Source organism: Hypomesus transpacificus, chromosome 1 (assembly GCF_021917145.1).
Source record: "Hypomesus transpacificus isolate Combined female chromosome 1, fHypTra1, whole genome shotgun sequence".
NCBI classification, from domain to species: Eukaryota; Metazoa; Chordata; class Actinopteri; order Osmeriformes; family Osmeridae; genus Hypomesus; species Hypomesus transpacificus.
The window spans coordinates 3,239,885-3,310,052 of NC_061060.1; the positions used below are offsets into that span (position 1 = coordinate 3,239,885).

Sequence of the window (70,168 nt, forward strand, 5' to 3'; positions counted from 1 at the left end):
CTGTTGCCTTCACGATGACCTGAGCCCGGTAAAGTGGTTCCCCCTCACATGGTCTGTGATTTACAGGTCCGTGCTTTCATCCACCACATCTCATCTATCTAGCGGCAAGCATTCACGGGAAAGCTGTGGATTATTCACGAGGCCTCCTGGTCTTTGTGAGGAGCGCTGGGCTGCAAGCTGATATATTACAGGGGGGCTTTGAAGCACTGGAGGGGGCTGATCATGCACCGTAGTGGGGTTGGGGTGGAGACAGAAGGGGGAGGAAAGGGGGGGGGGAGAAGGGGGAAGGGGAGGAGAGAGACAGAGAGAGAGAGAGAGAGAGAGAGAGAGAGAGAGAGAGAACATTCCTATTGTCCAAGCTACCTAATTTAATCATCCACCTACTTTTTTTTTTCTTCACCTATTGACTCTCCTTCCAATTTAAAAACATCCAATTGACCAAGACTCTATGTTCTACTCTCTATAGTGTCTCCATTGATTTCACTTTCATCCATCTTGGCTTCATTGTGTTAACATACCCACCTACCCAAGATTGGAAGTAATCTCCATATGTCATCTTGCTCAAAGTGTACAGTATGTTGTGCCTGTGGCACTCTATAAATTGCCATGTTTTTTTTACAACTTCAATCAGGTTTTAGCATCTTCAGTCATTGTAAATGATTACAAAGAGAATAGTGTGTGGGAGGTCATTTTTACCCTGACCAAAACCACAGCCCACAAAGCCTTCTTTCAGCTGCACAGGAAGGTCCATTCTGTCCTTTATCAGGAAGAACACTTCACCTTTCAGATCTTTCCTGGGGATGAAAGAGACACCCATCTGTGTTTTTCTTACTGTAACTTTGAAACGTTCTGGCTTAGTTGGAGTTGTGTCATCTTTTATGAATCATTCGATGATTCATAAAAGAAATGTGTCCTTAGATGTGTATTTTTTTGATGGAGATAAAGATGGACTAATATATAGAGAGAGAGGGAAAGGAAAAGGGGAGTCAGATGGCTGAGCGGTGAGGGAGTCGGGCTAGTAATCAGAAGGTTGCCAGATCGATTCCCCGCCGTGCCAAATTATGTTGTGCCCTTGGGCAAGGCACTTCACCCTACATGCCTCGGGGGGAATGTCCCCGTACTTACTGTAAGTCGCTCTGGATGAGAGCGTCTGCTAAATGACTAAATGTAAATGTAAAGAAAGACACAAAGTGATAGAGAGAGAGAGATGGAGTGATAGAGAGAGATGGGGTGAGGGAAAGAGAGAGAGATGGAGTGATAGAGAGACAGGGGCAGAAGGAAAAAGAGATGTAATTATAGAGAGGGAGAGAGATAGATTAAAAGAGAAGGAGAGAGAGATAGAGTGATATAAAGAGAGGGAGATGAAGAGATGGAACATAATGGGAAGAATGTCTGTATTTGCGTGTGTTAACATAAACATACCAAATAAACTCAAACTTTTCCACAAATGGTCTTTCAGTCTTCTGACACTGACCTTGGTGGAAAGGCCAGGGCAGCTAGATTCAAGATACCACACACGCACAAAGAAACACACACATACACGCACACATATGCACATACAGACAGCACTGGCCACTCACGTTGTTACAAAATCATTTTTATCAACCCTTTTTTTTCTTCCTCTCCCGCAGTGGAAAAAAAAGATTATCTTGCTTGAGAACGACGAGACCCTTAATGGCCTCTCCAGAGATCACAGTTCTATTTTTATTGTGCTCTCCAGCCCTCCTCCCGCACTCCTCCTCCAGCCCTCCTCCTCAAGCCCTTCTCCAACCCTCTTCCAGCCCTCCTCCTCCAGCCCTCCTCCTCCAGCCCTTCTCCAACCCTCCTCCAGCCCTCCTCCTCCAACCCTCCTCCAGCCCTCCTCCTCCAGCCCTTCTCCTCCAGCCCTCCTCCTTCAGCCCTCCTCCAACTCTCTTCCAGCCCTCCTCCTCCAGCCCTCCAACCCTCCTCCAAACCACCAGCCCTCCTCCAACCCTCCTCCTTCAGCCCTCCTCCTTCAGCCCTCCTCCAACCCTCTTCCAGCCCTCCTCCTCCAGCCCTCCAACCCTCCTCCTGGCCTCTGCCTACCCCTCACTCTCCCTGTCTTCTGGCTGCTGTGGGGCTGTGATATGTGTGATATGAGTAGAACAGAACAGCACTGTTCCAACCATTAGCCACTTCTTCTGGAATGCCGACGCTTTGTCAGAGTCCAACATGTGCAGTCAGTGGGGCTCATCTGAAAGGAAGCGTGCTTGTTGCATTCCATTCCGTTGTCGTTATAACAGGAACAAAGGATAAAATGACAGCGACACCGCAAGGCAATAAGACCCTTGTTGGCTCGTGGCTTGGTTTTGTCAAGATTTCAAGTTGTTGGCCCCATACAAGTCGAGGTTGATTGGAATCCTTAGTTATGCCCCTCTGAACTATTTCTCACAAGTTTAACCACGTCTTGGTGAAGAACCCTGAGCAGCTGTTGTGTGGAGAGGTGCAGGGCGACCGTGATGGAGCGCTCACGAGTCCAGGCACCTCTTCTGTCTCGGAGGGAAGAAACTATTAACCCAGACGTCACTCACACTTTGCGGACGCTAAGTCCCACCGAAACCTCGTTATTCGCCGCTTATCAAATCTACGATTCAAGCTTCTTTGTTCACATCAGATGTCGTTGTGGGTCTCTCTCGCTGATGTAATCTCGTGAGGCTGCGTGACATATCCGGTTGTGACCGACTCGCCGCCGCGATAAACACGTTTGCTGTTGGAGTCCTTTTTTCTAAATGTACATTTTTGTTACGAGTGAAGTGAGACAGGAAAGGCAGGAGGAGAGAGGGGAATACATGCAGCCGGTCAAGGCCGGATTTGAACCCAGGCCTCAGCCTACATGGTGCGTGCACTTATCCGGCAAGCTACCGGGGCGCCCTGAAATTTAAAAAAAATTAAGCCTGAGGCGTGGTATTGTACTTTCTCTGGGAAATGCTTGAAAGTAAATGCCCGGCCACAGAAAGTTCGGTGGTGCTTGGTGTCAGCAGTAACCCAGTGCTTCTGTAAGCGTATTTCTACCACACTGTGATGTTGGTTGAGCGTAGAAGGAGTTTGAGAGTCTTAGTGTCAGAGCCTGGGGGGGTTAGGATACGATTTGATTTATAAATGAAAGCTGTGTTTACATCTGCACCTCAACTTCCACAGTACAGAGTGTACTTGGTCTTCAGATGGAGGAACCCCAGAAAGCTTTGGAGCTGGTGGGGTGAAGGCTGAGGGTGGAGGCTGGTTGGTAGAAGCTGGGGGTGGGGAGAGGAAGGGGCTGGGGGTCTGGGGGGTGCAGGGCTAGGGAGGCTGAGGGGAGGAGGCTGGGGGGGCAGGGGAGCCGGGGGGCCTGTGGAGTGGGCCTGAAGGTTGGGGTAGCGGGGAACTCTGTGTTTACAACATGGTGTACACAAAAAGCCACTCTTACATGGGAACTAGGAAATGTTAAATCACTTCTGACATTTAAGAACATTGATTACATCCTTGTTTTTCCATTCAAAGCACTATAAAATGGACATGTTATATTTTGTTATGAGTACCATTTGTATTTGATACCTTTTAACAGCAGAAAGCTGGTTTTCAGGAAGTAATGTATATTTGAATGCTCTACGAATAGAAGTGTGATCTTGATAATGGTTTCAGAATAACTTGGTTCTATGTTTCTCTGAAAAGGGATTCTTTTGAGTTTGGCCTAATCCAGTAATTCTCTTTTTGTCTGAGGTGTTCTCCTAACCCATTCATCTCAGGCTGTTCTTTGAGGGAGACTTGATTCTCAGGATCAAGTTTCTAAATAGCCTTATGCTTCAAATTACAAACTCAACATCAGCATACTTTAGTATTTGTGTACGGTTTTGTGAATGTCCTTTAGGTCAGATCTTACTGTGTGGGAGATTTCCTGTGAATCTTGGATCAACACTGCCCCCTAGCTAAGCCTGTCTCTGAAAGCCAGGATCTGATCAAATGTAGTATACATTTTGGTCTGAGTCTTTCAGGGCATTTCTCCACAGTCCTCATCAGAATCTTCTTTCTCCACAGTTGAAAGTTTAAATATTGTTGTGTGACATGAATGTGACAGATGAAAGTCATGAGTCAGATCCGTGCTGTGGACTTATGGAGTGTTGAAGAATGAATGAATGAGTGAATGAATGAATGAGTGAGAATGAATAAATGTGTTGAGATATACGACTGTGTGGTTGTTTTGGGCCTTTATTTTGCCCGTGTTCTTTGCCAGTTTTCTTCCTCCGGAAGTGCAGTGCAATCTTCATGTTGCATCATCCTTTGCACAGTGAACTTTACACAGACCTCTGTACCCACCGAACCAATGAGGAGGTAGAATAAATAATCATCACATGCTCTGTAGGTTTTGTGGGAGAAATCAAGGATTTGCTTATCGATGAACTACGTAATACCCAGATGTTTTGTGGGGTATGACTATTCAACACAACCACTCTGTAATACATTTTGATCAACATAGCATAAGCAATTGATCATGTTGGAAACAGCAGACAATTGTACAAAATAATTTGCAAGAATGTAACAAATTATTGACAATTTGTTCGAAATAGTGAGAAATCACTAGATAATGTGGAGGTTGAACAAAACGTTTTGAGAATTTCAATTGGGATGTGATTCATGTACCAAAGTCACTGAGAAAACTGTATTAATCAGTAAAATTCCGTTTATATTCCATATTTGTCCTATTTTACCAATGTTGTGTATTAATGAATTACAGGTATTTGTATCCACAGAGCCAAAGGACAGGAAAAGTAAATAATCGTCACATGATTTGCGAGATGCACAATTGGCTTAGTTCAAATATTGACGTGAATGTAACAGATAAAAGTCAGGATTCAATGCAGACTACAGTAGTGTAGACTTGTGGAGATACAGGTATGTAGGTATTTTTACGCAATAAATTAAATTGCTTAAAGGCTGTGAATGAGTGAACAATTCTGTAGCTAATGAAAATTTATGTTTCCTTGTATCACATCCATGTATTAATTTCTGCATCAAATCACACAAAATGTAATGTCATGGAATGTCCTTTTGTCCTTAGGACATCATGAGGCTCCAATGGATGCTCCTGCTAGGAGTCTGCGCGGTGGTGAGGGCAGCAAACCCACCTGCTCTTTACCACCGTTTTGTCCAGATCCACATACAAACGAGAATGGCAATCCAGGACTGTTCTCGTGTCATGCGAAGACTGCAGCTGAATGAGCCTGGAACTCAGAACTGCAAATATACAAACACGTTCATCGTTACTAACCCTATCCTCCAACAAGTCGAGGCCGTCTGTAATAATGCTGGAACACGTGACTTTACATCTGGCAATATATTCACTAGCAATCAACGATTCTCTCTTGTCACTTGTAGGCTCTCTAGTGGCACTCAACACCCCAATTGTGAATACGATGGTACTGCATCAACAAGGAGAATAAGAGTTTCTTGTGACCCTGATTGGCAGAACCGTCGTATACTCTGGCCAACACACTATGCAGGTGATGTTGTTTAGCATATTTTTGTCAGCTACAATACTTTAATCAGGTCTACTATTTTTTTTCCAATAAGGTGGGAATATGCCGCTACACAATTTGCCATCAAATGTTATAGAAACTCGCCAGTTCAATTTAAAAGGATTGTGTTACATATGATCCCTTTGTTATTAGTGGCTTCCTTTTACAGTAATACAATGCCTGATTTCTTGATTTGCTCTCAGTTGTGACAAATACATCTGAAAAGCAGCGTGATTTTAATTGCAACTAAATTGTGAAAATGTATTAAATAAATGGTACAGTGTGGGCAGACTGTTAAGAAGTATTGTGTGTATGGTGTTTGTCTATAAATTAGAGTTACAATGACATAAATGTATTGCAATTTCTGTTAAAACTGGTTAACTGGCAAACTGTATTTGAGTTATTTGTTTACTGTTTGTTTGAGTGATGCAACTATTTGTTTCCCACTAAACTAATGGGACAGTAAAGAAATCTCTAATGAAAACAGTTTGCTCAGTATTCTACCTTGGAAAACTGTTGACCTTTTGCCTTGAACTTGTACCATAAGATCAAATAAATCTCAAATTCTCACAATCTAAATGTTTAACTATGGTGAATTCAGGAGAGTCTGGCAAGGATTTAAAAACAACATGGCTAAAGAGATCATGCAGACAGAGTAGAGCAGATCAGTGGTTCCTCTCAGCAGAATGGAACTAACTCGTTCTACTGTGTTCTGGAAGGCCTGACAGCCTCTGACAGTGGGCCTCTGACAGTGGACCTCCCACAGACCAGCTGTCATACTCATACTGCACCACTAGGGGGTGCTAAGGCAGCTGAAATTAATTCTTGAACTTTAACTTTTACCATGGGTATAGTAGGTTTGTTTTCAAATGTACATTAAATACAAATTTCCTTATACAAATTTGTGGGACAGATTTGCAGTTTATGTATAATGAAACCTAGGCCCCTGATTTTGACCTTTCACCGTCCTGTGACTTTTGTGTTTGTGAGTGGACATTTGACCAAGGTAACTTCAGGGCAGTCGTACTTGTAAGTGTGCTGAAAGTGTGCTGTCTTGAAGGGTCAAGCAAAACTCCAGTACTGGGAAAATACATTGCATGGCATTCTGCATTCAATTGATGTGTTCTTACAATGTGCAGTATATCATTCAGCTAAAATGATGAGAATCTGAAAACCATGCAATTGTATGTGGAAACTCTCAGCTCACTTCAAATATGAACCTGCCAGCCAACAGACACTGCACTAGTACTGGTGATGAACCCAGAACTTAAACTGCAGCTGAGAGATTACTGTAATTAAAATACTATTATGGGATGTGAATGTGACAGATTAAAGTCAGGACTCAGATCAGTGGTTTACACTTGTGGAAATACATAGGCCTACTGCTGTGTAGGTTTTTCTTGCCTGTTTTTTTGCCAACGTGTTTTTGTCCTGAAGTTTATGAATCATAGTCATTTGCCTAGTGAACAAGCCACAGGTGTTTGTATCCATCGAACCAAAGAAAAGTAAATATTCGGCACATGGTTTGTGAGAAGCCCTGTTGGTTTTGTGGGAGAAGTCAAGGACATCCTGTGTGGTTATCTTATTTATAATCAATAGATCTAATATTGCCTCATAGTTATTGTATTGCATTTTTTTTTTCAGTCGCTTTGACACATTCCTTTAATTATTCTTAATTCTTTGTACAGTAATTTGTTGATGGACCATGTCATTGTTATACAGTAAAGAAAAAGTAATTTAAATAAAAGTAAAGAAAATACTTTTTTACAGCACTGCATAGCACAAAATAAAATATAATGTGTTGAAATGTAAACATATGAAAACGCCTCAGACAGTACTACATGCAGCGCTGTGGGAAATTACAGTCTGATCAACATGACATAATATATTGATAATGTGGTAAACAATAATAATTTGCATAAATGTACCAAAGCATTGAATATGTTAAAAAGTGACAACTTACTTTTAGGATGAGAACAAGTGACTAGATAGTGTGGGGGTCTTAGAACTTCAATTGTGATCTGAAAATGCAACAAAGTGACTGTGAAAACTGTATTAGTCAGATGGCTGAGCGGTTAGGGAATCAGGCTATTACTCAGAAGATTGACGGTTAGATTCCTGGCCGTGAAAAATGAAGTTGTGTCCTTGGGCAAGGCACTTCACCCTACTTGCCTCGGGGGGAATGTCCCTGTACTTACTGTGAGTCGCTCTGGATAAGATTGTCTGCTAAATGACTAAAAGTAAAATGTATTACTCAGTCAAATATAGTATATGTGTTCCTATTGTAATCAATATTGTGTGTTTAATTACAGGTATTTGTATACACAGAACTAAGGGAGAGGATAAGTAAATAATTGTCACATTGTCACATGATTTGTGAGAAGCACTGTTATCTTAATATTATTGTTCAAATATTGATATTATTGTTCAAATATTGATGTGAATGTAACAGATAAAAGTCAGGACTCAATGCAGACTACAGTAGTGTAGACCTGTGGAGATACAAGTATGTAGGTATTTTTGATGTAGGAAATTAAATTTCTTAAAGGCAGTGAATCAGTGAACAACTCTGTAGCTAATGAAAATATTTGGCTGTTTTTCTTCCATACAGTGTTCTGTGTATACTCACAGGTGAATACATACAGTGTTCTGTGTGTACTCACAGGTGAATACATACAGTGTTCTGTGTATACTCAGAGGTGAATACATCTATCCTGAATCAAACAGAAGACCTGTCTGATCTACTAAGGATTGAAATAAGGTCAGTTTAACTTCTATGACTTGACCTAAGCCAACAATGCAACAATATTGGTATGCAGTTTTGTTTTTTTATCAGCTATGTTTTTGATATCTGTTTAATATGCAACTGTATTCTTGTATTGTATAGCTTGTATAGCTTCAAATTACACAAATGTCAATACCATGCAATATCAGATGTGTTATTAAGATCAAATAAATCTCAAATTCTCACAATCTAAATGTTTAGATTGTTAACTATGGTGACTTCAGGAGAGTCTGGCAAGGATTTAAAAACATGGCTGCAGAGATTATGCAGACTAAGAGTAGAGCAGATCAGTGGTTCCTCTCAGCAGAATGGAACTAACTCATTCTACTGTGTTCTGAAGGGTCTGACAGCCTCTGACAGTGGACCTCCCACAGACCAGCTGTCATACTCATACTGCACCACTAGGGGGTGCTAAGGCAGCTAAAGTCAATTCTTGAACTTTAAATTTTACCATTTTGACCAGAGGCATAGGTTTGTTTTCAAATGTACATTAAATACAATTTTCCGTTTTCCGATTTTTAACAGATAAAAGGACACAATTCAGACTACAGTAGTGTAGACTTGTGGAGATACAGGTATGTAGCCATTTTTGACGCATACAAATTTGCTTAAAGGCTGTGAATCAGTAAACAACTCTGTAGAGAATTCAATGTTTGGTTTTCTTCCATGCAATGTTCTGTGTATATTCACAGGTGAATACATATATCCTGAATCACCAAAAAGACTTACTGTAACAGATCTACTTGTGATTGAAAAAAGGTCAGTTTAACTCCCATGACATGACATATGCCACAAATTGGGTTTTCATTCAAACATTTAGTTGTTGTATCTGCAACTGCAACCATTTTGGTGTCTAGTTTTGTTTTTTATCAACTTTGTTTTTGATATCTATTTCCTGTGCAACTGTATTCATGTACTAATTTCTGCATCAAACTGCAAATCACAGAGAATTCAATGCCATGAAATGTTAGACTGCAATGGTAGTTTTGTTCATATCTTTTGTCCTCAGGACATCATGAAGCTCCAGTGGATCCTCCTGCTAGGGGCCTGCACGGTGGTGAGGGCAGATTATCCACCTAAAGGTTACTACAGTTTTGTCAAGAACCACTTAACAAGGAGAATGGCAATCCAGGACTGTACTGGCGTCATGGGAACACTGGAGCTGAATAACTCTGCTGATGGCACCTGCAAATATACGAACACGTTCATCGTTGTTGACCCCAACGGCAAACTGGTGGAGAAAGTCTGTAATAATGCTGGAACACGAACAACTAGAAATATATACACTAGCAATCAACCATTCTCTCTAATCACTTGTAGGATCTTTAATGGCACTCACCACCCTAATTGTGTATACAGAGGTAAAGCATCAACAAGGAGAATCAAAGTTGGTTGTCTAGGTAAACAGAACAGCCGTTGGCCGGTACACTTTGATGGTGTTGTTTAGCCAGACAAAGGGCCATGAAACATTTGCACGATTCAGAAAAGACAAAAAACAAATCTAAAACCGATTCATAATAATTGTGATCAGCAAAACAATATAGGCTAGCTCAAATCATTTTAACACTGTTCAATGTCACGGTAGTCCATTGTATGTGAAAAAAAATACACATTTTTGTCAGCTACAATACGAATCTTTAATCAGTTCTACTATTTTTATTTCCATAAGGTGGGACCATGTCACTGCCACTACACACTTTGCCATCAAATGTGATAGAAACTGGCCAGAACAATTTAAAATAATTGTGTTTAATATGATCCTTTAGTTATCAGTGGCTTCCTTTTACAGTAATGATTCCTTGATTTCTTGAATTGCCCTCACTTGTGACAAACACATCTGACAAACAGCATTATTTCAATTGTAACTAAATAGTGAAAATGTTTTAAATTAATTCTACTGTGTGGGCAGACTGTTAAGTAGTATTGTGTGTATGGTGTTATAAATTACAGTTACAATAACATAACATTTGGCAATTTCTGTTAAAACAGGTTACTAAACTAATCGGACAGTAAACAAACCTCTATTGAAAACAGTTTGCTCAGCATTTTGCCTTGGAAAACTTGTGATGTTTTGCCTTGAACTTGTACAATAAGATCAAATAAATCTCAAATTCTCACAATCTAAACCTTTGACTATAGTAACGTTACATAAGGTAGTCTGGCAAGGATTCATGGAAGGCCTGACAGAGCTTAGACAGTGAACCTCCCACAGACCAGCTGCTATACTCATACTGAACCACCAGGGGGTGGTTCTAATGCAGAAGTCAATGAAGGACATTTTTGAACTTTTAGACCAGGGCCATTCATACAATTTCCCCTCAAAATAATGTGGAGGAAAGATTTGCCATTCTCATGTATAGTGAAACCTAGGCCCCTGATTTTGACCTTTGACCTTACTGTGACATGTTGTTTGTGAGCGGACGGACATTTGACCAAGGCAAATTCAGGGCTGTCGTACTCGTACGTGTGCTGAAAGTGTGCCGTCTTGAAGGGGCAAGCAAAACTCCAGTAGTGAATGGAATCTGAGACCAAATCCTGAACCACTGTGTAGGCCTACTCTTAGGAAAGTCCTCCATCTACTGCTATCGGTGTCAATGAAACATTTCGTAGCCCCAAGTTGGTCTACAGAGAGGGCGGCAGTAGCACTGATCATACAACAACCGGGATGATGTGTGCGTATCCGCGCGGCCATTAAAGCCTGGCTAACGGTGAGTGTCCACTACAGCGGAACAGAGCGGCGCAGAGCTTCGGCTTCCAATTCATTTTCAATGAAACCGGGCATTGACACTCGCATACGCTCCCACAATGCCCTACACGAGCGTCAACGCCCGGTTCCATTGAAAATGAATTGGAAGCCGACGCCAACGCGCCGCCCACTCCGCTGTAGTGGACACGCACCGTAACAGGTGTGGTAATGAGCGGCTGACGCGCGCTGCCCGAGTGCCATGCCTCAACTAGCTTTGCTCATGCAGAAAGGGAAATTCTGTGCACCAGACTCCGGTGTGCAGAGATATTTCACATAATGTCATGCATATAGGGAAATTCTGTGCACCAGACTCCAGAGTGCGACTAGCGGTTCTGTTTCCTATAAGAAATTCTGCGCGAATATCATATTTCAAGCACAACGAAGGAAATATAGAGGTGAGTGAAATTGTTCATATTTTGTATTTGTATTAAATGCATGACAGAAGTGTAACGTTAGATCAGCTAATCTTAACCTAGCCGTTTGTTACTTCGTGGCAGTATGAAAAAGGATAAAATATATGATCAACTAACTCATAGTGCTGAGTGTTTTTACATAACCACTCAGTAAACGTATTGTAACGTTACGGTTAGACATAAAAGAGTAGTTACCTAGCAAGTCATTTTTTTTTAGTAAATGAATTAATTAGCTTGGTCACATGTAGAGAGAGAGAGCAGGAAGACTTGTCCGTTGGAGAGACTGATAGTGAAGGCATAGTAGATAGTGAAGGCATAGAGCAGGAAAGTGAGACGGAGAGATGGGGGACGTACAGGCTGAAAATGAGACAGATGTAGAGGCTGAGAGTAAGACAGACGTAGAGGCTGAAAATGAGACAGATGTAGAGGCTGAGAGTGAGACAGACGTAGAGGCTGAGAGTAAGACAGATGTAGAGGCTGAGAGTGAGACAGATCTAGAGGCTGAGAGTGAGACAGATGTAGAGACTGAGAGTGAGACAGATGTAGAGGCTGAGAGTAAGACAGACGTAGAGGCTGAGAGTGAGACAGATGTAGATCCTGAGAGTAAGACAGACGTAGAGGCTGAGAGTGAGACAGATGTAGAGGCTCAGAGTAAGACAGATGTAGAAGCTGAGAGTGAGACATATGTAGAGGATGAGAGTGAGACAGATGTAGAGGATGAGAGTGAGACAGATGTAGAGGATGAGAGTGAGACAGATGTAGAGGCTGAGAGTGAGACAGACGTAGAGGCTGAGAGTAAGACCGCCACTGCGGTGTGCAGAGATAGTTCACATAATCTTATGCAGAAAGGGAAATTATGTGTGCCAGACTCTGGTGCGCAAAGATATTTCACATAATCTAATGCAGAAATGGAAATTCTGAGCACCATACTCCGGCGTGCAGAGGCCAAACGTGCCAGACGTTCTTCACAGCTGTTACAACAAGCTTTGACTGAGTAGACTGACAGTTTTCATTCAAATGTGATAAGCTCCTGTCACCATACATGGGAAACGGATTTGACCTCCCTCATCAGATCAGAATGGGATTTATTCGCCATGAAAGTTTGCACAGACAAGGAATTTACTTTGGCAGGAAGGTGCATACAATAAACATATAGGAACCTAAAATTAAAATATGACTATCTATACTAAGGGTACATAAACTAGCAGTACTAAGTGGAATTAGAATTAAATAAAATGTACAATAAAATAAAATATAAGTTGCCGGAAATAACAAAAAACTGTTTTTGTGGCGTGAAGTATTGGTCCTGATGGACCGCAGCCTTCTGCCGGAGGGGAGTGACTGAAACAGGGAGTGGCCAGGGTGGGAGTAGTCGGCCACAATCTTCCTCGCACAATCTTCCTCACTCGCCTCATGTAAATTGAACTTGTTCAGAACATGTATAAAAGGACTACTTTTTACTATGAAGAGTTAGACAACTCTGGACCGCCATAGACTTGTCTCCTTGTTGCAAGCTGCAAGAAATTAACTTTCTAATAGGTGATTCCATCACCTCTGTGCACTACTTGAGAAAAGATTTTCCTAACACAGGTATGTAGGTGTTTTTGAAGCAGGAAATGTAATTGCTTAAAGGCTGTGAATCAGTGAACAACTCTGTAGCTAACTGCAAAAATGTAAAACACTGTTATTAACCCTCGCAACAAAAAGGTTGAGGCAGTCTGTAATAATGCTGAAACACGTGAATCTACAGCTAGGAATATATGTAATAGCAATCAATGTTTCCCTTTTGTCACTTGTAGGCATACTTGACATATGGCACGAATTGGATTTTCATTTGACAATATTTAAATGTTGGTGTATCTGCAACAATTTTGATATGCTGTTGTGTTTTTCATGCATTAATTTCTGCATCAGGTTGCAAATCACACATAATTCAATGCCATGGAATGTCAGACTTTAATGTTAGTTTTGTTCATATCTTTTGTCCTTAGGACATTATGAAGCTCCAATGGATACTTCTCCTAGGGGCCTGCGCGGTGGTGAGGGCAGCAAATACACCCCCTCTTTACGACCGTTTTCTCCAGAACCACATAATAGAGAGACTGAACACTGACGACTGTTCTAGCGTCATGCAAAACCTGAAGCTGAATGAGACTGGTACTGAGAACTGCATTTCTGACCACACGTTCATAGTTCATGACATGTTGAGATCTGTTTATCTGATCTGTAATGAATCTGGAAATATTGTCTCTAAGAATATATACAAGAGCCAACAACTATTCTTACTTGTTCATTGTAGCCGATCCAGTGGCACTCAATACCCCAATTGTTCATACAGAGGTTCTGCATCACGACGTGCAGTCAAAGTTTCTTGTGAACCGGGTCTTCAAAAAAACAGTAGCATACTCTGGCCGACCCACCTTCTTAATTAATCAGTTGTACCATTTTTATTTCAGTAAGTGGACAATACGCCACTGCCACTACACAATTTGCCATCAAATGTGATATAAACTGGCCAGTACAATTTAAAAGAATTGGGTCCAATATGATCATTGTGTTATTGGTGGATTCCATTTAAAGTAATGAGTTCTTGTTTTCTTGATTTGCTCTCACTTGTCACAAATGCATCTGACAATTTTAATTGTAACTAAAGTGTGAAAATATATTAAATAAATGCTCCTGTGTGGCCAGCCTGTTAAGTAGTATTGTGTGTGTAGCCCGGGTGAACCTTAGAATATACAGGTTCTGTTTACTTACTAAAAACATAAGCAGTCACATTAAACTGTATTATATTACATCAATATAAAATCATATTTCATATTCATATTTGATCCAGATATCTTGGTAAGTTAGTTAAAAATTGTAGTTCATAGCGTTAAAATAGAAATAAATGGTCAACAGTAATAAATAAGATATAGTTCTAAAACGTATATGGATATGGACAGAGTCTGACTCTCAAGTCCTTGCATCACTGCAGCATTGCACAACTGGCACTGATGCCTTTAGTGAAATGCGCCGGTAATCAGAAGAGAAGCCAATTCCACAGGATGGAGACCCACTTCTTTAGTGGAAAACAAATGAGCCAACATTCCCCTCTCTGAGCAAGCTTTCCAAGAAACACCTGGAAGTAATTGCAATGTACCTGTATAAAGGATTTTCTCTAAGGCAGGAGAATTAGTAAGTCAGAGAAGAAGTGCCATAAAAGGCAAAAATATAAACATGTTATTGTTTTTGAACAAAAACGTATAAATCTGTAGTCCTCAACATGGGGATGGGGCCCAAAAAGGGGACCTCAGGGAATAATTTATTTGACACAGGAGGGCTTTGGGGGCAAAAAGTCGTACATGAGAGCCAGTAGTAGTTTTTGCTTTTGTTCAGTTATTTGCACTTTCTTTAATTTGCACTATTGACTTTATACATCACAAACATTTGTGTGTAATGAAATTACTTTTTTTGTTATACTGTTTGCGTAAGGGTTCCCATTATCGTCCACCTAGCTCTCGACGCTCGTTAGAAATTTAACCAGAATGTCGATGCAATACAAAATAAAAATATTATGTCACAGTATTGTACTTTGATACACACCTATATTATAACATTCCGGATTTAAAATCCAATAAGGATATGCCTCGATTTTTTTTTTTGCCTGATTTTGGCAGTTATTCAAGGGGTCCCATTATCGTCCACCCAACCGCTTTCAATGGAGAAACGTCAAGTTTGACGGAGCGGAAGACAGATGCTTATGGAGATTAGTTTCATAATTCAAACAAACAAACGCAACACGATTCAAACAAACTTAACACGATCCAAACAAACGTAACACGATTCATACAAACATAACACGATTTAAACAAACAAACGTAACACGATTCAAACAAACGTAACACGATTCACAAATGTAACGCGATTCACAAATAAATGACCCTATAACATTCGTTTGCAACCTGACTAACACAAGTTACAAATCCCTGCATTTGTTGGTGTGAATCCCTGCATTCGTTGGTGTGAATCCCTGCATTCGTTGGTGTGAATCCCTGCATTCGTTGGTGTGAATCCCTGCATTCGTTGGTGTGAATCCCTGCATTCGTTGGTGTGGATTTTTTGAACTTTATTGACGCGCTTAGATTCACAAATATGTTTTTTCTAAAAGATATCCTCTGCAGCCTATCAGATCGTCTCTTCCAATTTTTTAGGGTGGATGACAGACTGGCATGCTGCCTTATTCTGTTTTTAAATCATGTGTATTCCTCACAGAAACCGGTCAGTTTGTCTTTACAGCTATCACATGCAAATGAGAGACATGGTTATAATTCTACATAGGCACTAAGTGGTTACTTTTTCCTCTACCCAGAACCAATGCACTTAAAAAAGCAGTAATGTACAGACCTATTGCATACTGCAATATGCTCCCCTCATATTTGACTCTAACAAGAAATAAATGTGATTTAAAAAGGAAACTTAAAGCAGCAATATTTAGAAAGAAAATTAGAGTATATTAGGTTATTATTTTGGTATTTTCGGACAGACCTTTTTTTTTATTATTCTTTGTTTTTACTGTAAATGTTGTTTTCTAAGTCTGTGATTTTGTTCACCAACATTGATCATGCTGTACTGCATTTTATGATTTGTATTGCAATGTTTTTTTTTGCGTGGACCCCAGGAAGAATAGTCTCTACTACAGTGTAGAATAATGGGGATCCTTAATAAACATAAACCCTGCCTCCAAGAACGCCATGCTCCTCCACTTACCAATGAAATTGTTCCATTCCGTGTCCAGGTCTGCCTGATTGGCCAGGCAGCCCTTCATCACGTTGAGGCAGAAGGAGTGGCAGGGCCTCAGAGAGGGGAAGCCTCGGCACAGTGGGCAGTACCACTGACGCATCAACGCTCGGGAGCACTCTGTGCTGGGACTCAGCTGGGAAGGAGAGAGGAGATGGATAAACCAAAGAAGAAGAAAAAGCCTGAATGCTGTTTGTTGAAGACTGGAATAATGTACCGTATACATACGTATTTAACCCAGGGCCGGCCCAAGGCATAAGCGAACTAAGCGGCTGCTTAGGGCCCCTGTGGCTACCAGAGGGCCCCCAAGAGCAAATGAAATTACAGTTTAATGTATTATGTGAAAAAAATGGCAACGATAAGCGACAGAGGGGCCCCCAAATCAATTTTGCTTAAGGCCCCATAAAGGCTTGGGCCGGCCCTGATTTAACCAATGGTCACCTGCAAACCACAATTAACTTCAAGACATACCTTGGCTGCTTTGTTGACAATGTCACACCCCGTAGCTAGCCCTTGTGCTAGGGCTCAAGCAGCTATGAATGCTCTGGACACCTGAAAGTAAAAGGAAGGCACACATTTTCAAACAGAACCGACAAACCCACCACCATGTTTATGTTCTGAGGTGGTCCCAACATTACATAACAGGTATTTGTATTCTGAGTGGTGAACGGCACTGCACCTGACTACATCCAGTCTCTCGTCCAGCCTTACACCCCACCGCGTTGTATGTCTTTTGGCGATGCTCACGATACCAGTGTTCTCTAGCGTTTCCTTGACGTTGTTTCGTTGAGTGCGTTGCATTTGTCCTTCTGCTCGATCGCAACGGTTACTGTTGTCTCACTCCGTGAAGGTTCGTCCTTCACGGGCGCCTGCCACCAACCAGGGATCTCACTCGTCGTTCGTCGTAGAAGACTAGTTTTTCATCGTCCGGCGCGGACCCCGGAATCTTTTCGTCGTCCCAAGCAGCTCTCGGAAGGCTCTCCCGTTGAGAGGACACAGTGGGTTTTATGGGCTGCACAACCAATCCCGAGGGTTCCCAATTAGCCAGCAATTAAGGACACCTGTAGAGGGATGTCACAAACACACACAATACGCACAAACAGACAGACTGCCCCACCCCCAAACACATTTTCATGGTGGACATTTGCCCCCGTTACATACACTCTAGCACTTTCGAGGATCATGTTGATTAATTGTAACTACATCCTCTGTTGGTTCTACCCATTGGCACTTATTTGCTTTTCACAATGTATGCTTCATGTTTTGGCTACCCGCAATTTTTTGGGGGCTATCTCGTTGTTTATGATCATTGACCTATGCACTTTTTGTAAAGCTATTTTTTGTAAGTCGCTTTGGATAAAAGTGTTTGCTAAATGAATAAATGTAATGTAATGTATCCACAGAGCCAAAGGACAGGAAAAATAAACAATCATCATAATAGGAAGCACTATCGGATTAGTTCAAATATTGATGTGAATGTAACAGATGTTGTGGAAATTGTGGAAATGTTGTGCAAGCTGTTTTGCAAGCTTGCACAAATGCAATTGAACTTGTTCAGAACATGTATAAAAGGACAACTTTTTGAAGAGTTATACAACTCTGGACCGCCATAGACTTGTCTCCTTACTGCATGCTGCAAGAAATAAACTTTCTTGACTTCACCGGCACTAATTGATAAAAGATATTCCTAACACAGGTATGTAGGTATTTTTGATGCAGGAAATGTAATAGCTTAAAAGCTGTGAGTCAGTGAACAGTAGCTAATGAAAATGTTAGTTTGTTTTTCTTCCATACAGTGTTCTGTGTATACTCACAGGTGAATACATCTATCCTGAATCAAATAGAAGAACCTGTCTGATCTACTAAGGATTGAAATAAGGTCAGTTTAACGTCCATGGCTTGACCTAAACCACAAGTTGGGTTTTCATCTGAAGATATTTCAACATATTGTTACTGTATCTGCAACAATATTGTTATGCAGTTCTGTTTTTATATCAGCTTTTATCAGCTTTGTTTTCGATACCTGTAATATGCAACTGCATTCTTGTATTACTAATAGCTTCAGATGACACAAATGTCAATACCCTGGAATATCAGATGTGTTATTAGTAGATTACATTTTAAATGGACTGCAATTGTAGTTGTATTCATATAGTTTGTCTTTAGGTCATCATGAAGCTCCAGTGGTCACTCCTGCTGCTGGCCTGTGCGGTGGTGAGGACACAGGGTCAACCTCCCCAGGGTTATACAGAGTTTCTCCGGAGGCACGTTAGCACAACAATGACAACCCAGCGCTGTGAAAGCTACATGCGCCAACTGAAACTGACGGAGAATCCTGGCTCTTTAGCCTGCAAAAGTAAAAACACGTTCATCACAGTTGGTTCGAGTAGAGTCGTTGACGTCTGTAATCTTGCTGGAAGTCCCATGCCAACGAACATCAATCGATACCGTAGCAATCAACCATTCCCTGTTGTTACTTGTAAGCATACTGGTGGCATTCAACACCCTAAATGTGAGTATAGAGGTAATAGGGACACCAGGAGAATTGAAATCTCTTGTGACCTTGATCAGAGTCAGCCTGGTAAACGCTGGCCAACCCACTATGGAGGGGATGTTGTTGTTGTTGTTTAGCCATTTGGGGCCATGAAACATTTGCTTACACTATTCATAATACAAAAATAAATACATCTAAAATTCCAATTCATAACAATTCTGTTCAGCAAAGCAATATATCTCAAATAATCTTAAAACGTCCGGTGTAACAGTGTTGAATGCAATTTACAGGAATACAAATGCTTGATTTGCATCTGCCAAGCAGCATGATTTTGACTAACTGAATTGTGAAAATGTATTAAATAAATCATATGATGTTGGCAGACTTAAGTCGTTTTGTGTCCACTTTAAGTCACTTGACATATAAGAACATTGATTAGATTGATTAGTTTTTACATTCAAAGCACTGTAACATTGACATTTTATATTTTGAAATGGGTACGCATTTAATTGTATACCTTTTTAACAGCAGAAAGTTGATTTTCAGGAAGTAATGTATATTTGAATGCTCTACCAATATAAGTGTGATCTTTATAATGGTTTCAGAAGAACTTTGTTCTGTGTTTCTCTGAAAAGGCAAACGTTTCATGTAGGCCTAATCCAGTCAATTTCTTATTGTCTGATGTTTTCCTAACCCATTCATCTCAGACAGTTATCTGAGGGAGACTTGACTCTCAGGGTCAAAGATGTCTCTGGTCTACTGTTAGTCTTCATTTTGCTGTGCTCCACCTCTCAATGGTGGCAGATATGGGTCTAAGTGTTGCTGTGAGCCAATAAATGAGATAATATAGTCCAAAACAACCCTAAACTGAACTTGCCTGCTTCAAGTTCAATTTGGCTAACTACTAACCTATACAAAAATAGCGTGTGGTCCGCTCAGCTCTAACTAGTGTTTTTAGACAGTTTTCCTACGAGTTGTGTATGCCCAAGGGCAACTCGCTAAAAAAGCTTTTCCCAGGGACTCAGGGATAAACAAAACACACAGGTTTAACAGGGTCTAAACAGGGTCTAACAGGGTCTAACAGGGTCTAACAGGGTCTAACAGGGTTTAACAGGGTCTAACAGGGTCTAACAGGGTCTAACAGGGTCTAACAGGGTTTAACAGGGTCTAACAGGGTCTAACAGGGTCTAACAGGGTCTAAACAGGGTCTAACAGGGTCTAACAGGGTTTAACAGGGTCTAACAGAGTCTAACAGGGTCTAACAGGGTCTAACAGGGTCTAACAGGGTTTAACAGGGTCTAACAGAGTCTAACAGGGTCTAACAGGGTCTAACAGGGTCTAACAGGGTCTAACAGGGTCTAAACAGGGTCTAACAGGGTCTAACAGGGTCTAACAGGGTCTAAACAGGGTCTAACAGGGTCTAACAGGGTCTAACAGGGTCTAAACAGCTAACAGCAAAAAACCAACGAGACAACACCTAACAAAACGCCACAGCAATACACTCACATGAAACTGGTATGACAAAATGAGAGGTATAGGTGAGGTATGCATGAACAAAGTGTCTGTCTGTAAAAACAAAAAGGATACCCGAAATACCCTAAATGTGTTTCAGGAGTGTCTATGTCCGTATGTGGGGGAAAGCAAAAGAGTCCTCTTCTGGAGAACCAACTGACTGGGTTCTTAAACTAAGGATGTGTGATGCGATTGGGTAATGGAAAACGGAACAGGTGGTGGGGGGACACCTGGGGAAACTACAGGAGGGAGAAAACACAAACGCATTCAGAGGGAACCTGCATGCCTAACACCTGTTGATTGATGCATTTTCTTAAGTAGCAAACACTCTTCCGAAGAACAGCTGGGATTCTGTGAGGAAGTTCTGTAAACACTAATCAAGTTTCTAAATAGCCTTATGCTTCAAATTACAAACTGAACATCAGCATACTTTAGTATTTGTGTACGGTTTTATGACCTTTTTATGTCCTTTAGGTCAGATTATACTGTGTGGGAGATTTCCTGTGAATCTAGGATCAACACTGCCCCCTAGCTAAGCCTGTCTCTGAAAGCCAGGATCTGATCAAATGTAGTATACATATTGGTCTGAGTCTTTCAGGGCATTTCTCCACAGTCCTCAACAAAATCTTCTTACTCCACAGTCGAAAGTTTAAATATTGTTGTGTGACGTGAATGTGACAGATGAAAGTCATGAGTCAGATCCGTGCTGTGGACTTATGGAGTGTTGTAGAATGAATGAATGAGTGAATGAATGAATGAATGAATGAATGGGTGAATGAATGAATGAGCATGAATAAATGTGTTGAGATATACGACTGTGTGTTTGTTTTTGGCCTTTATTTTTGCCTGTGTTCTTTGACAGTTTTCTTTCTCCTGAAGTGCAGTGTAATGATGATGCATCATCCTTTGCACAGTGAACTTACCACAAACGTCTGTATCACGCGAACCAATGAGGAAGAAGAGTAAGTAATCATCACATGATCTGTTGGTTTTGTGGGAGAAATCAAGGACTTGCTTATCGATTAACTAATACCCAGATGTTTTGTGGGGTATGACTATTCAACACTGAACCACGATGTAATACATTTTGATCAACATAGCATAGGCAATTAATCATGTTGGAAACAGCAGACAATTGTACAAAATCATTTGCAAGAATATAACAAAGCAAAACAAAAGAATTTGAGAATTAATTGTGAAATGATTCATGTACCAAAGTGACTGAAAAAGAGGTATTACTGAGTCAAATTCCGTATTTGTCCTATTGTACCACTCAATTTTGTGCATTAATGAATTACAGGTATTTGTATCACAGAGCCAAAGGACAGTAAAAGTCAATAACCATCACATGGTTTGCGAGAAACACTATTGGCTTAGTTCAAATATTAATGTGAATGTAACAGATAAAAGTCAGGACTCATTGCAGACTACATCAGTGTAGACTTGTGGAGATACAGGTATGTAGGGATTTTTACGCAAGAAATTAAATTGCTTAAAGGCTGTGAATGAGTGAACAATTCTGTAGCTAATGAAAATGTATGTTTCCTTGTATCACATCCATGTATTAATTTCTGCATCAAATCACACAAAATGTAATGTCATGGAATGTCCTTTTGTCCTTAGGACATCATGAGGCTCCAATGGATGCTCCTGCTAGGAGCCTGCGCGGTGGTGAGGGCAGCAAACCCACCTGCTCTTTACCACCGTTTTGTCCAGATCCACATACAAACGAGAATGGCAATCCAGGACTGTTCTCGTGTCATGCGAAGACTGCAGCTGAATGAGCCTGGAACTCAGAACTGCAAATATACAAACACGTTCATCGTTACTAACCCTATCCTCCAACAAGTCGAGGCCGTCTGTAATAATGCTGGAACACGTGACTTTACAGCTGGCAATATATTCACTAGCAATCAACGATTCTCTCTTGTCACTTGTAGGCTCTCTAGTGGCACTCAACACCCCAATTGTGAATATAATGGTACTCCATCAATAAGGAGAATCAGAGTTTCTTGTGACCCTGATGGGCAGAACCGTCGTATACTCTGGCCAACACACTATGCAGGTGATGTTGTTTAGCATATTTTTGTCAGCTACAATACTTTAATCAGGTCTACTATTTTTTTTTCCAATAAGGTGGGAATATGCCGCTACACAATTTGCCATCAAATGTTATAGAAACTCGCCAGTTCAATTTAAAAGGATTGTGTTACATATGATCCCTTTGTTATTAGTGGCTTCCTTTTACAGTAATACAATGCCTGATTTCTTGATTTGCTCTCAGTTGTGACAAATACATCTGAAAAGCAGCGTGATTTTAATTGCAACTAAATTGTGAAAATGTATTAAATAAATGGTACAGTGTGGGCAGACTGTTAAGAAGAATTGTGTGTATGGTGTTTGTCTATAAATTAGAGTTACAATGACATAAATGTATTGCAATTTCTGTTAAAACTGGTTAACTGGCAAACTGTATTTGAGTTATTTGTTTACTGTTTGTTTGAGTGATGCAACTATTTGTTTCCCACTAAACTAATGGGACAGTAAACAAATCTCTATTGAAAACAGTTTGCTCAGTATTCTACCTTGGAAAACTGTTGACCTTTTGCCTTGAACTTGTACCATAAGATCAAATAAATCTCAAATTCTCACAATCTAAATGTTTAACTATGGTGACTTCAGGAGAGTCTGGCAAGGATTTAAAAACAACATGGCTGCAGAGATCATGCAGACTGAGAGTAGAGCAGATCAGTGGTTCCTCTCAACAGAACTCATTCTACTGTGTTCTGGAAGGCCTGACAGCCTCTGACAGTGGACCTCCTACAAAACAGCTGTCATACTCATACTGGACCACTAGGGGGTGCTAAGGCAGCTGAAGTTAATTCTTGAACTTTAACTTTTACCATGGGTATTGTTGGTTTGTTTTCAAATGTACATTAAATACAAATTTCCTTATACAAATTTGTGGGACAGATTTGCAGTTTTCATGTATACTGAAACCTAGGCCCCTGATTTTGACCTTTCACCGTCCTGTGACTTTTGTGTTTGTGAGTGGACATTGGTAACTTCAGGGCAGTCGTACTTGTAAGTGTGCTGAAAGTGTGCTGTCTTGAAGGGTCAAGCAAAACTCCAGTACTGGGAAAATACATTGCATGGCATTCTGCATTCAATTGATGTGTTCTTACAATGTGCAGTATATCATTCAGCTAAAATGATGAGAATCTGAAAACCATGCAATTGTATGTGGAAACTCTCAGCTCACTTCAAATATGAACCTGCCAGCCAACAGACACTGCGCTAGTACTGGTGATGAACCCAGAACTTAAACTGCAGCTGAGAGATTACTGTAATTAAAATACTATTATGGGATGTGAATGTGACAGATTAAAGTCAGGACTCAGATCAGTGGTTTACACTTGTGGAAATACATAGGCCTACTGCTGTGTAGGTTTTTCTTGCCTGTTTTTTTGCCAACGTGTTTTTGTCCTGAAGTTTATGAATCATAGTCATTTGCCTAGTGAACAAGCCACAGGTGTTTGTATCCATCGAACCAAAGAAAAGTAAATATTCGGCACATGGTTTGTGAGAAGCCCTGTTGGTTTTGTGGGAGAAGTCAAGGACATCCTGTGTGGTTATCTTATTTATAATCAATAGATCTAATATTGCCTCATAGTTATTGTATTGCATTTATTTTTTTCAGTCGCTTTGACACATTCCTTTAATTATTCTTAATTCTTTGTACAGTAATTTGTTGATGGACCATGTCATTGTTATACAGTAAAGAAAAAGTAATTTAAATAAAAGTAAAGAAAATACTTTTTTACAGCACTGCATAGCACAAAATAAAATATAATGTGTTGAAATGTAAACATATGAAAACGCCTCAGACAGTACTACATGCAGCGCTGTGGGAAATTACAGTCTGATCAACATGACATAATATATTGATAATGTGGTAAACAATAATAATTTGCATAAATGTACCAAAGCATTGAATATGTTAAAAAGTGACAACTTACTTTTAGGATGAGAACAAGTGACTAGATAGTGTGGGGGTCTTAGAACTTCAATTGTGATCTGAAAATGCAACAAAGTGACTGTGAAAACTGTATTAGTCAGATGGCTGAGCGGTTAGGGAATCAGGCTATTACTCAGAAGATTGACGGTTAGATTCCTGGCCGTGAAAAATGAAGTTGTGTCCTTGGGCAAGGCACTTCACCCTACTTGCCTCGGGGGGAATGTCCCTGTACTTACTGTGAGTCGCTCTGGATAAGATTGTCTGCTAAATGACTAAAAGTAAAATGTATTACTCAGTCAAATATAGTATATGTGTTCCTATTGTAATCAATATTGTGTGTTTAATTACAGGTCTTTGTATACACAGAACTAAGGGAGAGGATAAGTAAATAATTGTCACATTGTCACATGATTTGTGAGAAGCACTGTTATCTTAATATTATTGTTCAAATATTGATGTGAATGTAACAGATAAAAGTCAGGACTCAATGCAGACTACAGTAGTGTAGACCTGTGGAGATACAAGTATGTAGGTATTTTTGATGTAGGAAATTAAATTTCTTAAAGGCAGTGAATCAGTGGACAACTCTGTAGCTAATGAAAATATTTGGCTGTTTTTCTTCCATACAGTGTTCTGTGTATACACACAGGTGAATACATCTATCCTGAATCAAACAGAAGACCTGTCTGATCTACTAAGGATTGAAATAAGGTCAGTTTAACTTCTATGACTTGACCTAAGCCAACAATGCAACAATATTGGTATGCAGTTTTGTTTTTTATCAGCTATGTTTTTGATATCTGTTTAATATGCAACTGTATTCTTGTATTGTATAGCTTGTATAGCTTCAAATTACACAAATGTCACTACCATGGAATATCAAATGTGTTATTAAGATCAAATAAATCTCAAATTCTCACAATCTAAATGTTTAGATTGTTAACCATGGTGACTTCAGGAGAGTCTGGCAAGGATTTAAAAACAACATGGCTGCAGAGATCATGCAGACTGAGAGTAGAGCAGATCAGTGGTTCCTCTCAGCAGAATGGAACTAACTCATTCTACTGTGTTCTGGAAGGCCTGACAGCCTCTGACAGTGGACCTCCTACAAAACAGCTGTCATACTCATACTGCACCACTAGGGGGTGCTAAGGCAGCTGAAGTTAATTCTTGAACTTTAACTTTTACCATGGGTATTGTTGGTTTGTTTTCAAATGTACATTAAATACAAATTTCCTTATACAAATTTGTGGGACAGATTTGCAGTTTTCATGTATACTATGTCACGTGAATGACATCTGTAATGGTGCTGGAACACCTATAGGCAACAATCGATACCGTAGCAATCAACCATTCCCTGTTGTTACTTGTAAGCATACTGGTGGCATTCAACACCCTAAATGTGAGTATAGAGGTAATAGGGACACCAGGAGTATTGAAATCTCTTGTGACCTTGATCAGAGTCAGCCTGGTAAACGCTGGCCAACCCACTATGGAGGGGATGTTGTTGTTGTTGTTTAGCCATTTGGGGCCATGAAACATTTGCTTACACTATTCATAATACAAAAATAAATACATCTAAAATTCCAATTCATAACAATTCTGTTCAGCAAAGCAATATATCTCAAATAATCTTAAAACGTCCAGTGTAACAGTGTTGAATGCAATTTACAGGAATACAAATGCTTGATTTGCATCTGCCAAGCAGCATGATTTTGACTAACTGAATTGTGAAAATGTATTAAATAAATCATATGATGTTGGCAGACTTAAGTCGTTTTGTGTCCACTTTAAGTCACTTGACATATAAGAACATTGATTAGATTGATTAGTTTTTACATTCAAAGCACTGTAACATTGACATTTTATATTTTGAAATGGGTACGCATTTAATTGTATACCTTTTTAACAGCAGAAAGTTGATTTTCAGGAAGTAATGTATATTTGAATGCTCTACCAATATAAGTGTGATCTTTATAATGGTTTCAGAAGAACTTTGTTCTGTGTTTCTCTGAAAAGGCAAACGTTTCATGTAGGCCTAATCCAGTCAATTTCTTATTGTCTGATGTTTTCCTAACCCATTCATCTCAGACAGTTATCTGAGGGAGACTTGACTCTCAGGGTCAAAGATGTCTCTGGTCTACTGTTAGTCTTCATTTTGCTGTGCTCCACCTCTCAATGGTGGCAGATATGGGTCTAAGTGTTGCTGTGAGCCAATAAATGAGATAATATAGTCCAAAACAACCCTAAACTGAACTTGCCTGCTTCAAGTTCAATTTGGCTAACTACTAACCTATACAAAAATAGCGTGTGGTCCGCTCAGCTCTAACTAGTGTTTTTAGACAGTTTTCCTACGAGTTGTGTATGCCCAAGGGCAACTCGCTAAAAAAGTTTTTCCCAGGGACTCAGGGATAAACAAAACACACAGGTTTAACAGGGTCTAAACAGGGTCTAACAGGGTCTAACAGGGTCTAACAGGGTTTAACAGGGTCTAACAGGGTCTAACAGGGTCTAACAGGGTTTAACAGGGTCTAACAGGGTCTAACAGGGTCTAACAGGGTCTAACAGGGTCTAAACAGGGTCTAACAGGGTCTAACAGGGTTTAACAGGGTCTAACAGGGTCTAAACAGGGTCTAACAGGGTCTAACAGGGTCTAACAGGGTCTAAACAGGGTCTAACAGGGTCTAACAGGGTCTAACAGGGTCTAAACAGGGTCTAACAGGGTCTAACAGGGTCTAACAGGGTCTAAACAGCTAACAGCAAAAAACCAACGAGACAACACCTAACAAAACGCCACAGCAATACACTCACATGAAACTGGTATGACAAAATGAGAGGTATAGGTGAGGTATGCATGAACAAAGTGTCTGTCTGTAAAAACAAAAAGGATACCCGAAATACCCTAAATGTGTTTTAGGAGTGTCTATGTCCGTATGTGGGGGAAAGCAAAAGAGTCCTCTTCTGGAGAACCAACTGACTGGGTTCTTAAACTAAGGATGTGTGATGCGATTGGGTAATGGAAAACGGAACAGGTGGTGGGGGGACACCTGGGGAAACTACAGGAGGGAGAAAACACAAACGCATTCAGAGGGAACCTGCATGCCTAACACCTGTTGATTGATGCATTTTCTTAAGTAGCAAACACTCTTCCGAAGAACAGCTGGGATTCTGTGAGGAAGTTCTGTAAACACTAATCAAGTTTCTAAATAGCCTTATGCTTCAAATTACAAACTGAACATCAGCATACTTTAGTATTTGTGTACGGTTTTATGACCTTTTTATGTCCTTTAGGTCAGATTATACTGTGTGGGAGATTTCCTGTGAATCTAGGATCAACACTGCCCCCTAGCTAAGCCTGTCTCTGAAAGCCAGGATCTGATCAAATGTAGTATACATATTGGTCTGAGTCTTTCAGGGCATTTCTCCACAGTCCTCAACAAAATCTTCTTACTCCACAGTCGAAAGTTTAAATATTGTTGTGTGACGTGAATGTGACAGATGAAAGTCATGAGTCAGATCCGTGCTGTGGACTTATGGAGTGTTGTAGAATGAATGAATGAGTGAATGAATGAATGAATGAATGGGTGAATGAATGAATGAGCATGAATAAATGTGTTGAGATATACGACTGTGTGTTTGTTTTTGGCCTTTATTTTTGCCTGTGTTCTTTGACAGTTTTCTTTCTCCTGAAGTGCAGTGTAATGATGATGCATCATCCTTTGCACAGTGAACTTACCACAAACGTCTGTATCACGCGAACCAATGAGGAGGAAGAGTAAGTAATCATCACATGATCTGTTGGTTTTGTGGGAGAAATCAAGGACTTGCTTATCGATTAACTAATACCCAGATGTTTTGTGGGGTATGACTATTCAACACTGAACCACGATGTAATACATTTTGATCAACATAGCATAAGCAAATAATCATGTTGGAAACAGCAGACAATTGTACAAAATCATTTGCAAGAATATAACAAAGCAAAACAAAAGATTTTGAGAATTAATTGTGAAATGATTCATGTACCAAAGTGACTGAAAAAGAGGTATTACTGAGTCAAATTCCGTATTTGTCCTATTGTACCACTCAATTTTGTGCATTAATGAATTACAGGTATTTGTATCACAGAGCCAAAGGACAGTAAAAGTCAATAACCATCACATGGTTTGCGAGAAGCACTATTGGCTTAGTTCAAATATTAATGTGAATGTAACAGATAAAAGTCAGGACTCATTGCAGACTACATCAGTGTAGACTTGTGGAGATACAGGTATGTAGGGATTTTTACGCAAGAAATTAAATTGCTTAAAGGCTGTGAATGAGTGAACAATTCTGTAGCTAATGAAAATGTATGTTTCCTTGTATCACATCCATGTATTAATTTCTGCATCAAATCACACAAAATGTAATGTCATGGAATGTCCTTTTGTCCTTAGGACATCATGAGGCTCCAATGGATGCTCCTGCTAGGAGCCTGCGCGGTGGTGAGGGCAGCAAACCCACCTGCTCTTTACCACCGTTTTGTCCAGATCCACATACAAACGAGAATGGCAATCCAGGACTGTTCTCGTGTCATGCGAAGACTGCAGCTGAATGAGCCTGGAACTCAGAACTGCAAATATACAAACACGTTCATCGTTACTAACCCTATCCTCCAACAAGTCGAGGCCGTCTGTAATAATGCTGGAACACGTGACTTTACAGCTGGCAATATATTCACTAGCAATCAACGATTCTCTCTTGTCACTTGTAGGCTCTCTAGTGGCACTCAACACCCCAATTGTGAATATAATGGTACTCCATCAATAAGGAGAATCAGAGTTTCTTGTGACCCTGATGGGCAGAACCGTCGTATACTCTGGCCAACACACTATGCAGGTGATGTTGTTTAGCATATTTTTGTCAGCTACAATACTTTAATCAGGTCTACTATTTTTTTTTCCAATAAGGTGGGAATATGCCGCTACACAATTTGCCATCAAATGTTATAGAAACTCGCCAGTTCAATTTAAAAGGATTGTGTTACATATGATCCCTTTGTTATTAGTGGCTTCCTTTTACAGTAATACAATGCCTGATTTCTTGATTTGCTCTCAGTTGTGACAAATACATCTGAAAAGCAGCGTGATTTTAATTGCAACTAAATTGTGAAAATGTATTAAATAAATGGTACAGTGTGGGCAGACTGTTAAGAAGAATTGTGTGTATGGTGTTTGTCTATAAATTAGAGTTACAATGACATAAATGTATTGCAATTTCTGTTAAAACTGGTTAACTGGCAAACTGTATTTGAGTTATTTGTTTACTGTTTGTTTGAGTGATGCAACTATTTGTTTCCCACTAAACTAATGGGACAGTAAACAAATCTCTATTGAAAACAGTTTGCTCAGTATTCTACCTTGGAAAACTGTTGACCTTTTGCCTTGAACTTGTACCATAAGATCAAATAAATCTCAAATTCTCACAATCTAAATGTTTAACTATGGTGACTTCAGGAGAGTCTGGCAAGGATTTAAAAACAACATGGCTGCAGAGATCATGCAGACTGAGAGTAGAGCAGATCAGTGGTTCCTCTCAACAGAACTCATTCTACTGTGTTCTGGAAGGCCTGACAGCCTCTGACAGTGGACCTCCTACAAAACAGCTGTCATACTCATACTGGACCACTAGGGGGTGCTAAGGCAGCTGAAGTTAATTCTTGAACTTTAACTTTTACCATGGGTATTGTTGGTTTGTTTTCAAATGTACATTAAATACAAATTTCCTTATACAAATTTGTGGGACAGATTTGCAGTTTTCATGTATACTGAAACCTAGGCCCCTGATTTTGACCTTTCACCGTCCTGTGACTTTTGTGTTTGTGAGTGGACATTGGTAACTTCAGGGCAGTCGTACTTGTAAGTGTGCTGAAAGTGTGCTGTCTTGAAGGGTCAAGCAAAACTCCAGTACTGGGAAAATACATTGCATGGCATTCTGCATTCAATTGATGTGTTCTTACAATGTGCAGTATATCATTCAGCTAAAATGATGAGAATCTGAAAACCATGCAATTGTATGTGGAAACTCTCAGCTCACTTCAAATATGAACCTGCCAGCCAACAGACACTGCGCTAGTACTGGTGATGAACCCAGAACTTAAACTGCAGCTGAGAGATTACTGTAATTAAAATACTATTATGGGATGTGAATGTGACAGATTAAAGTCAGGACTCAGATCAGTGGTTTACACTTGTGGAAATACATAGGCCTACTGCTGTGTAGGTTTTTCTTGCCTGTTTTTTTGCCAACGTGTTTTTGTCCTGAAGTTTATGAATCATAGTCATTTGCCTAGTGAACAAGCCACAGGTGTTTGTATCCATCGAACCAAAGAAAAGTAAATATTCGGCACATGGTTTGTGAGAAGCCCTGTTGGTTTTGTGGGAGAAGTCAAGGACATCCTGTGTGGTTATCTTATTTATAATCAATAGATCTAATATTGCCTCATAGTTATTGTATTGCATTTATTTTTTTCAGTCGCTTTGACACATTCCTTTAATTATTCTTAATTCTTTGTACAGTAATTTGTTGATGGACCATGTCATTGTTATACAGTAAAGAAAAAGTAATTTAAATAAAAGTAAAGAAAATACTTTTTTACAGCACTGCATAGCACAAAATAAAATATAATGTGTTGAAATGTAAACATATGAAAACGCCTCAGACAGTACTACATGCAGCGCTGTGGGAAATTACAGTCTGATCAACATGACATAATATATTGATAATGTGGTAAACAATAATAATTTGCATAAATGTACCAAAGCATTGAATATGTTAAAAAGTGACAACTTACTTTTAGGATGAGAACAAGTGACTAGATAGTGTGGGGGTCTTAGAACTTCAATTGTGATCTGAAAATGCAACAAAGTGACTGTGAAAACTGTATTAGTCAGATGGCTGAGCGGTTAGGGAATCAGGCTATTACTCAGAAGATTGACGGTTAGATTCCTGGCCGTGAAAAATGAAGTTGTGTCCTTGGGCAAGGCACTTCACCCTACTTGCCTCGGGGGGAATGTCCCTGTACTTACTGTGAGTCGCTCTGGATAAGATTGTCTGCTAAATGACTAAAAGTAAAATGTATTACTCAGTCAAATATAGTATATGTGTTCCTATTGTAATCAATATTGTGTGTTTAATTACAGGTCTTTGTATACACAGAACTAAGGGAGAGGATAAGTAAATAATTGTCACATTGTCACATGATTTGTGAGAAGCACTGTTATCTTAATATTATTGTTCAAATATTGATGTGAATGTAACAGATAAAAGTCAGGACTCAATGCAGACTACAGTAGTGTAGACCTGTGGAGATACAAGTATGTAGGTATTTTTGATGTAGGAAATTAAATTTCTTAAAGGCAGTGAATCAGTGAACAACTCTGTAGCTAATGAAAATATTTAGCTGTTTTTCTTCCATACAGTGTTCTGTGTATACACACAGGTGAATACATCTATCCTGAATCAAACAGAAGACCTGTCTGATCTACTAAGGATTGAAATAAGGTCAGTTTAACTTCTATGACTTGACCTAAGCCAACAATGCAACAATATTGGTATGCAGTTTTGTTTTTTATCAGCTATGTTTTTGATATCTGTTTAATATGCAACTGTATTCTTGTATTGTATAGCTTGTATAGCTTCAAATTACACAAATGTCACTACCATGGAATATCAAATGTGTTATTAAGATCAAATAAATCTCAAATTCTCACAATCTAAATGTTTAGATTGTTAACCATGGTGACTTCAGGAGAGTCTGGCAAGGATTTAAAAACAACATGGCTGCAGAGATCATGCAGACTGAGAGTAGAGCAGATCAGTGGTTCCTCTCAGCAGAATGGAACTAACTCATTCTACTGTGTTCTGGAAGGCCTGACAGCCTCTGACAGTGGACCTCCTACAAAACAGCTGTCATACTCATACTGCACCACTAGGGGGTGCTAAGGCAGCTGAAGTTAATTCTTGAACTTTAACTTTTACCATGGGTATTGTTGGTTTGTTTTCAAATGTACATTAAATACAAATTTCCTTATACAAATTTGTGGGACAGATTTGCAGTTTTCATGTATACTATGTCACGTGAATGACATCTGTAATGGTGCTGGAACACCTATAGGCAACAATCGATACCGTAGCAATCAACCATTCCCTGTTGTTACTTGTAAGCATACTGGTGGCATTCAACACCCTAAATGTGAGTATAGAGGTAATAGGGACACCAGGAGTATTGAAATCTCTTGTGACCTTGATCAGAGTCAGCCTGGTAAACGCTGGCCAACCCACTATGGAGGGGATGTTGTTGTTGTTGTTTAGCCATTTGGGGCCATGAAACATTTGCTTACACTATTCATAATACAAAAATAAATACATCTAAAATTCCAATTCATAACAATTCTGTTCAGCAAAGCAATATATCTCAAATAATCTTAAAACGTCCAGTGTAACAGTGTTGAATGCAATTTACAGGAATACAAATGCTTGATTTGCATCTGCCAAGCAGCATGATTTTGACTAACTGAATTGTGAAAATGTATTAAATAAATCATATGATGTTGGCAGACTTAAGTCGTTTTGTGTCCACTTTAAGTCACTTGACATATAAGAACATTGATTAGATTGATTAGTTTTTACATTCAAAGCACTGTAACATTGACATTTTATATTTTGAAATGGGTACGCATTTAATTGTATACCTTTTTAACAGCAGAAAGTTGATTTTCAGGAAGTAATGTATATTTGAATGCTCTACCAATATAAGTGTGATCTTTATAATGGTTTCAGAAGAACTTTGTTCTGTGTTTCTCTGAAAAGGCAAACGTTTCATGTAGGCCTAATCCAGTCAATTTCTTATTGTCTGATGTTTTCCTAACCCATTCATCTCAGACAGTTATCTGAGGGAGACTTGACTCTCAGGGTCAAAGATGTCTCTGGTCTACTGTTAGTCTTCATTTTGCTGTGCTCCACCTCTCAATGGTGGCAGATATGGGTCTAAGTGTTGCTGTGAGCCAATAAATGAGATAATATAGTCCAAAACAACCCTAAACTGAACTTGCCTGCTTCAAGTTCAATTTGGCTAACTACTAACCTATACAAAAATAGCGTGTGGTCCGCTCAGCTCTAACTAGTGTTTTTAGACAGTTTTCCTACGAGTTGTGTATGCCCAAGGGCAACTCGCTAAAAAAGCTTTTCCCAGGGACTCAGGGATAAACAAAACACACAGGTTTAACAGGGTCTAAACAGGGTCTAACAGGGTCTAACAGGGTCTAACAGGGTCTAACAGGGTTTAACAGGGTCTAACAGGGTCTAACAGGGTCTAACAGGGTTTAACAGGGTCTAACAGGGTCTAACAGGGTCTAACAGGGTCTAACAGGGTCTAAACAGGGTCTAACAGGGTCTAACAGGGTTTAACAGGGTCTAACAGGGTCTAAACAGGGTCTAACAGGGTCTAACAGGGTCTAACAGGGTCTAAACAGGGTCTAACAGGGTCTAACAGGGTCTAACAGGGTCTAACAGGGTCTAAACAGGGTCTAACAGGGTCTAACAGGGTCTAACAGGGTCTAAACAGCTAACAGCAAAAAACCAACGAGACAACACCTAACAAAACGCCACAGCAATACACTCACATGAAACTGGTATGACAAAATGAGAGGTATAGGTGAGGTATGCATGAACAAAGTGTCTGTCTGTAAAAACAAAAAGGATACCCGAAATACCCTAAATGTGTTTCAGGAGTGTCTATGTCCGTATGTGGGGGAAAGCAAAAGAGTCCTCTTCTGGAGAACCAACTGACTGGGTTCTTAAACTAAGGATGTGTGATGCGATTGGGTAATGGAAAACGGAACAAGTGGTGGGGGGACACCTGGGGAAACTACAGGAGGGAGAAAACACAAACGCATTCAGAGGGAACCTGCATGCCTAACACCTGTTGATTGATGCATTTTCTTAAGTAGCAAACACTCTTCCGAAGAACAGCTGGGATTCTGTGAGGAAGTTCTGTAAACACTAATCAAGTTTCTAAATAGCCTTATGCTTCAAATTACAAACTGAACATCAGCATACTTTAGTATTTGTGTACGGTTTTATGACCTTTTTATGTCCTTTAGGTCAGATTATACTGTGTGGGAGATTTCCTGTGAATCTAGGATCAACACTGCCCCCTAGCTAAGCCTGTCTCTGAAAGCCAGGATCTGATCAAATGTAGTATACATATTGGTCTGAGTCTTTCAGGGCATTTCTCCACAGTCCTCAACAAAATCTTCTTACTCCACAGTCGAAAGTTTAAATATTGTTGTGTGACGTGAATGTGACAGATGAAAGTCATGAGTCAGATCCGTGCTGTGGACTTATGGAGTGTTGTAGAATGAATGAATGAGTGAATGAATGAATGAATGAATGGGTGAATGAATGAATGAGCATGAATAAATGTGTTGAGATATACGACTGTGTGTTTGTTTTTGGCCTTTATTTTTGCCTGTGTTCTTTGACAGTTTTCTTTCTCCTGAAGTGCAGTGTAATGATGATGCATCATCCTTTGCACAGTGAACTTACCACAAACGTCTGTATCACGCGAACCAATGAGGAGGAAGAGTAAGTAATCATCACATGATCTGTTGGTTTTGTGGGAGAAATCAAGGACTTGCTTATCGATTAACTAATACCCAGATGTTTTGTGGGGTATGACTATTCAACACTGAACCACGATGTAATACATTTTGATCAACATAGCATAAGCAAATAATCATGTTGGAAACAGCAGACAATTGTACAAAATCATTTGCAAGAATATAACAAAGCAAAACAAAAGATTTTGAGAATTAATTGTGAAATGATTCATGTACCAAAGTGACTGAAAAAGAGGTATTACTGAGTCAAATTCCGTATTTGTCCTATTGTACCACTCAATTTTGTGCATTAATGAATTACAGGTATTTGTATCACAGAGCCAAAGGACAGTAAAAGTCAATAACCATCACATGGTTTGCGAGAAGCACTATTGGCTTAGTTCAAATATTAATGTGAATGTAACAGATAAAAGTCAGGACTCATTGCAGACTACATCAGTGTAGACTTGTGGAGATACAGGTATGTAGGGATTTTTACGCAAGAAATTAAATTGCTTAAAGGCTGTGAATGAGTGAACAATTCTGTAGCTAATGAAAATGTATGTTTCCTTGTATCACATCCATGTATTAATTTCTGCATCAAATCACACAAAATGTAATGTCATGGAATGTCCTTTTGTCCTTAGGACATCATGAGGCTCCAATGGATGCTCCTGCTAGGAGCCTGCGCGGTGGTGAGGGCAGCAAACCCACCTGCTCTTTACCACCGTTTTGTCCAGATCCACATACAAACGAGAATGGCAATCCAGGACTGTTCTCGTGTCATGCAAAAACTGCAGCTGAATGAGCCTGGAACTCAGAACTGCAAATATACAAACACGTTCATCGTTACTAACCCTATCCTCCAACAAGTCGAGGCCGTCTGTAATAATGCTGGAACACGTGACTTTACAGCTGGCAATATATTCACTAGCAATCAACGATTCTCTCTTGTCACTTGTAGGCTCTCTAGTGGCACTCAACACCCCAATTGTGAATATAATGGTACTCCATCAATAAGGAGAATCAGAGTTTCTTGTGACCCTGATGGGCAGAACCGTCGTATACTCTGGCCAACACACTATGCAGGTGATGTTGTTTAGCATATTTTTGTCAGCTACAATACTTTAATCAGGTCTACTATTTTTTTTTCCAATAAGGTGGGAATATGCCGCTACACAATTTGCCATCAAATGTTATAGAAACTCGCCAGTTCAATTTAAAAGGATTGTGTTACATATGATCCCTTTGTTATTAGTGGCTTCCTTTTACAGTAATACAATGCCTGATTTCTTGATTTGCTCTCAGTTGTGACAAATACATCTGAAAAGCAGCGTGATTTTAATTGCAACTAAATTGTGAAAATGTATTAAATAAATGGTACAGTGTGGGCAGACTGTTAAGAAGAATTGTGTGTATGGTGTTTGTCTATAAATTAGAGTTACAATGACATAAATGTATTGCAATTTCTGTTAAAACTGGTTAACTGGCAAACTGTATTTGAGTTATTTGTTTACTGTTTGTTTGAGTGATGCAACTATTTGTTTCCCACTAAACTAATGGGACAGTAAACAAATCTCTATTGAAAACAGTTTGCTCAGTATTCTACCTTGGAAAACTGTTGACCTTTTGCCTTGAACTTGTACCATAAGATCAAATAAATCTCAAATTCTCACAATCTAAATGTTTAACTATGGTGACTTCAGGAGAGTCTGGCAAGGATTTAAAAACAACATGGCTGCAGAGATCATGCAGACTGAGAGTAGAGCAGATCAGTGGTTCCTCTCAACAGAACTCATTCTACTGTGTTCTGGAAGGCCTGACAGCCTCTGACAGTGGACCTCCTACAAAACAGCTGTCATACTCATACTGGACCACTAGGGGGTGCTAAGGCAGCTGAAGTTAATTCTTGAACTTTAACTTTTACCATGGGTATTGTTGGTTTGTTTTCAAATGTACATTAAATACAAATTTCCTTATACAAATTTGTGGGACAGATTTGCAGTTTTCATGTATACTGAAACCTAGGCCCCTGATTTTGACCTTTCACCGTCCTGTGACTTTTGTGTTTGTGAGTGGACATTGGTAACTTCAGGGCAGTCGTACTTGTAAGTGTGCTGAAAGTGTGCTGTCTTGAAGGGTCAAGCAAAACTCCAGTACTGGGAAAATACATTGCATGGCATTCTGCATTCAATTGATGTGTTCTTACAATGTGCAGTATATCATTCAGCTAAAATGATGAGAATCTGAAAACCATGCAATTGTATGTGGAAACTCTCAGCTCACTTCAAATATGAACCTGGCAGCCAACAGACACTGCGCTAGTACTGGTGATGAACCCAGAACTTAAACTGCAGCTGAGAGATTACTGTAATTAAAATACTATTATGGGATGTGAATGTGACAGATTAAAGTCAGGACTCAGATCAGTGGTTTACACTTGTGGAAATACATAGGCCTACTGCTGTGTAGGTTTTTCTTGCCTGTTTTTTTGCCAACGTGTTTTTGTCCTGAAGTTTATGAATCATAGTCATTTGCCTAGTGAACAAGCCACAGGTGTTTGTATCCATCGAACCAAAGAAAAGTAAATATTCGGCACATGGTTTGTGAGAAGCCCTGTTGGTTTTGTGGGAGAAGTCAAGGACATCCTGTGTGGTTATCTTATTTATAATCAATAGATCTAATATTGCCTCATAGTTATTGTATTGCATTTATTTTTTTCAGTCGCTTTGACACATTCCTTTAATTATTCTTAATTCTTTGTACAGTAATTTGTTGATGGACCATGTCATTGTTATACAGTAAAGAAAAAGTAATTTAAATAAAAGTAAAGAAAATACTTTTTTACAGCACTGCATAGCACAAAATAAAATATAATGTGTTGAAATGTAAACATATGAAAACGCCTCAGACAGTACTACATGCAGCGCTGTGGGAAATTACAGTCTGATCAACATGACATAATATATTGATAATGTGGTAAACAATAATAATTTGCATAAATGTACCAAAGCATTGAATATGTTAAAAAGTGACAACTTACTTTTAGGATGAGAACAAGTGACTAGATAGTGTGGGGGTCTTAGAACTTCAATTGTGATCTGAAAATGCAACAAAGTGACTGTGAAAACTGTATTAGTCAGATGGCTGAGCGGTTAGGGAATCAGGCTATTACTCAGAAGATTGACGGTTAGATTCCTGGCCGTGAAAAATGAAGTTGTGTCCTTGGGCAAGGCACTTCACCCTACTTGCCTCGGGGGGAATGTCCCTGTACTTACTGTGAGTCGCTCTGGATAAGATTGTCTGCTAAATGACTAAAAGTAAAATGTATTACTCAGTCAAATATAGTATATGTGTTCCTATTGTAATCAATATTGTGTGTTTAATTACAGGTCTTTGTATACACAGAACTAAGGGAGAGGATAAGTAAATAATTGTCACATTGTCACATGATTTGTGAGAAGCACTGTTATCTTAATATTATTGTTCAAATATTGATGTGAATGTAACAGATAAAAGTCAGGACTCAATGCAGACTACAGTAGTGTAGACCTGTGGAGATACAAGTATGTAGGTATTTTTGATGTAGGAAATTAAATTTCTTAAAGGCAGTGAATCAGTGAACAACTCTGTAGCTAATGAAAATATTTAGCTGTTTTTCTTCCATACAGTGTTCTGTGTATACACACAGGTGAATACATCTATCCTGAATCAAACAGAAGACCTGTCTGATCTACTAAGGATTGAAATAAGGTCAGTTTAACTTCTATGACTTGACCTAAGCCAACAATGCAACAATATTGGTATGCAGTTTTGTTTTTTATCAGCTATGTTTTTGATATCTGTTTAATATGCAACTGTATTCTTGTATTGTATAGCTTGTATAGCTTCAAATTACACAAATGTCACTACCATGGAATATCAAATGTGTTATTAAGATCAAATAAATCTCAAATTCTCACAATCTAAATGTTTAGATTGTTAACCATGGTGACTTCAGGAGAGTCTGGCAAGGATTTAAAAACAACATGGCTGCAGAGATCATGCAGACTGAGAGTAGAGCAGATCAGTGGTTCCTCTCAGCAGAATGGAACTAACTCATTCTACTGTGTTCTGGAAGGCCTGACAGCCTCTGACAGTGGACCTCCTACAAAACAGCTGTCATACTCATACTGCACCACTAGGGGGTGCTAAGGCAGCTGAAGTTAATTCTTGAACTTTAACTTTTACCATGGGTATTGTTGGTTTGTTTTCAAATGTACATTAAATACAAATTTCCTTATACAAATTTGTGGGACAGATTTGCAGTTTTCATGTATACTATGTCACGTGAATGACATCTGTAATGGTGCTGGAACACCTATAGGCAACAATCGATACCGTAGCAATCAACCATTCCCTGTTGTTACTTGTAAGCATACTGGTGGCATTCAACACCCTAAATGTGAGTATAGAGGTAATAGGGACACCAGGAGAATTGAAATCTCTTGTGACCTTGATCAGAGTCAGCCTGGTAAACGCTGGCCAACCCACTATGGAGGGGATGTTGTTGTTGTTTAGCCATTTGGGGCCATGAAACATTTGCTTACACTATTCATAATACAAAAATAAATACATCTAAAATTCCAATTCATAACAATTCTGTTCAGCAAAGCAATATATCTCAAACAATCTTAAAACATCCAGTGTAACAGTGTTGAATGCAATTTACAGGAATATAACAAAGCAAAACAAAAGGTTTTGAGAATTAATTGTGAAATGATTCATGTACCAAAGTGACTGAAAAAGAGGTATTACTGAGTCAAATTCCGTATTTGTCCTATTGTACCACTCAATTTTGTGTATTAATGAATTACAGGTATTTGTATCACAGAGCCAAAGGACAGTAAAAGTCAATAACCATCACATGGTTTGCGAGAAGCACTATTGGCTTAGTTTAAATATTAATGTGAATGTAACAGATAAAAGTCAGGACTCTTTGCAGACTACAGTAGTGTAGACTTGTGGAGATACAGGTATGTAGGTCTATTTGACACAGGAAATTAAATTGCTTTAAGGCAGTGAATCAGTGAACAACTCTGTAGGTAATGAAAATGTTTGTTTGGTTTTCTTCCATACTGCAATGGTAGTTGTATTCATATCGTTTGTCCTTAGGTCATCATGAAGCTCCAGTGGACACTCCTGCTGCTGGCCTGTGTGGTGGTGAGGACACAGGGTCAAGCACCTGAGGCTTATCGCACATTTCTCAGCAATCACGTGAATCCAACTATGACAAAAGTACAGTGTAGCAACTACATGCGCACCCTTAGACTGACGGAGCCTTCGTCTCCCGACTGCAAAAGTAAAAATACTTTCATATTAGTTAACTCGGGAGAAGTAAATAAAATATGTAACCAAGCTGGAACTCGTGTGTCTGCTAACCGTGATCACTTTGTCAGCAATCAACCATTCCCTGTTCTTAATTGTATCAGCCATAGTGGCATTGGCGTTCGTCCCCCACGTTGTGAGTACAGAGGTACTGATCCCTCAACCAGGAAACTAACCCTTGGTTGTGTCCCTGATCAAACCGATAGGAACAGACGCTGGCCAACTCACTATGTCGGTGATACTGTCATTGTTGGTTAGCCAGACAAGGGGCCATGAAACATTTGCCTAAACCAAATCATAACAACATATCTCAAATAATCGTACACTATCCAATATAATAATTGTATGTTATTTACAGTAATACAATGCTTGAGTTCTTGATTTCCATTCCATCTGACAATCAGCATGATTTTAACTGTAACTAAATTGTGAAAATGTATTAAATAAATCATTATATAGGCAGACTGTCAAGTAGTTTTTGTTTATTGTTTGTTTGATTGATGCAACTCTTTGTTTTCCACTAATAATTGGGAACCAGACAGTTTGACTATGGTAACTTCAGGGGAGTCTGGCAAGGATTTAAAAACATGGCTGAAGAGAACATGCAGACTGAGAGTAGAGCAGATCAGCGGTTCCTCTCCGCAGGTGTACATTGAAACCTAGGCCCCTGATTTTGACCTTCCTGTGACATGTTTGTGAGCGGACATTTGACCAAGGTAACTTTAGGGCAGTCGGAAGTGTGCTGAAAGTGTGCTGCCTTGAAGTGTCAAGAAAAACTTCAATACTGGATGGAATCTGAAACAAAATCTTGAACTACTGTGTACACTCAGTAAAATCCTCCATCTACAGCTGTTGCTATCAGTGTCAATTAATCACTTTGTAGCAAGGCCTAGCCATGGAGTCATCATTGGGGGGAACGAAATCTGCTGGGGAGTCTGAGGGTCCCCCCCTGAAAACAAAACAAAACAAAAACATTTCCATACAGAACACCAGTATCAGTAAAGTTTAGTTATGAATATGATAAGATTTTGTATGATAATTTCGGACAGCATGGTTGCCTGTTGTTGCATAGAACATTTATATTGTATTTATATTTTTATATCAATATATTGGGGGGGGGGATTTTGACTACATTTGAATATTGGGGGGGACTGTCCCCCTCAATATATATTATGATTTGTAGCCATGCTACATATGCTCCTAGGTTATAAATAATTGTATAATTCAATTAGGCCTAATGGACAGACGAACAGACAGACACAGACAGGCAGATAGATTAAATCAAATTAAATTGTATGTCAGAGCACAAATATGCAGGCACATATGTAAGTAGATATGGATTGGGTTTTGTTTTTATGCCATAGGTCAATAAACATACAAATGTACACAGATACTTGCCCGTGGTAAGAAATGTCTGTTCTTGACGAAAAGTCGTTGGGTCCTTTTAGTTTTGCTGTCATGAAGGAACCTGCAGTTTCTTCCTCATACCAGAAAGTGGCAGTAAAGCTCTATCCATTAAGGGAGAAACAGACTGTCAGTGCCAACTTAAAACATACAAACATACTTATTTTGAAGCTGTCCCAATGTCATTGAGTTTGATTTCATATAGGAATTTTTATATATAACATCTCTCAACAACAATTATATTTGAGCTCTGCCATGTATATTTGTGCATAGGGATACATAGGAATATTAATAGTGAAGACATAATAGTACCCAATTGCTGTTAAAGTACCAAGCCAATGAAGTGAATCGGAAAGTACAAGTGCAAGACAAAATCATCATAGTTATCATAGATCTATAAGGTGCAGGTGTCTGATACATACATATGTGATGATTAGCATAGCCTTCTCAAGCACAGAAAAAGGACACTGCTGCATGCTGGATAGCTTTTGTTTCGGTCTTTAGATATAGGCCTCCTAGAAATGGCCTTGACCCACCTCCTATGTTCCTTGTTCAAAGTTGCATGGCATTATACACTTTGGTAATATTGTGACCTCTGACCTACACTAGTGTCACAGACATTTCCTAGTCGCACCTTACAAAGAACCAACTTCTAAAAGTTAAAAAGCCAATCAGAAACAGTCACATTTTCCCACCCCTTTTGATAGCTGTATAAATAGCTAACTATATTTGGATGAATCACCATCAGTTTCCTCATAGATACCACAGCAGTCTCTGGTGGAGTATAATGGTGTCTATCATATTTCAGGCTTTATTTGTGGCCAGTTGTGTATGTAAGTATGATACTCAAATTAAAAAAATATAGGATTATTGTTACATGTATAGATAAATACCTATTTAATACCTGTGTATTGTTGTATTTACTCAGGTCTCGCATGTGATCAGCACTACAAGTTGATGACAGCTCAGCCAGGAGAGAATGTGACTCTAAAATGTCTCTGTCCAAGGGGATTTATTGACAAGAATTCATTCATCTTCTGGTTCAGACAAGGTGCAGGACACAGTCCTGAATTTATAGCGGCGTTAAACCACATGAGATCAAAAAAAATATCACAGGAGGGCTTTAATGACACCCCACGCATCACAGCAAAAGTAGAAGGACAGAGTTTTAACCTGCATATTAATCAAACTAAACTGACTGATACTGCCATGTATGATTGTGTGAAAGTTTATCAGCAGAAAATTGTTAAATTTAACACAGGGATTTTGTTGAGGATTGGAGATAAATATAGCATTAATAAAGGTAAGAAGTAAGGTTTTCAGGTTTAAATCTGACATTATTGACTATTAAGTATTTAAACATGACATTATTGACTATTAAGTATTTAAATATGACATTATTGACTATTAAGTATTGACTGTTGTAAAAAATATACATATTTGTTAGGTGAAAGATGTTACATGTGAATTGGGTCAATTAGTTTGTTCAAGATAGATTGAACCCTGGATAAAAACATCACTTGCAAAAAAACATTGTCTTACTAAATTCTTCCCAATTTTTTAGATCTGATTCAATGTGAGGATGTTCACCAACATATTCCTTTGATCAAAGCTGAATATGGTGGAACTGTAACACTGCAGTGTCTGATATCAGAAGAAGATCAAATGCTAAACTGGTACAAGCAAAGTATTGGACATGTTCCCCAATGTTTAATGGCTGAATCTTCAATTAAACAACATTCAAATGTTTTGGGAGATCATCTGCGTTTCTCTGCAAAAATCGTTCTGAAAATCAAAAATATAACCAGTTCAGACGGGAGAATGTACTTCTGTGGAATGGGAACGGCATATGAGATGAATTTTAGAAACTGCACCTTTGTGACTGAAAGGGGTATGTATGTCACCTTAGTTAACTGTTCATAAACAATATTATATTAGCAGACTATGTTTTATTTTGATTTTGAGTTCCTTTTTCTCCAAATGAAACAATGCTTTGATTCCACAATGATAGGTGGATTGATGTAGGCCTAGAGACATTTTTGGGAGTATGTTTTACGTAAAAAGAAAATTACCTACTTTCTACCACAATACTTTAATTTGCAGACAAAGCATGTGCTGTGGTGACACAAGATTTTGGAGAGACCTGGATTGTCATATCCCTCTGTTCTGTGTTGGTCATATGTGTCATCATAATCGCCTTTTTAATCTACACAATTAAAAGGATGAAATGTGATCGCCGCAACAGTAAGTTAAATTTTCCCTTCATCATTCATATACAGTATATCCTAGTACGAAAACCTTTTTTTCATTCGCGTAAATATAATTCTTTATCACCGAGTACACTTGTTCCTGATGTCCCAGGTTTTTAACTAATGACTGTAATGCATAATTAAACAATTAACATTGAAGAAGAAAAAAATGAATTAGCTTTTTCTGGAAGAAAGTTACACCCGTCTCCTCTAGAAAAGTGTGACTATCCGTTTAGATTTTAGGTTGATACAGTATTAGACAACAAGCTGATTGGTGAAAGAGTTTACCAAACACCTTGACATGAAAATGTACCAGTCATGCTAGCAAAATCTTTCTGTGTCATGAAGGTCAGAGAACGGAACGCATAGTGGACACTGCCAATACAGCAGATGTTCATTTGTAATACTCAAGTCAAGTCAATATAATTGTCCCACTAGGGGAAATTTGTTTGTAGACAGGTATTAAAACACATTCTATCCATCATAAATACTACATAAACAGCATACCTGCCAACACACAGAGACAGGCAGACGTATGAAATTTGTGGTTACAACAAAAAAAGTTAGGAACGAATTATAAGATTACACTCTAACAACAGTTAAATCTTATCTAGTATATCTAATGGCTTGTTGTTGTTTGGAACAGCTAGAGTCATTCAACTTCAAGCATCTGTTGGTGAGACCAGTGACACTCAGAATGAGCAGGTATGTCATTCTTATAAATAATGGTACATTCATCTGTATTTGCTTTAGGAAAATTGAATTTGTCAATTCAAACTGTATTTATATCACGAATAACCAATGTATAAAGTTTGCCTAGTGCCCACAACAACTGAAATAACCTATTGGGTGTTTATCACCTCCACTTGTAAACGGTTGCTTCAGTAACCTGTTGGTGGCGCTGTGATCAAGTCGTAGCTTCAGATCACCTTGTCCTACTCTATGAACATGATTCTGCCGAGTGTATAGATTCTGAGTCACGTTTTTCCTCAGAGACAGGATGGTGACGAGATGCTTTACTCACAAGTAGAGTTTACAAAAAGGAAAGCCCTCAACAGGAACAGAAGACATTAATACACCAACAAGGAAGACACCATTTACTCTGATGTCAAAGGTCTTGATGTAATTGACAGCCTGTAAGGATTATATTTTAATGTCCTTTTTGATCACTCTTCCTTTTTCGAACTGTAAACCTACCTGCAGTATCATTAAAATATCTTCTGTTCTGAAACCTGGACATTTTTTTCAGGACTGATGATATCTAAGGGAGTCAGATGGCTGAGCGGTAAGGGAGTCGGGCTAGTAATCAGAGGGTTGCTGGATCAATTTCCCGCCATGCCAAATGACGTTGTGTCCTTGGGCAAGGCCTTACTTGCCTCGGGGGGAATGTCCCTGTACTTACTGTAAGTCGCTCTGGATAAGAGCGTCTGCTAAATGACTAAATGTAAATCTAAGTAATTACATTGTATCAATATTAAAAACCTTTTTTTTTTACCTTTTTCAGTTTTACTTATATTTGAATAGCTTGGATATATTTGGCTTGTAATGATAAATAAAAGTGTTGCATTCTGCATTAATGTGCTCATACGATGAGCAGTATATCTACTGTTGGAATGTGTGATATCTGGAAGAATGTTTTTTTTAATAAATGTTTAGTGGATCAATTATCTCCACCTTATGTCCAGAACCTGTCATTGAGCATCACTAATACAATTTCTTTCTTATAATAAGTCACATGAAAAAAACAGAACTACATACAGAGGCTGGCATGAATGCATGATTCTATCTTCATAAATGCTTAAACCAACTGCCTCTTACTATAACGTTTGCTTTCACACACAAAGAAACCTTAACAAACATGGACTGACCATTTTCAAGTTCAAGTTCTTTAGCTGTTTCATGGTATTGTGGCCTTTAGAAATGAGTTGGAAGCGGGGAAACAGGAAGTACTCTACTTTTTGGTTTAAACCAATCAGATGTGATTTTAGTTTTTCTTTGTAAACCTTGATCATCTTGACACCAATCTGAACATCTGAACACTGACAGCATCACAAAGAGGCTAGACACTATGTTACCTGTATGGACTGTTATGACTCTTTTAGGCACAGTGTGTAAGTATAATTCCATTGGGAGAAAAAACATTGTTAAAATACTGTATTAATTATATTTGACATATATAAATAATTTATAAATTTTTTAAATTGTGTTTTCCTTTCATTTAGACACTCTGGAACCTGTGACCGTGGTTCAACTTCATGACCGGGTTCGCCTGGTGTGTGTTTTCAAATCAAAACAGGAATATGAATCTAAAATCATACACTGGTACAAGCAAACAATGGGAGGCCTTCCACAAATAATGATCACAATCAGAAAACGCTCAGTGGACACACCTCTGTTTTACCAGGGGTTTAATCCTTTACGTTATGAAGTATCAGAAGGAAGACTTCAGCTCACAATCCTGAGGGTGACTGAGGAAGATGAGGGCGTTTATTACTGTGGGGTCGGTGAATATTATAGAACAGTGTTTAGAGGTGCAACATTCCTCTCATTAAAAGGTAGAGTTTAAAGATGAATACTATCACAATGTAACATGATTTGGCAGTCATTTTCTCATTAATTTGATCGATCGAAATTTCTGTGGTTTTTACTATCCAGGTACTAGTCTAAATCTGTTGGATTACCAGACAGTGTTACAGCAGCCAGACTCTGAGCCAGTCCACCCAGGAGACTCTGTGACTCTGCAGTGTTCAGTCCTCTCTGAGTCCTGTTCAGGACAACACAGTGTGTTCTGGTTCAGAGCCGGGGCAGGAGAATCCCATCCAGGACTCCTTTACACCCAAGGAGACAGGAGTGAAGAGTGTGAGAAGAGACCTGAGACTCCCTCTCCTACACGGAGCTGTGTCTACAGCCTCTCCAAGAACAACCTCAGCTCCTCTGATACTGGAACTTACTACTGTGCAGTGGCCACATGTGGAGAGATACTGTTTGGCAATGGAACAAGACTGGATGTTGGTATGTAGTAAAGAATATCTCAACAAACAAAAAAAGAAAGAAAAAGAAATGGATTGATAAATGCAAAATAACAGTACGTGAGCAACAGTATGCATTACATTTACATAATTATATAATGAATTATGAAATAACTGGTTTTGAAGTGTTTGTTGATAAAGAGCCTCTAACGCAAGCGCATATATACATTCTCTTGCACTGACTGCAGTAAATTCAAACTTTGGGATGGTTTTTGTTTTGTTTTCCAGCTTCTGACAACGGAGTGGATCCGCTTGTCCTCCTGCTTGGAGCCACGTCCTTCTGTCTGGTCTTTTCTCTGATTTTCATCTTCATTTTAATCTCCACTAGAACGCCACGGCCAGTTTGTGAACATTGTAACGGTGAGTTCTTACATTAGCTTAGAATCTCCATTAAATGTAACTGTTTACTTGTCACTAGATGAAATACAAGTAGTTTACATATACACATACGGTATAGTTTAGTTTACATTACAATGAGTAATGTTATTCAAATGAACAGAATGCTGTGTTTTGTGACATGAGCTGTAATTTAATTAGTGCGAACCGTGAGTGTCTCAAGAGAACTCCAGCAAGCCAGCTCAACCAGGGAAGAGCCGTCTGATGTAAGTGATGTTTGACTACTTCATATCAGAAAGGAAATCTGGTAGACGGTTGTGGATGTAGCACTGTTGTTTCACGGCCCAGTGTTGAATAAAACTTACGATCTTCTACAGGATGGAGAAGCAGAAGTGTTGAATTACAGCACGCTGCATTTTTCTCAGAGGAAGGAGAAACGTGGCAGGAAACAGCCACAGGACAGCGTCTACACCGATGTGACGTACTCCAGGCGGGAATGACAAAGTTACTTAAAGACTTATACCTGCATCTTAAACTTTGACGGATGGAATTTATTTTGTTTTCAATTTGTATTGAGCATGTTGAGCTTATTTTGGGATTTTGAATTTGATCTAAGAGCATTTAAAAATAAACTTTTATGCTTCGATGGATTCTTTATTTTCTCCTTTTTTCATTGATTGTCATGTAGATGTCATTGCATGGTTTAACACTTATTCAGTGAAACTAGGTTGTACACATTCAATACTGAAGTTTACAAAGGGTTGTATTTTATTAACTCTTTATGCTCAAAAACATGCAAGAGAGATCCAGTCTGACCAAAATAATATACATATTTGTATGATAATGAGAATTGTGTAGACTTTTATAACATAAACAATATGATTGTTATGACAAAGACGGTAAATAGTGAGCTCCTTACATTATGTAAAGTAGCAAGTAGTCCATAAAATATGTCACAGTAATTGTAGCTCACAACTTTTGGGATTTATCTGTTTGATAGATGGGTTAGGGTTAAGGTTAGGGATGGGTTGTTCTGCTTCATATTCTTACTCAGCCAGTCAAGGATATTTTTATTGCTCATCCAATTTGGCAAAATGTTAAAATGATAGTCTGTGCCATGTAATATTCTGCAAATTCAAATGAATTTAATGTAAAACTTGAAATGGACCTGAATCCCCTTGATAAATAGTGGGCAATTATTTATTCTTTTTGTCAGAGGTTGGGTGCTGAATGAAAACAGCACTTGTTTGACCCTGTGACACTAATCACCATGACAACCCCAATCAGGAAGAGGAAGAGAAGTGATCACTGAGTATCTCATGCACTAAACCATAAATAAACCCTAAATACACCTACTACTGTTGTTTTTATATTACATTGTTATGTTTAATAACACAGAGATTCATTCATCTTGTACGTTATGAAACAACAAACACAGATCTCCAACCCTTTACTAAATTATTTATGGTAACATTTGTTGAATGCTGACCACAGTGTGACCACAGGTCTGGTAAACAGTAGCTGTGCCTCAGACTAACTTTGGAGATGCAGACTGAATGTCTAGTAACCACAAACAAAAACTAAGAAATTAAGAGAATAAAAGGCGTGAGTACAAAGGAAAATAAGTATCAAAATACAACATAAGCTAACATAAACTGCCAGCTCAACAATATTTACAAACTGATTTGCTGTTGACCACTTCCCTCCCAGTCAGAACCCCTCACATCAGAGTACACACTCTCCTGTGGGGTCTCTCTCTTCCTTCTTCCTCTTTTACCTTTCATCTCAGTGAACTGCAGAGCAGCATAATTCAAGTCTTCACCTTCCTGTGAAGAATCACAATATATAAGTAACTGTAACATAAAAGATAAAACAAGATAATGAAAGGTGTTCATCATCATATGAAAACAACATACACTCAAATGTAATCCTGGTAAAACTTGCTTATTGTTAGAATTATGACTGTGCCACAAAGACCCAAATCATATATATGGTGTTTTGAACCATGTTATGTAGAACGACTGTACCTGACCACTTCCCTGTTCTGCAGTTGTCTTGTCACGTCCGTGAGTGGCAGCGCTTACTGTCATAAGACAATATAACATTCATTAGAAAAAACTCCCGGAACCTGATGCAAAAATAATAGTTTATATCTTTTAATATTCCATATTTCTTCAGTTCAATTATACAACTTTTACCTTTACAATTCTCACACACTGTCTGTGTCTTTCTGGTACAGATGAGTATAATGATCAACACAACACACACAGCTAAAGTTACCCCGAGTACGATGACTAGGAGATCCACTGCTGGTTCTGGAGGGAACAACAGAAGAGGGAGGCAGCACTGATGTAGTCAAATGTATAGTTACACCAAACATCCATCCACCTAGACTCATGTTCATTACCTTTAACATCCAGTCTTGTTCCATTGCCAAACAGTATCTCTCCACATGTGGCTACTGCACAGTAGTAAGTCCCAGTATCAGAGGAGCTGAGGTTGTTCTTGGAGAGGCTGTAGACACAGCTCCGTGTAGGAGAGGGAGTCTCAGGTCTCTTCTCACACTCTTCACTCCTGTCTCCTGGGGTGTAAAGGAGTCCTGGATGGGATTCTCCTGCCCCGGCTCTGAACCAGAACACACTGTGTTGTCCTGTACAGGACTCAGAGAGGACTGAACACTGCAGAGTCACAGAGTCTCCTGGATGGACTGGCTTAGACTCTGGCTGCTGCAACACTGTCAGGTTGTGAGATCTCTGAAGAAAGTTACCTGCATATTTACAATGAAAAATAACATTGCACTTGATGGTATATTAACAAAAAATGTAATTAAATCTACGAATATAATATTGTTTATAAACATATATCTATGATGGGATACGTACCCCTCACAGTCACAAAGGTGCCGTTTCTGAAATGTATCCCATACATAGTTCCGGTTTGACAAAAGTATATTCCCTCGTCTGAACTGGTTACATTTTTTATTTTTAAAACATAATTCTTTTTCACCATTTCTGCAGAGAAACGCAGAGGGTTTTTCAAAACAGTTGAATTTAGTTGATTTTGAACTTTAAAAGTTAAAGGTTGGGGCATATGTCCAAGGGTTTGCTTGTACCAGTACATCAATGCATAATTTTCTGATATCAGACACTGCAGTGTTACAGTTCGACCGTGTTCAGCTGTGGTCAAAGGAATATGTTGGTGAACATCCTCACTTTGAATCAGATCTAGAAAAAGTTTGAAGAATTTGTTAGAGGACATCATTTTCACTCAGACTTCAACTTAACTGGACAGACTCAGTCCGCCAGCTTGAATAAAAGGTACCCACTTTAGTACCATGTTTAGTTTCCAGATTTCATAACAACATTGCTTTATGTACAAAGGTTTTAGTATTTACATATTTTCCTTTCACTCATTAAGTACAATTACATGAGCTAACAAAACCACACTTTTTTAGATAGTCCATCAACGGTATTGATTATTGTAGATATTTAATTAACTCTACCATTCTTAAATTGGCAACAAATAAAAAAACTGTTGATCAAAACCATCAGAGATGCAATTTGCACTGTAAAACCTTTCTTGGTATTCTGAGAATCTACAGTTGACCTAGATGAAACAATTCAAAATAATATAACTTATAAAATACACACTTACACTGTTGAGAGAGAAGAAGTACACAGATATGTCTGATTAAGATCATCTTGGTGCTTTGCAATGATAGTTTGTCTTTTCTGACTTTTAACTCATGAGCAGAACTTTGGCCTGGATTCAGATGCAACCTGATTGGTGGAAGGGACTTCCTGTGACAAATCCACCAATAGGCTAAAGAAAACACGTATGGACATTAAGAACATGCATTAGCATAGTCCCACTTGTGCTTGCCTTCATGTAGGGTTTCATTTACAGATTAACCTTTCATCTGACTCTTTGATACATTCCTTTATTTAAAAAAACAAGCAATTTATTGCCAAGTCAACATGAAGTCAAATACATGTTATGTTTCCTTTATAAAATGAAGGTGCTGTTCTTTCCTGCAGTGTGTTAGTTACTGCGTACTGAAGAGAAAAGGTTATTGAGATATTCAAGCTATTTAACATAAAGAATAAACCTAATTGGTTGGGTGGGTTTAATCATGTTATGGTTTTCCATATTTTATTTGCAATTAAATAATTGTTGAATACATGTTTGATGTATCATTATTTCTCAGACCCGGTCAACTATATTTGCTTTTATTCAGATATGTACAGTCGTCTTGCAAAGATCATAAACCAAATGTAACATTTTTGTCAACATATAAGCAAAAGACAGGCCTTGACTTTACACTTGGCAGCTCACAAAGGGACCAGCTCATGACTGAGACGAGGTGAGGTTTGGAAGCAGGTTTCAGTCAAACTGTTTTGAAATATCCAACTTGGTCAGTTTTTTTCTTGGTGTTTTATGGCAACAGCGCTTGTAGCCTATGCTAATTTGATTTCATCATTATGACAACCACATCCAGGAAGTTTATCAAGATAACACAGTTACAATTTTAAAAAACTGTACTGATATTAAATCATGTTGTCCGTTATACTATTACAATCACAGATCCAAAAAGCACTCTATACTTACACTGCTCCTTTAAAAAAAAATTATAGAAACCACTTTCAAATATTTGTTGGGAAACATTTGTTGGGCGCTAACTTTGTAACCACAGTTCCAGCAGCATTGCAGCTCAAACTACACTCGGATGTGCAGACTGAAAATCTACAACTGAAAATCACTCGGACAATTATTGTTAATATCAGAGTCAATGAAATACAACATTATGAGCTAAGGTTAATTGCCACCTCAATAATGTTTATGGGAGTCAGGTGGCTGAGCGGTTAGGGAATCGAGCTAGTGATCTGAAGGTTGCCAGCTCGATTCCCGGATGTGCCAAATTATGTTGTGCCCTTGGGCAAGGCATTTCACCCTTCTTGCTTCGGGGGAATGTCCCTGTACTTGCTGTAAGTTGCTCTGGATAAGAGCGTCTGCTAAATGACTACATGTTTACAAACTGATTTTCTGTTGAGCATTTCCCTCCTAGTCAGAAACCCTCACATCAGAGTACACACTCTCCTGTGGGGTCTCTCTCTTCCTTCTTCCTCTTTTACCTTTCATCTCAGAGAACTGCAGAGCAGCATAGTTCAAGTCTTCACCCTCCTGTGAAGAATCTCAACATGTAAGTAACTGTAACATGAAATGTATTACTAAAGAACTAAAGGAGATCATCTGCATATAAAATCCAAACATAGGCTATTAGATATTGCGCCATGGAAGAGCCTATATTGTTATATTAATGTAAATAGTATTTGGTTCAACTGTACCTGGCCACTTGACTGTTCTGCAGTTATCTTGTCATGTCCGTGATAGGTAACACTCACTATTCGATGACAAAGTAACATTCATTTGAATTAACTTCCAGGACCTCGGACCAAAATTGCCGTGTATAGCTTTTAACGTTACATAAATCTCCAGTTCAAAAACGCAACTTTTACCTTTACAATTCTCACACACTGTCCGTGTCTTTCTGGTACAGATGAGTATAATGATCAACACAACACACACAGCTAAAGTTACCCCGAGTACGATAACTAGGAGATCCACAGCTGGTTCTGGAGGGAACAACAGAAGAGGGAGGCAGCACTGATGTAGTCAAATGTATTTACACCAAACATCCATCCACCTAGACCAGGGGGCCCCAAACTACGGCCCGAGAGCCGAATACGGCCCGCCCACGCATTACGACCGGCCCTCTGAACAGTTCCAGACATATTTTTTGGTATAAAATAAATAAACAAAATTCACACTGATTGATATGCATACATCAATACATTTTTTTATTTCAATAGCAGTCAATATGAAAAAGGTAATTACGATAGTAATAAAGCTCTTTTAATAGGCTATATATCCCTTGATATGTACGGATGTACAGTATGGTGCATAACAAAATAATAAACTAATCTAGCATAATAAATACATTTAAAATCATAATAAAATCTCCACAATAATACTGGTAGTCACCCCGGCCCATGTCATGTTCTGTTACAGACCGACCCGGCCCAACATTTAAGAAAGGAAAAATTATCTGGCCCTCGCAAAAAAAACGTTTGGGGACCCCAGACCGACTCATGTTCATTACTTACCAAATTCCAGTCTTGTTCCACTGCCAAACAGTATCTCTCCACATGTGGCCACTGCACAGTAGTAAGTCCCAGTATCAGAGGAGTTGAGGTTGTTCTTGGAGAGGCTGTAGACACAGCTCCGTGTAGGAGAGGGAGTCTCAGGTCTCTTCTCACACTCTTCACTCCTGTCTCCTTGGGTGTAAAGGAGTCCTGGATGGGATTCTCCTGCCCCGGCTCTGAACCAGAACACACTGTGTTGTCCTGTACAGGACTCAGAGAGGACTGAACACTGCAGAGTCACAGAGTCTCCTGGATGGACTGGCTCAGACTCTGTCTGCTGCAACACTGTCTGGTAGTCAGTTCTCTGAAGATGGTTACCTGAATATTTACAAAGAAAAACATAAATACAATATAGTCTACAATATGCAGATAATAAATTGTTTATGAACTACAATGTATACATACCCCTTGCAGCCACAAAGGTACCGTTTCTGAATTCCATCTTATTATTCACTGCTTTTACAGAGAAGTACTGTATATTCCCCTGTCTGAACTGGTTATATTTTGGATTTTTAGAATAAAATTACCAGTAATGATTTGTGCAGAGAAAAGCTTTCCTAAATAGATTTTATGTCCTCCAATTTTAATTTTATTTGCTACAAGTTGGGGCATATGTCCAATGGTTTGCTTGTACCAGTATATTATTTCATAGTCTTCCGAGACTGCACATGGCAGTGTCACAGTTCCACCGTGTTCAGCAATGGTCAAATTTATATTTTGGTGAATGTCCTCACTTTCATTCAGATCTAGAAAATGGCAAATTGTTAAAGGATATCATTTTTCCAGACTTTGTAATTGCATTAATCCAGAAATAAAAGTATTTTGTACAACAATATTTTCAGTCCACTCATTATCTGTATATTATAATATATTACACATGATTTTTTTTTTCTATAATCCATGTGCAATGTCAATTATCAGAGTCCCAATTAACTATCAATTCATCTTAAATTGGTATAAACTCATTCAAACCAGTTTTTGAATATCAGCAGAGATGCCATTAGTACCCAGTTAATATGTCGGTCGAGAATCTACAGTTGATCTTTAGAGACCAATCCAAAATAATGTAACTGATAACTGATCAAATATACACTTACACAGATGAGAGAGAAGAAGTACACAGATATGTCTGATTGAAATCATCTTGGTGGTTTGCGATGATAGTTAGTCTTTTCTTATTTATGACTTATGAGCAGAACCTCTGGTCTGAATTCATATCCAACCTCGTCGTCATCTGCCGCTTGTCCGGGGATCGGGTCGCGGGGGCAGCGACCTAAGCAGGGAGGCCCAGACTTCCCTCCCCCCGGCCACTTCCGCCAGCTCTTCCTGGGGGACCCCAAGGCGTTCCCAGGCCAGCCGAGAGACATAGTCCCTCCAGCGTGTCCTGGGTCTTCCCCGGGGCCTCTTCCCAGTGGGACGTGCCCGGAACACCTCACCAGGGAGGCGTCCAGGAGGCATCCTAATCAGATGCCCGAGCCACCTCAGCTGGCTCCTCTCGACGCGGAGGAGCAGCGGTTCTACTCTGAGCCCCTCCCGGATGACCGAGCTTCTCACCCTATCTCTAAGGGAGAGCCCGGACACCCTACGGAGAAAGCTCATTTCGGCCGCTTGTATTCGCGATCTCGTTCTTTCGGTCACTACCCATAGTTCGTGACCATAGGTGAGGGTAGGAACGTAGATCGACTGGTAAATAGAGAGCTTCGCCTTTCGACTCAGCTCCTTCTTCACCACGACGGACCGATGCAGAGCCCGCATCACTGCGGACGCCGCACCGATCCGCCTGTCGACCTCGCGCTCCATTCTTCCCTCACTCGTGAACAAGACCCCGAGATACTTGAACTCCTCCGCTTGGTTCAGGATCTCCTCCCCGACCCGGAGATGGCACTCCACCCTTTTCCGGTCGATTACCATGGCCTCAGATTTGGAGGTGCTGATTCGCATCCCAGCCGCTTCACATTCGGTTGCGAACCGCTCCAGTGAGAGCTGAAGGTCACGGCCCGATGAAGCCAACAGGACCACATCATCCGCAAAAAGCAGCGACCCGATCCTGAGGTCACCAAACCGGACCCCCTCAACACCCTGGCTGCGCCTAGAAATTCTGTCCATATAGGTAATGAACAGAATCGGTGACATAGGGCAGCCCTGGCGGAGTCCAACCCTCACCGGAAACAAGTTCGACTTACTACCGGCAATGCGGACCAAACTCTGGCACCGGTCGTACAGGGACCGGACAGCCCCGATCAGGAAATCCGGTACCCCGTACTCTCGGAGCACCCCCCACATGAGCCCCCGAGGGACACGGTCGAACGCCTTTTCCAAATCCACAAAACATGTGTAGACTGGTTGGGCGAACTCCCATGTACCCTCCAGGACTCCGCGGAGGGTATAAAGCTGGTCCACTGTTCCACGGCCAGGACGAAAACCACATTGCTCCTCCTGAATCCGAGGTTCGACAATCCGACGGACCCTCCTCTCCAGGACCCCTGAATAGACTTTCCCAGGGAGGCTGAGGAGTGTGATCCCCCTAAAGTTGGAGCACACCCTCCGGTCCCCCTTTTTAAAGAGGGGAACCACCACCCCGGTCTGCCAGTCCAGAGGCACTGTCCCCGATGTCCACGCGATGTTGCAGAGTCGTGTCAACCAAGACAGCCCTACAACATCCAGAGCCTTAAGGAACTCCGGGCGGACCTCATCCACCCCAGGGGCCCTGCCACCGCGGAGCTTTTCAACCACCTCGGCGACCTCAGCCCCAGAGATAGAAGGGCCCCCCCCGATGTCCCCAGACTCTGCCTCCACGTCGGAAAGCGTGTTGGTGGAATTAAGGAGGTCTTCGAAGTATTCCTTCCACCGATCCAGGACGTCCCCCGTCGAGGTCAGCAGCGCACCATCCCCACCGTATACAGTGTTGACAGAGCACTGCTTCCCCCTCCTGAGCCGCCGGATGGTGGTCCAGAACCTTTTTGAAGCCGTTCGGAAGTCATTCTCCATGGCCTCGCCGAACTCCTCCCATGCCCGGGTTTTTGCCTCCGCGACCGCCAAAGCCGCGTTCCGCTTGGCCTGCCGGTACACATCAGCTGCCTCTGGAGTCCTACCAGCCAATAAAGTCCGATAGGCCTCCTTCTTCAGCTTGACGGCATCCCTCACCTCCGGAGTCCACCACCGGGTCCGAGGGTTACCGCCGCGACATGCACCGACCGCCCTGCGGCCGCAGCTCCGGTCAGCCGCTTCAACAATGGAGGCCCGGAACATGGCCCATTCGGACTCAATGTCCCCGGCCCCCCCCGAGACATGATCGAAGCTCTCCCGGAGGTGGGAGTTGAAGCTCCTTCTGACAGAGGGTTCCGCCAGACGTTCCCAGCAGACCCTCACATTACGTTTGGGCCTGCCAGGCCTGACCGGCGTCCTCCCCCACCATCGAAGCCAACTCACCACCAGGTGGTGATCAGTTGACAGCTCCGCCCCTCTCCTCACCCGAGTGTCCAAGACATGCGGCCCCAAGTCCGATGACACGACTACAAAGTCGATCATCGAACTGAGACCTCGGGTGTCCTGGTGCCAGGTGCACATATGGACACCCTTATGCTTGAACATGGTGTTCGTTATGGACAAACCGTGTCTAGCACAGAAGTCCAACAACAAAACACCACTCGGGTTCAGATCGGGGGGGCCGTTCCTCCCAATCACGCCCCTCCAGGTCTCACTGTCATTGCCCACATGAGCATTGAAGTCCCCCAGGAGGACGAGGGAATCCCCAGGAGGAGCGCTTTCCAGCACCCCCCCCAGAGACTCCAAAAAGGGTGGGTACTCTGAGCTGCCGTTTGGTGCATAAGCACAAACGACAGTGAGGACCCGTCCCCCCACCCGAAGGCGGAGGGAGGCTACCCTCTCGTCCACCGGGGTGAACCCCAATGTACAGGCGCCGAACCGAGGGGAAACCAGTATTCCCACCCCAGCTCGACGCCTCTCACCAAGGGCAACTCCAGAGTGGAAGAGAGTCCAGCCCCTCTCAAGGAGACTGGTTCCGGAGCCCACGCTGTGCGTCGAGGCGAGGCCGACTATATCTAGCCGGAAACTCTCTACCTCGCGCACCAGCTCAGGCTCCTTTCCCGCCAGCGAGGTGACGTTCCACGTCCCTAAAGCTAACTTTTGCAGCCGAGGATCGGACCGCCAAGGCCCCCGCCTTCGGCCGCCGCCCGTCTCACACTGCACCCGACCCCCATGACCCCTCCTGCGGATGGTGAGCCCACTGGAAGAGGGTCCCACGTTGTCTCTTCGGGCTGTGCCCGACCGGGCCCCATGGGAAAAGGCCCGGCCACCAGGCGCTCGCCATCGAGCCCCACCCCCGGGCCTGGCTCCAGGGGGGGGCCCCGGTGACCCGCTTCCGGGCAGGGGCAACTGGGAACCATTGTTGTATTTCTTCATGGTTGGTTTTTTGAGCCACGCTTTGTCTGGTCTTTCACCTGGAACCTGTTTGCCTTGGGTGACCCTACCAGGGGCATGAAGCCCCCGACAACATAGCTTCCAGGATCACTAGGACACGCAAACCCCTCCACCGCGGTAAGGTGGTGACTCAAGGAGGGGTCGGTCGAGAATCTACAGTTGATCTTTAGAGACCAATCCAAAATAATGTAACTGATAACTGATCAAATATACACTTACACAGATGAGAGAGAAGAAGTACACAGATATGTCTGATTGAAATCATCTTGGTGGTTTGCGATGATAGTTAGTCTTTTCTTATTTATGACTTATGAGCAGAACCTCTGGTCTGAAGATTGGGGGAAAGGACATCCTGTGAGATATAACTTGTGACTTCCTCTGACAGTTATAAGCATGTGCATGTTTTATTTACACATGTATATAATCTGACTGTTTGTTTAATGCAAGGTTTACACTTTGACAAATCATTGACTGCCACATCAGAAGAAAGGCAAATGTTTATTTTATCTTCATTTATCTAATCAAGGTGCTCTTTATTGCTAGAAAGTGTACATAATGCTTACTTAAAGGAATGGGATATTACGATGCTCAACGAATTTACCATAATGAAAATACCATTATGATTTTATGAGGTCATTTATATTTTGGTTTTACAACTTTTGTTCATAATTACAGATGTAATTTCAATACATAATTTAAGTTGTCATCCTTTTCCCAACCCCAGTCAACTGAATTTGGTTCTGATTCAATCATCTTGCAAAGGACATAAAGAGATGGTAGCTCTATAGAGGGAGCAGCTCACGACTGAGAACAGATGAGAAGTGGAGGCAGATTTCTGTAAAAATATTAGGAAATATCATAATCGGTCAGTGCTGCAGTTCATTTCTCTTGTCAGAGTTTTGGTTCTGAATGGCAACAGCACTTGTAGCCTACGCTCATGTGACCTTCGTCTTCATGGCAACCACAACCAGGAAGAGGAACAGACAGATCTGAACAGGAGGTACTGGGGGTTTGAGTTTGCAGGCTAACACATTTTTGTATTGAAAAGTAGGAAATGTATGAAGATATTAATAATGGCCCAGGTTGAAGTCCTCATGTCATCATCATCGTCATCAAAAAAAAGGAACTGTTGTTGTATAATGTCACACTGCACCAACTGATACTGAAAGTCAATTTATATCCTGTTGAGCTTTTCCCAATTCAGATTTGTAACATTGCATGTCAATGGTGGAACAAGGAATGTGTAATTCTGTGTAAAACGTACATTGTTTGAAAATGAAAACAAATATATACATTTATTTTTTTCTTCATTTATGCTATAGATAAGACATACTGAATACAATGAATTATGTAATAAACACTGGTAATTCTCCATACAGTCCAATGTCCAATGCTGCCTGTATGCAGAATGCTACAGGAAGTGGTCACTGAGCAGATCCTGCGCAGACTGAGTCTACCCTAAACACACTTCCAATTGTTGTTGGGATCACAGCACCCCCCCCCCCCCCCCCCCCTTAACACAGTAAACTAAGCCAACATTTTCTAAAAATTCTTTAAAGAAACGTTTGTTGAATGCTAACCACAGTGTGACCACAGATCTGGTAAACAGTAGCTGTGCCTCAGACTAACGTTGGAGATGCAGACTGAATGTCTAGTAACCATTAACACTGTTTAAAACTAAGAAGTAAAGAGAGTAAAATACATGAGTACAAAGTAAAAGAAGTATCAAAATGTAACATAAGCTAACCTAAACTGCCACCTCAACAGTGTTTACAAACTCATTTTCTGTTGACCACTTCCCTCCCAGTCAGAACCCCTCACATCAGACTACACACTCTGCTGTGGGGTCTCTCTCTTCCTTCTTCCTCTTTTACCTTTCATCTCAGAGAGCTGCAGAGCAGCATAGTTCAAGTCTTCACCTTCCTGTGAAGAATCACAAAATGTAAGTAACTGTAACATGAAATTTACAACTACAAGATAATGAAAGGTGTTCATCATCATATAAAAACAACATATATTCAGTTTCTGCCAGATAAAACTTGCTTATTGTTACAATTATGACTGTACCACAAAAACCCAAATCATATATATACTGTATATGGTGGTTTGAACCATGTTATGTAGAACGAATGTACCTGACCACTTCCCTGTTCTGCAGTTGTCTTGTCACGTCCGTGACAGGCAGCGCTTACTGTCATAAGACAATACAACATTCATTATAAAAACTCCTGAGGCCTCATACAAAACTGTAGTTTTGTAGCTTTTAATATTCCATATTTCTTCAGGTCAAAGATATAACATTTACCTTTACAATTATCAGACACTGTCCGTGTCTTTCTGGTACAGAAAGACACAGACATCAGAGGATCCTGGATACATCACATGATCATCACAGGATCCTGTGATGTTTCCACCAATAGGCTAAATAAAGCACTGATGTAAATTAAGAACACGCATTAGCACAGTCCCATTTGTGCATGCCTTCATGTAGGTATTCATATAAACCTTAAACTTTCGTCTGACTGTTCATGATACATTCCTTTAATTAAAAAACACAATTGATTGCCAGGTCAACATAAAGTCAAATCCATATTATGTTTCCTTTATCAAATGCTGTTTTTTCCTGTGGTGTGTTAGTTAGTGCCTACTGAAGAGAAAAGTTTGTTAAGATGTTCAAGGTATTTAACATAAAGAATATACCAGATTGGTTGGATGAGTTTAATCATGTTTTTTCAACATTTATTTGCAATTACATAAACGTTGAATACATGTTTTATATATCATTATTTCTCAGCCTTGGTCAACTATATTTGCTTGGATTCAGACAGGTACAGTCGCCTTGCAAAGATCATAAACCAAATGTAAAATTTCTGTCAAAATATCAGTATAACACAGGCCTTTACTTTAGACCTGGCAGCTCTATAAAGGGAAAAGCTCATGACTGAAAAGAGGTGAGGTGTGGAAGCAGGTTTCAGTCAGTGTTTTAAAATATCAAACTTGTTTATTTCTTGGTGCTGTATGGCAACAGCGCTTGTAGCCTATGCTAATTTTTTACTTCATCATCATGACAACCACAACCAGGAAGTTAATCAAGATAACACAATTACAATAAAAAATAACCATATTGAGATTAAATGATGATGTCTGTTACACTATTAAAATCACAGCTCCAAAAAGAACTCTACACCAATCATTTCACAGACATTTATAGAAACAGCCTTCAAAAACATGTAAAGAAACATTTGTTGAGAGCTAACCACATTGTAACCACAGTTCTAGTAGCATTGCTGCTCATACTACACTCTGATATGAAGACTGAATATCTACAACTCAAAATCACTCTGACACATTATTCTCAATATCAGAGTCAATATAATACAACACAATGAGCTAACCTTAACCGCCACCCTAACAACATTTACGTATTGATTTGCCATTGATCACTTCATTTCCATTCTGAATACCTCACAGTAGAATAGATATTCTGTGTGGTCTCGCTCTCATCGGTTTGACCTCTCGTTCCAAAGAAACGCAGAGCTGCAGTTAATTTCTCTTCATATTCATCCTGAAAAATGATCATAGTTATAAGTAATGGTGACACGAAAGGTTGAAATCAATACAGTTAACAGTCATAGAAAACCAGATACCCTTTAGGTGCATCGTGGTAAAGCGTACATATTGTTACAATATTCAATGTAAAATACTTAAGACCTGTATCATGCAGTATATACAGTTCATGTTTTAATATAGTTCATATATACATGTATACAGCATATAAACTTTGTGTTGATTTGGACTCTTTTTTAATATTATTTACCTGCACAGTTGACTTTTCAGCAGTTGTCTTTTCATATCCGTGAAAGGCAGTTCTCTCTGTTTAATGACAATGTAACATTAATAAAAATGTTGTCTATAGTTTAGACTATAGCTTTTAATATTCCATAAATCTCCAGGTCAAAAATACAACTTTTACCTTTACATTTCTCACACACTGTCCTTGTCTTTCTGGTACAGATGAGGATAATGATAAACACAACACACACAGCTAAAGACACCCCAAGGATGATAACTAGGAGATCCACTGCTGGTTCTGAAGGGAACAACAGAAGAGGGAGGCAGCACTGATGTAGTCAAATGTGGAGTTACACCAAACATCCATCCACCTAGAATCATGTTCATTACCTTTAACATCCAGTCTTGTTCCATTGCCAAACAGTATCTCTCCACATGTGGCCACTGCACAGTAGTAAGTCCCAGAATCAGAGGAGCTGAGGTTGTTCTTGGAGAGGCTGTAGACACAGCTCCGTGTAGGAGAGGGAGTCTCAGGTCTCTTCTCACACTCTTCTCCCCTGTCTCTTTGGGTGTAAAGGAGTCCTGGATGGGATTCTCCTGCCCCGGCTCTGAACCAGAACACACTGTGTTGTCCTGTACAGGACTCAGAGAGGACTGAACACTGCAGAGTCACAGAGTCTCCTGGATGGACTGGCTTAGACTCTGGCTGCTGCAACACTGTCAGGTTGTGAGATCTCTGAAGAAAGTTACCTGCATATTTACAATGAAAAATAACATTGCACTTGATGGTATATTAACAAAAAATGTAATTAAATCTACGAATATAATATTGTTTATAAACATATATCTATGATGGGATACGTACCCCTCACAGTCACAAAGGTGCCGTTTCTGAAATGTATCCCATACATAGTTCCGGTTTGACAAAAGTATATTCCCTCGTCTGAACTGGTTACATTTTTTATTTTTAAAACATAATTATTTTTCACCATTTCTGCAGAGAAACGCAGAGGGTTTTTCAAAACAGTTGAATTTAGTTGATTTTGAACTTTAAAAGTTAAAGGTTGGGGCACATGTCCAAGGGTTTGCTTGTACCAGTACATCAATGCATAATTTTCTGATATCAGACACTGCAGTGTTACAGTTCGACCGTGTTCAGCTGTGGTCAAAGGAATATGTTGGTGAACATCCTCACTTTGAATCAGATCTAGAAAAAGTTTGAAGAATTTGTTAGAGGACATCATTTTCACTCAGACTTCAACTTAACTGGACAGACTCAGTCCGCCAGCTTGAATAAAAGGTACCCACTTTAGTACCATGTTTAGTTTCCAGATTTCATAACAACATTGCTTTATGTACAAAGGTTTTAGTATTTACATATTTTCCTTTCACTCATTAAGTACAATTACATGAGCTAACAAAACCACACTTTTTTAGATAGTCCATCAACGGTATTGATTATTGTAGATATTTAATTAACTCTACCATTCTTAAATTGGCAACAAATAAAAAAACTGTTGATCAAAACCATCAGAGATGCAATTTGCACTGTAAAACCTTTCTTGGTATTCTGAGAATCTACAGTTGACCTAGATGAAACAATTCAAAATAATATAACTTATAAAATACACACTTACACTGTTGAGAGAGAAGAAGTACACAGATATGTCTGATTAAGATCATCTTGGTGCTTTGCAATGATAGTTTGTCTTTTCTGACTTTTAACTCATGAGCAGAACTTTGGCCTGGATTCAGATGCAACCTGATTGGTGGAAGGGACTTCCTGTGACAAATCCACCAATAGGCTAAAGAAAACACGTATGGACATTAAGAACATGCATTAGCATAGTCCCACTTGTGCTTGCCTTCATGTAGGGTTTCATTTACAGATTAACCTTTCATCTGACTCTTTGATACATTCCTTTATTTAAAAAAACAAGCAATTTATTGCCAAGTCAACATGAAGTCAAATACATGTTATGTTTCCTTTATAAAATGAAGGTGCTGTTCTTTCCTGCAGTGTGTTAGTTACTGCGTACTGAAGAGAAAAGGTTATTGAGATATTCAAGCTATTTAACATAAAGAATAAACCTAATTGGTTGGGTGGGTTTAATCATGTTATGGTTTTCCATATTTTATTTGCAATTAAATAATTGTTGAATACATGTTTGATGTATCATTATTTCTCAGACCCGGTCAACTATATTTGCTTTTATTCAGATATGTACAGTCGTCTTGCAAAGATCATAAACCAAATGTAACATTTTTGTCAACATATAAGCAAAAGACAGGCCTTGACTTTACACTTGGCAGCTCACAAAGGGACCAGCTCATGACTGAGACGAGGTGAGGTTTGGAAGCAGGTTTCAGTCAAACTGTTTTGAAATATCCAACTTGGTCAGTTTTTTTCTTGGTGTTTTATGGCAACAGCGCTTGTAGCCTATGCTAATTTGATTTCATCATTATGACAACCACATCCAGGAAGTTTATCAAGATAACACAGTTACAATTTTAAAAAACTGTACTGATATTAAATCATGTTGTCCGTTATACTATTACAATCACAGATCCAAAAAGCACTCTATACTTACACTGCTCCTTTAAAAAAAAATTATAGAAACCACTTTCAAATATTTGTTGGGAAACATTTGTTGGGCGCTAACTTTGTAACCACAGTTCCAGCAGCATTGCAGCTCAAACTACACTCGGATGTGCAGACTGAAAATCTACAACTGAAAATCACTCGGACAATTATTGTTAATATCAGAGTCAATGAAATACAACATTATGAGCTAAGGTTAATTGCCACCTCAATAATGTTTATGGGAGTCAGGTGGCTGAGCGGTTAGGGAATCGAGCTAGTGATCTGAAGGTTGCCAGCTCGATTCCCGGATGTGCCAAATTATGTTGTGCCCTTGGGCAAGGCATTTCACCCTTCTTGCTTCGGGGGAATGTCCCTGTACTTGCTGTAAGTTGCTCTGGATAAGAGCGTCTGCTAAATGACTACATGTTTACAAACTGATTTTCTGTTGAGCATTTCCCTCCTAGTCAGAAACCCTCACATCAGAGTACACACTCTCCTGTGGGGTCTCTCTCTTCCTTCTTCCTCTTTTACCTTTCATCTCAGAGAACTGCAGAGCAGCATAGTTCAAGTCTTCACCCTCCTGTGAAGAATCTCAACATGTAAGTAACTGTAACATGAAATGTATTACTAAAGAACTAAAGGAGATCATCTGCATATAAAATCCAAACATAGGCTATTAGATATTGCGCCATGGAAGAGCCTATATTGTTATATTAATGTAAATAGTATTTGGTTCAACTGTACCTGGCCACTTGACTGTTCTGCAGTTATCTTGTCATGTCCGTGATAGGTAACACTCACTATTCGATGACAAAGTAACATTCATTTGAATTAACTTCCAGGACCTCGGACCAAAATTGCCGTGTATAGCTTTTAACGTTACATAAATCTCCAGTTCAAAAACGCAACTTTTACCTTTACAATTCTCACACACTGTCCGTGTCTTTCTGGTACAGATGAGTATAATGATCAACACAACACACACAGCTAAAGTTACCCCGAGTACGATAACTAGGAGATCCACAGCTGGTTCTGGAGGGAACAACAGAAGAGGGAGGCAGCACTGATGTAGTCAAATGTATTTACACCAAACATCCATCCACCTAGACCAGGGGGCCCCAAACTACGGCCCGAGAGCCGAATACGGCCCGCCCACGCATTACGACCGGCCCTCTGAACAGTGCCAGACATATTTTTTGGTATAAAATAAATAAACAAAATTCACACTGATTGATATGCATACATCAATACATTTTTTTATTTCAATAGCAGTCAATATGAAAAAGGTAATTACGATAGTAATAAAGCTCTTTTAATAGGCTATATATCCCTTGATATGTACGGATGTACAGTATGGTGCATAACAAAATAATAAACTAATCTAGCATAATAAATACATTTAAAATCATAATAAAATCTCCACAATAATACTGGTAGTCACCCCGGCCCATGTCATGTTCTGTTACAGACCGACCCGGCCCAACATTTAAGAAAGGAAAAATTATCTGGCCCTCGCAAAAAAAACGTTTGGGGACCCCAGACCGACTCATGTTCATTACTTACCAAATTCCAGTCTTGTTCCACTGCCAAACAGTATCTCTCCACATGTGGCCACTGCACAGTAGTAAGTCCCAGTATCAGAGGAGTTGAGGTTGTTCTTGGAGAGGCTGTAGACACAGCTCCGTGTAGGAGAGGGAGTCTCAGGTCTCTTCTCACACTCTTCACTCCTGTCTCCTTGGGTGTAAAGGAGTCCTGGATGGGATTCTCCTGCCCCGGCTCTGAACCAGAACACACTGTGTTGTCCTGTACAGGACTCAGAGAGGACTGAACACTGCAGAGTCACAGAGTCTCCTGGATGGACTGGCTCAGACTCTGTCTGCTGCAACACTGTCTGGTAGTCAGTTCTCTGAAGATGGTTACCTGAATATTTACAAAGAAAAACATAAATACAATATAGTCTACAATATGCAGATAATAAATTGTTTATGAACTACAATGTATACATACCCCTTGCAGCCACAAAGGTACCGTTTCTGAATTCCATCTTATTATTCACTGCTTTTACAGAGAAGTATATTCCCCTGTCTGAACTGGTTATATTTTGGATTTTTAGAATAAAATTACCAGTAATGATTTGTGCAGAGAAAAGCTTTCCTAAATAGATTTTATGTCCTCCAATTTTAATTTTATTTGCTACAAGTTGGGGCATATGTCCAATGGTTTGCTTGTACCAGTATATTATTTCATAGTCTTCCGAGACTGCACATGGCAGTGTCACAGTTCCACCGTGTTCAGCAATGGTCAAATTTATATTTTGGTGAATGTCCTCACTTTCATTCAGATCTAGAAAATGGCAAATTGTTAAAGGATATCATTTTTCCAGACTTTGTAATTGCATTAATCCAGAAATAAAAGTATTTTGTACAACAATATTTTCAGTCCACTCATTATCTGTATATTATAATATATTACACATGATTTTTTTTTTCTATAATCCATGTGCAATGTCAATTATCAGAGTCCCAATTAACTATCAATTCATCTTAAATTGGTATAAACTCATTCAAACCAGTTTTTGAATATCAGCAGAGATGCCATTAGTACCCAGTTAATATGTCGGTCGAGAATCTACAGTTGATCTTTAGAGACCAATCCAAAATAATGTAACTGATAACTGATCAAATATACACTTACACAGATGAGAGAGAAGAAGTACACAGATATGTCTGATTGAAATCATCTTGGTGGTTTGCGATGATAGTTAGTCTTTTCTTATTTATGACTTATGAGCAGAACCTCTGGTCTGAATTCATATCCAACCTGATTGGGGGAAAGGACATCCTGTGAGATATAACTTGTGACTTCCTCTGACAGTTATAAGCATGTGCATGTTTTATTTACACATGTATATAATCTGACTGTTTGTTTAATGCAAGGTTTACACTTTGACAAATCATTGACTGCCACATCAGAAGAAAGGCAAATGTTTATTTTATCTTCATTTATCTAATCAAGGTGCTCTTTATTGCTAGAAAGTGTACATAATGCTTACTTAAAGGAATGGGATATTACGATGCTCAACGAATTTACCATAATGAAAATACCATTATGATTTTATGAGGTCATTTATATTTTGGTTTTACAACTTTTGTTCATAATTACAGATGTAATTTCAATACATAATTTAAGTTGTCATCCTTTTCCCAACCCCAGTCAACTGAATTTGGTTCTGATTCAATCATCTTGCAAAGGACATAAAGAGATGGTAGCTCTATAGAGGGAGCAGCTCACGACTGAGAACAGATGAGAAGTGGAGGCAGATTTCTGTAAAAATATTAGGAAATATCATAATCGGTCAGTGCTGCAGTTCATTTCTCTTGTCAGAGTTTTGGTTCTGAATGGCAACAGCACTTGTAGCCTACGCTCATGTGACCTTCGTCTTCATGGCAACCACAACCAGGAAGAGGAACAGACAGATCTGAACAGGAGGTACTGGGGGTTTGAGTTTGCAGGCTAACACATTTTTGTATTGAAAAGTAGGAAATGTATGAAGATATTAATAATGGCCCAGGTTGAAGTCCTCATGTCATCATCATCGTCATCAAAAAAAAGGAACTGTTGTTGTATAATGTCACACTGCACCAACTGATACTGAAAGTCAATTTATATCCTGTTGAGCTTTTCCCAATTCAGATTTGTAACATTGCATGTCAATGGTGGAACAAGGAATGTGTAATTCTGTGTAAAACGTACATTGTTTGAAAATGAAAACAAATATATACATTTATTTTTTTCTTCATTTATGCTATAGATAAGACATACTGAATACAATGAATTATGTAATAAACACTGGTAATTCTCCATACAGTCCAATGTCCAATGCTGCCTGTATGCAGAATGCTACAGGAAGTGGTCACTGAGCAGATCCTGCGCAGACTGAGTCTACCCTAAACACACTTCCAATTGTTGTTGGGATCACAGCACCCCCCCCCCCCCCCCCCCCCCCCTTAACACAGTAAACTAAGCCAACATTTTCTAAAAATTCTTTAAAGAAACGTTTGTTGAATGCTAACCACAGTGTGACCACAGATCTGGTAAACAGTAGCTGTGCCTCAGACTAACGTTGGAGATGCAGACTGAATGTCTAGTAACCATTAACACTGTTTAAAACTAAGAAGTAAAGAGAGTAAAATACATGAGTACAAAGTAAAAGAAGTATCGAAATGTAACATAAGCTAACCTAAACTGCCACCTCAACATTGTTTATAAACTGATTTGCTGTTGACCACTTCCCTCCCAGTCAGAACCCCTCACATCAGAGTACACACTCTCCTGTGGGGTCTCTCTCTTCCTTCTTCCTCTTTTACCTTTCATCTCCGAGAGCTGCAGAGCAGCATAGTTCAAGTCTTCACCTTCCTGTGAAGAATCACAATATAATTTAAAGTAAAGTAAATGTAGCATGAAAGGCACTATTAGAAAAACTAAAATCTTCATACTAAAAACCATCCTAAATTGCATCCTGATAAAGCCTACATATTGTTACAATAATGACTGGACCAACTGTACCGGACCGCTTGACTGTTGTTCAGTTGTCTTGTCATGTCCGTGACAGAAGGCACTCACTGTTCAATGACAATGTAACATTCATTAGAAAAAACTCCCAGGGCCTCTTATTTACATTTAGTCATTTAACGGACGCTCTTATCCAGAGCAACTTACAGTAAGTACAGGGACATTCCCCCGAGGCAAGTAGGGTGAAGTGCCTTGCCCAAGGACACAACGTCATTTGGCATGGCCAGGAATTGAACTGGCAACCTTCAGATTACTAGCCCGATTCCCTAACCGCTCAGCCATCTGACTCTTATCAAAAATATTGTCTGTAGTTTTTACTGTTCGATACCCTGTATGTACATTGTCGGTTCAATCTTAGGATAACTTTTACCTTTGCAATTCTCAAACACTGTCCCTATATTTCTGGTACAGATGAGGATAATGATCAAAACAACGCACACAGCCAAAGACACCCCCAGGATGGAAACTATGAGATCCACTGCTGGTTCTGGAGGGAACAACAGAAGAGGGAGGCATCACTGACATAGACAAATGTAGAGTTACACCAAACATCCCATCCACCTAGACTCATGTTCATTACTTACCAACATCCAGTCTTGTTCCATTGCCAAACAGTATCTCTCCACATGTGGCCACTGCACAGTAGTAGGTCCCAGAATCAGAGGGGCTAAGGTTGTTCTTGCATAGGCTGGTTAAAGGACAGTTACCTGAATGTTCACAATGAAAAAAGTACGAATACAACATAGCCTGCTTATAAAATATTGTTTCTAGACTACGGTGTTATACTTACCCTTTACAGTAACAAAGGTGCCGTTTCTGAATTCCATCCTTAACGTTGTTCCGGTTGTACAGAAGTATATTCCCTTGTCTGAACTGGTTATGTTTTGGATGTTTAGATTATAAGTACCATTCACCATATTTGCAGAGAAACCTTCTACCAAAACAGTTGATTTAGTTCCATTGTAAACTACTACACGTTGGAACACGTGTTTAATAGTTTGTCTGTACCAGCATGTCCAGGGAAAATATGATTCTGATATTGCACACTGCAGTGTTACTGTTCCACCGGGTTCAGCGGTGGTCAAATGAATATGTTGGTGAACATCCTCACTTTGAATCAGATCTAGAAAATGGGGAAACAATGTTTTAGAGGAAATGTTTGCTCTCAGAAATCAAACTGACAGTGCAGGATCACTCTGCCAACTGGAAATAAAAATTGACTTTTGTACAATGTTTCGAGTCCACATTCCAAAACAGAATTGCTATAGTAACAAAGGTTTTTCAGAATTTAAATG

General features: G+C 39.8%; 5 protein-coding genes, 6 long non-coding RNA genes and 1 gene segment (V, D, J or C); 8 read left to right on the forward strand and 4 right to left on the reverse strand.

Annotated features, from left to right (window-relative positions):
* The first annotated feature begins 4,735 nt into the window (after positions 1 to 4,735).
* On the forward strand, positions 4,736 to 5,814 carry LOC124481668. The gene is made up of 2 exons (XR_006957680.1): positions 4,736 to 4,887; positions 5,054 to 5,814. It is a non-coding gene; the product is annotated as an uncharacterized LOC124481668 (long non-coding RNA).
* Positions 5,815 to 7,918: 2,104 nt separating this feature from the next.
* On the forward strand, positions 7,919 to 10,421 carry LOC124481446. Of its 3 annotated transcripts, none has more exons than XR_006957649.1 (5): positions 7,919 to 8,016; positions 8,122 to 8,271; positions 8,821 to 8,870; positions 8,988 to 9,054; positions 9,305 to 10,421. It is a non-coding gene; the product is annotated as an uncharacterized LOC124481446 (long non-coding RNA). The 3 variants fall into 3 exon arrangements; XR_006957660.1 differs by having other exon boundaries at positions 7,948 to 8,020; XR_006957653.1 differs by having other exon boundaries at positions 7,949 to 8,271.
* Positions 10,422 to 12,878: 2,457 nt separating this feature from the next.
* LOC124481717 lies at positions 12,879 to 14,149 on the forward strand. The gene is made up of 2 exons (XR_006957685.1): positions 12,879 to 13,044; positions 13,446 to 14,149. It is a non-coding gene; the product is annotated as an uncharacterized LOC124481717 (long non-coding RNA).
* A 7,267-nt stretch (positions 14,150 to 21,416) lies between these two features.
* On the forward strand, positions 21,417 to 22,893 carry LOC124481620. Its single transcript, XR_006957676.1, has 2 exons — positions 21,417 to 21,696; positions 21,863 to 22,893. It is a non-coding gene; the product is annotated as an uncharacterized LOC124481620 (long non-coding RNA).
* A 1,737-nt stretch (positions 22,894 to 24,630) lies between these two features.
* On the forward strand, positions 24,631 to 29,453 carry LOC124481553. 2 transcript variants are annotated; one of them, XR_006957672.1, is made up of 5 exons: positions 24,631 to 24,785; positions 24,887 to 24,968; positions 27,933 to 28,032; positions 28,371 to 28,527; positions 28,694 to 29,453. It is a non-coding gene; the product is annotated as an uncharacterized LOC124481553 (long non-coding RNA). The 2 variants fall into 2 exon arrangements; XR_006957668.1 differs by having other exon boundaries at positions 24,631 to 24,781.
* A 2,008-nt stretch (positions 29,454 to 31,461) lies between these two features.
* On the forward strand, positions 31,462 to 36,304 carry LOC124481514. Its single transcript, XR_006957665.1, has 4 exons — positions 31,462 to 31,799; positions 34,784 to 34,883; positions 35,222 to 35,378; positions 35,545 to 36,304. It is a non-coding gene; the product is annotated as an uncharacterized LOC124481514 (long non-coding RNA).
* A 1,989-nt stretch (positions 36,305 to 38,293) lies between these two features.
* LOC124480944 lies at positions 38,294 to 45,590 on the forward strand. Of its 14 annotated transcripts, none has more exons than XR_006957625.1 (10): positions 38,294 to 38,463; positions 38,569 to 38,650; positions 38,875 to 39,912; positions 40,052 to 42,501; positions 42,597 to 42,971; positions 43,233 to 43,559; positions 43,772 to 43,912; positions 44,564 to 44,622; positions 44,911 to 45,053; positions 45,167 to 45,590. XR_006957625.1 is itself a non-coding variant. In XM_047040749.1 (7 exons), the coding sequence occupies exons 2-7, from the start codon at positions 42,402 to 42,404 to the stop codon at positions 44,989 to 44,991; spliced, it is 1,083 nt and encodes a 360-aa protein (XP_046896705.1). In that variant the 5' UTR covers positions 38,296 to 38,650; positions 40,052 to 42,401; the 3' UTR covers positions 44,992 to 45,242. The 14 variants fall into 14 exon arrangements, 1 of the variants encoding a protein (XP_046896705.1); XR_006957632.1 differs by having other exon boundaries at positions 38,589 to 38,650; XR_006957618.1 differs by having other exon boundaries at positions 38,294 to 38,467; positions 38,569 to 39,912.
* Positions 45,591 to 45,957: 367 nt separating this feature from the next.
* LOC124481373 lies at positions 45,958 to 47,928 on the forward strand. The gene is made up of 6 exons (XM_047041241.1): positions 45,958 to 46,028; positions 46,140 to 46,472; positions 46,573 to 46,929; positions 47,175 to 47,306; positions 47,484 to 47,548; positions 47,660 to 47,928. Exons 1-6 carry the CDS (start codon positions 45,986 to 45,988, stop codon positions 47,780 to 47,782), a joined length of 1,053 nt encoding a protein of 350 aa, XP_046897197.1. The 5' UTR covers positions 45,958 to 45,985; the 3' UTR covers positions 47,783 to 47,928.
* Positions 47,929 to 48,144: 216 nt separating this feature from the next.
* On the reverse strand, positions 48,145 to 51,041 carry LOC124478155. 2 transcript variants are annotated; one of them, XM_047036367.1, is made up of 6 exons: positions 50,937 to 51,041; positions 50,165 to 50,506; positions 49,690 to 50,049; positions 49,481 to 49,597; positions 49,310 to 49,365; positions 48,145 to 49,108 (listed from the first exon to the last, which is right to left on the reverse strand). In XM_047036367.1, the coding sequence occupies exons 1-6, from the start codon at positions 50,980 to 50,982 to the stop codon at positions 48,956 to 48,958; spliced, it is 1,074 nt and encodes a 357-aa protein (XP_046892323.1). In that variant the 5' UTR covers positions 50,983 to 51,041; the 3' UTR covers positions 48,145 to 48,955. The 2 variants fall into 2 exon arrangements, 1 of the variants encoding a protein (XP_046892323.1); XR_006957219.1 differs by having other exon boundaries at positions 49,078 to 49,108; positions 49,563 to 49,597; positions 50,937 to 51,040.
* A 282-nt stretch (positions 51,042 to 51,323) lies between these two features.
* Positions 51,324 to 53,927, reverse strand: LOC124470391. The segment is given in 4 exon segments: positions 51,324 to 51,337; positions 52,799 to 52,915; positions 53,447 to 53,803; positions 53,891 to 53,927. Coding segments are annotated over 4 exon segments (525 nt in total).
* Positions 53,928 to 60,720: 6,793 nt separating this feature from the next.
* LOC124478505 lies at positions 60,721 to 63,447 on the reverse strand. Its single transcript, XM_047036794.1, has 6 exons — positions 63,355 to 63,447; positions 62,583 to 62,924; positions 62,108 to 62,467; positions 61,899 to 62,015; positions 61,743 to 61,798; positions 60,721 to 61,490 (listed from the first exon to the last, which is right to left on the reverse strand). Exons 1-6 carry the CDS (start codon positions 63,398 to 63,400, stop codon positions 61,371 to 61,373), a joined length of 1,041 nt encoding a protein of 346 aa, XP_046892750.1. The 5' UTR covers positions 63,401 to 63,447; the 3' UTR covers positions 60,721 to 61,370.
* A 294-nt stretch (positions 63,448 to 63,741) lies between these two features.
* The window catches only part of LOC124470402, a 6,784-nt gene continuing 357 nt past the window's right edge, over positions 63,742 to 70,168 (reverse strand). Inside the window, exons 2-9 of the mRNA XM_047024262.1 lie at positions 69,664 to 69,996; positions 69,458 to 69,580; positions 69,244 to 69,360; positions 68,868 to 68,923; positions 68,573 to 68,717; positions 65,865 to 66,221; positions 65,217 to 65,333; positions 63,742 to 63,755 (exon numbers count right to left, since the gene is read on the reverse strand). Of these exons, the coding sequence (XP_046880218.1) occupies positions 63,742 to 63,755; positions 65,217 to 65,333; positions 65,865 to 66,221; positions 68,573 to 68,717; positions 68,868 to 68,923; positions 69,244 to 69,360; positions 69,458 to 69,580; positions 69,664 to 69,996 (1,262 nt within the window). The remainder of the gene's footprint in view (positions 63,756 to 65,216; positions 65,334 to 65,864; positions 66,222 to 68,572; positions 68,718 to 68,867; positions 68,924 to 69,243; positions 69,361 to 69,457; positions 69,581 to 69,663; positions 69,997 to 70,168) is intronic.

Coding starts and splice junctions, on each gene's coding strand:
- LOC124481373 (XM_047041241.1), top strand. CDS start 45,986: ATGTTACCTGTATGGACTGTTATGACTCTTTTAGGCACAGTGT. Junction 46,029..46,139: donor GACTCTTTTAGGCACAGTGT/GTAAGTATAATT, acceptor CCTTTCATTTAG/ACACTCTGGAACCTGTGACC. Junction 47,549..47,659: donor CCAGGGAAGAGCCGTCTGAT/GTAAGTGATGTT, acceptor GATCTTCTACAG/GATGGAGAAGCAGAAGTGTT.
- LOC124478155 (XM_047036367.1), bottom strand. CDS start 50,982: ATGATCTTAATCAGACATATCTGTGTACTTCTTCTCTCTCAACAGT. Junction 49,366..49,480: donor AGTGTGTGAGAATTGTAAAG/GTAAAAGTTGTA, acceptor GTCTTATGACAG/TAAGCGCTGCCACTCACGGA. Junction 49,109..49,309: donor CAGAACAGGGAAGTGGTCAG/GTACAGTCGTTC, acceptor GATTCTTCACAG/GAAGGTGAAGACTTGAATTA.
- LOC124478505 (XM_047036794.1), bottom strand. CDS start 63,400: ATGATCTTAATCAGACATATCTGTGTACTTCTTCTCTCTCAACAGT. Junction 61,799..61,898: donor AGTGTGTGAGAAATGTAAAG/GTAAAAGTTGTA, acceptor GTCATTAAACAG/AGAGAACTGCCTTTCACGGA. Junction 61,491..61,742: donor CTGAAAAGTCAACTGTGCAG/GTAAATAATATT, acceptor ATCATTTTTCAG/GATGAATATGAAGAGAAATT.
- LOC124480944 (XM_047040749.1), top strand. CDS start 42,402: ATGAATCACCATCAGTTTCCTCATAGATACCACAGCAGTCTCTGGTGG. Junction 42,972..43,232: donor TAAATATAGCATTAATAAAG/GTAAGAAGTAAG, acceptor CCAATTTTTTAG/ATCTGATTCAATGTGAGGAT. Junction 43,913..44,563: donor GAAATGTGATCGCCGCAACA/GTAAGTTAAATT, acceptor TGTTTGGAACAG/CTAGAGTCATTCAACTTCAA.